The sequence below is a fragment of the Lissotriton helveticus genome, chromosome 7, assembly GCF_964261635.1.
Source record: "Lissotriton helveticus chromosome 7, aLisHel1.1, whole genome shotgun sequence".
Taxonomy (NCBI): domain Eukaryota; kingdom Metazoa; phylum Chordata; class Amphibia; order Caudata; family Salamandridae; genus Lissotriton; species Lissotriton helveticus.
Window position 1 is genome coordinate 1,870,736,609 of NC_136068.1, and position 72,089 is coordinate 1,870,808,697.

Genomic DNA, 72,089 nt, shown 5'->3' on the forward strand with positions numbered 1-72,089 from the left:
CTCTTCTTGGAAGCATTTGGCAGGTCAGTCCAAATTCTAACCGGATCTGGGCTTGTGAGGTGTAGGTTGGCAGGTTAAAGAGCAGTCTGTAGGCCTTTGCAATGATTATGTCCACCAGTTTTACGTCTGTACCTCTTAGAGCCTCACTGCCATACGTAATAGATGACTCTATCTTGACTTGAGCCACGCGGAGCATTGGCAGAAGAGAAGGACCATTCAAGTTTGATTTTAGCTGTTTAAGTGTCGTAGCTATCAGCATACCTTTCCTCTTGATGGCCCCTAGTTGATTTGAATAGCACCACCTTTGTCGACTAGGATTCCGAGATATTTGTATTCCGAGCAATTTGCGACAACCTTCGTTCCAATGAACCATGTGTGCGGCCTTTTATTCCCAGATATAGACAAAACTTTGGTCTTATAGATGTTTACTTCTAGTAGGTTTGCTTCGGCGTATCCATGCAGCGTATTGATAAGATTCTGGAGACCTACTTTCGTGTGGCTGACCAGGACCATGTCGTCTGCATAGGATATGCTGGGTAGGGCTTTGCCCCCCAAGCGCGGTGCGTGCGCATTGCAAGCCTCTAGAGCAGGTGGCAGGTCGGCTGTAAACAGATTAAAAAGGGTGGGCGCTAAAACGCACCCTTGCTTTAGACCTTTTGGAGACGCAATGCATCTAGAGAGGTGAGTGCCTTTCCCGAGCTTTACCAGAACTCACGTGTTGGTGTGCAATTCGATCAGAAGGTTTAGTAGAGGCGCGGGGATCCCCAAGAGGCCAGTTTTCTCCAAAGGTTGCCCTGGTTGACATTGTCAAAAGCCGCCTTGAAGTCCACAAAGCAAAGGTGAAGAGACTGTTTGGTCACCCTTGCCTTATCGATAAGTAGCGAAATTGCCAGCAGATTTGTTGTTGTTCCCGTTTCTCTGCAGAATCCCGTTTGGCTAGATGGGATTAAGTTGCGGTTTGTTGCCCATTCGCGGAGCTGGGTCAGTAAGAGCCCCACGTAGTATTTCACCTCAATATCCAAAAGTGCTATCAGGCGGTAGTTTTTTGGTAAAGCCCTGTCCCCCGCCTTAAATATTGGATAAATGGTGTAGCCCCTCCATGAGGCAGGAAGGCACCCCGAGTGGCTGACAGACATATAGAGGGGGGTCAGCGTTTCTGCCCAATATTCCGGCTCCATTTTAAAGAGGGCCGGGGAATTCCGTTTGGCCCTGCTGCGCCATCTTTTCTACCTTTGGAGATTAGTTTCTTGAGTAAAGCAGTAGTAGTTCCAAATTTGAATTCACATAGTGTTGTTATTTGTGGGGGTTGGACCTCTATTGGAACATGAGGCTTGCTTATTATAGCGACCTGTTGGTTGAAATGTGTGTCTAAAAAAGATTCCCACGAAGTTTTAGTTATGTGGGATGTTATTCCACAGTTTTTCGGATTAAACATTTTGTTTATTGTGGACCAGAACTGGGCGCTGTTGTTTCCCTTTGAATCGTAGTGAAGTTTGGCCCAGAAGTCGTCGTCGTTGGATCTTTTGACTGCCCATTTCAGTTTTTTTAGGTCTGCCCGGTGTTTATGAAGCTGTGCAAGAAGACCACCGTCCCCCGGGCTTTTTCTCAACAATCTTAGGGATTTATTGATCGCTTTTTGGTGAATTTTAAGGCTAATTTCTGGGTGCTTGAGGTCTTCCTTGTGACACCGGAGCCCGAAGATGGAAAATGCCGTACAGTTGTTGAGTATTTGTTTGCAAAGTCGACTGTGAATTTTTCCCATCCTGCTACTGGGTTTCCTGCAGGATAGTTTAGGCTGCTTAGTTGAGATTTTGCTGCTTGAAGTACCTCTACCTTATTTGCGACCGAAGTTTTGATTCTTTTAAGGTTTATGGTATAACTGGCATGTGGTCCTGTTGGGTTTGAAGGGATTAGGTCCGGAAGGGCGCAAAAATAGATTTATTGGGGGCGATGGTCACTATCGCCCTTGTCCCCTAGGTTGAAGCCCAATACATGGTGAAAAAGTGGAAGAGAGACTAACGTATAGTCTATTGTAGAGGTTACATTGCTTGAATTGAACGAGGCCATAGATGGAGAATCTTCAGGAAATCTTCCGTTTAGAACCCTCAGGTCTGTATGTTCCAAATCTTCCAGCAGCTCCTTTGCAAGCTTGGGAATTTTACCTTGGCTGCTGAATGATTGGATTGGAATAATTCAGTTGTAAGACTGGGCCTGTATGTCACTCTCTAGTGATGACCCTAAAATGCATTGATTAAAGTCTCCGGAAAGAATTAAATTGGGTGAGGTTTGCATAGCCATGACATAATATAGGTGGTCCATTAAGCATTTCACCTCTTGTTTCTTCCTCTTTGGGTTTATATAGATGTTAATCAACTGAACCTCTTTCTTCTTTCCCCCAAAATTTAATGAGATCCCAACTGTGTTAATCGCCGGAGAGTTGGTAGTAAATGCCTGCATATTGCCAACAGTTGAGATTTTGATGTAGGTTGCTAATCCGCCTGCCATCCGTCCGAACATGCTTTTCCTTGTGGCTGGGGAGTTATAGCAGGTGTAGCCCTCTATGTGAACCGGCTCCTCCAGCCAAGTTTCCTGGAAGAGGATGATATCAAATGATTTCACGTATTGTAGGAAATCTTCGTCTGCTACTTTGTTGTTGAGCCCATTTAGATTCCATGAGCATAATTCCAGATGTGGTACGGCCGAGTGCAGGCCTGACACCGTTGGATTTCCTTGTCATTGAGGATTACTTGGTGTGTTACTTATTCTGAAGAGCCGGTGTTTGATCGCGCTATACGGGTTGGCGATCATTAAGCTGTTTTTAATCCGCGTCACCTGAGCGGTTGTGGGAGATCGACCCAGTGCGCCCCTCAGCACCGACCTTGTCTTCGGAGTTGTTGTAGATTGTAGCTGCTTAGGTCTCTTGAGCAACGGCACCGGATATCCTATGTTATGGTATACCGCAGATTTGATCCCCCATGTTTTAAGGAGATTTCCCTCTTTTGGGATTTTATTTGCAATTCCGGAAGAAATCCATGTTGCTTTTGTCGCTTCGTTGCCGTATGTCCTATCAGTTTTTATGAATTCTATAGCTGAGGATAAGTCGTTTAACGCTGGTATGGTGCTAAGTACCCGTAGTAAGTTCCCTCTATTCAGTATGTCGAATCGGCCCTTTGATTTGTACTCTGGAGTGAAGAGGACAATGGTAGAGTTCCTGTTTGGGTCATTTGACTGTGCTGTTGGCAGATGGGTAAGAACTTGGGTTGTTAGGTTGCTGTTGTCGGACTGAGGTGCAATTCCTATGAGAGTATCCCCGGAGGAGAGATTCTTGGAAACGGGAGCAGGTGGAACTGTAGGGATACTCACTATGGTGGAATATAGCTGATTTTGAGGGCACGGGAGCCCTATTGCCCTCTGTTCTTGAGCTCGTGATCTTTCACAGTGGGTGATAATAGGAACTTCTCGTGCCAAGTCCGTACTATGCTTAGGCTGTAGCCCCCTTGGTTCGAATGTTGATGGTAGTTTGACGGGACTAGTATAATTCTCTTTATCAGGGCCATGATTTTCTATCGTGTTTTGGTTTTCAGTATCATTGCTGGTCCAGGCCCTCCCGTCCTCCTGCGTAGATGCCCCTATGGGTCTACTGCATGTATCCCGTTAGAGGAAGATCTGTGCCCCGTAGAGATTAATTCTCCGCTGTTGTTGTTAACTGTAGTTGGACCCAGGTTTTGCTGCTCCTGTCCTCCACCTGACTTAAAAAGTGGGTAAACTCCTGGCATGCTTATGGATGTTAGTTTTTTACGGCCTTTCCTCTTTTGCTGCCGCCGCCCTTTCGCATTTAGGGACGGCATGTTAACCTTTGGAGGTGGAGAGGAGCATGTTATCAGGTCACTCGATGGCTGCATCTGACAACCCGATGGCGGAACCAATACAGCCTTGTCTGCAGTGCTGGCTAAGATATGCCCTCCTTTTGGTAGTACACGAAATGCTGTTTCGCCGAGATTGATGTGCTGGGGCCTTACATTGAGCCCTTTTGGCAAACCTTCTATCAGAGAGGATACTATTTCTGGAAGTGCTGCCAGTTTGTCGATGATAGGACCACAGCTGCATACCAGCTTTGCCTCTTGCTGGGCTCTGCTAATTAAGGAGTTTAATTGACCAAGTTTATCATCTATCCGCCCAACGAAAACAGCCAAGGTATCAAGTAGAGTCAGCTGTAGGTCCATTTTATCAGATTGGAAGTGGAGAGTGTCTACGGTCCGTTGCATGGTGTTTAAAAGAAGTCCCACGTGTTTGACACGTCTGATGCTTGAGTCCTGGGTAGGGACTTTTTTTGGGTTGTCAGTTTGTTGGGTGTGGAAGACGTAGAAGAGTTTGGTAAAGCGGTTGAATTCGAAAGATTTCCCTCCCAGACTGAGCCCCTTTTAGTAGGCTGGGTTTTGTTGTTTGATTCCTCTGTAGGCAAGGATGGGTTAGCCAGCGTGGTTGGAATGTATAAGGCAACTAAATCGGCCCACTCCTGTGAACTCAAATAGGTTAAGTTGGCGGGGCCGTCGCTCCCAAAATTTGATGCCGCTACCACATCCTCCTTCTGATGGTCATTGGACCTCTGTTCTTTTGCCGTTTCTTCAGTTAGCTTAAGGTGAGATTTTGAGCTTTCCAGTTGGTCCAGAAGACTTTTATCAATGATCAGCGAGCTGTTTACATTTTCTGGACTTTCGCTGCTTCGGGCTCCTTGCCATTGAGAGAAGTCCTTGCCGCTACAGATAGTAAGATTGTGCGAAGAATGCTTTAATTCCTGACTGGTTATAAGTGAAAGTAAGGTGGTTGATGTCGGTAGGGAGTTGGTATGCGTGAGAAAGGAAGATAAATGTGGGGCAGGCGTAACCCCCCTATCGCCTGACCGTAGGGCTGGTGGGCTGCAAATAGCCTTGATTGTTAACTCACCTTCACCTTCACCTTCACCCACGGACCCTATTTTCCCTCTGCAGGTGGACTTGATGCAGGTAGGCCATCTGCTGTGGAAGAGCAGTTCGTGATTTCACTTATTTGACCCAAGGGTTGGTCTTTTGGCAGTTCACAGGGGGATAGTGGAAGAAGTGAGTCTTGGAGGCCCAGGATTTTTCCACTGGACGAAAAAATTGTGGAGAGTGGATCCTTCAAAAAATTAAATGTAGATGTTATTTTTGGTTGTCAAAGGTTGGGGCGAGAAATCGCAGCCGATGGAGCTTGGTCGCTGGACACTCCCATTTCTCCTGCAGTTGAATCCCACCTCCCGCTGGCATCATTTGCGTTTTCCTTTTTGTTGGCGGTTGCTGCGGCATTCTGCTTTGCCTTTTGCTTGGTTTTAGGCTTGTTCTCGAGGTGGACCCTTTTCTTGCCTGACCTTATACTGAAATTAAGCCAGTAAGTTAATCCAATAGGCCAATAAGTTAAGAAATACACTTAACTGTGCAGACTTTGTTCCAAAAAGCTTATTCAGTTGCCGGTGTTGCGGAAGTGAGGTGCGGGTAAAGGGACACAGTCTTGCAATGCACCAGTCTCTAGGTTTCATCTCCTCCCGCTGTTCGCAGGCCGCAAGCATCGGGCCTCTGGCCCTCTCTCTTCGGGTCTTCCGGTCCACTCTGCTCTAATCAGCACCGTTGGAACAGCGGCTCGTGGTGCTGCTCTCTTACCGCGGCTCTCTGTTCGCCGCGGGACCGCAAACAGCTGATTGGGGTAAGCTTGCCTGCTAGTACGACTGGCTGATCGGCTGGAACAACTATTGGATTTTTGTCCGATGAAGCTGTTGAAGCTGATATGGCTGTTAACCTTTAGCTATTGACTGTTTAAGTGGCAAATGGGCAATGATGCGGTGAGGGCAGGGAGGGCCCCTCAAGCCACAAGTCTTTTGCTTTGCTTTGCCGGTAATGACTGGCGTTTGGAGTTTCTCAGGTGGATCAAGTAGCTCAGGTCCGGTACGTCTGGTGGCTCTGGTCGCGAGTCGCGAGTTGCGAGTCGCGAGTCTGGGGTCACGGCGGCGGCTCCCTTTCAATGCCTCGCCAATGCCGCTGGCACCTCCGCCGTCGCTCCTTCACCTCCGCTCTGCTCCTCTCACTCCGCCATTCCGCACACGCCACCCGCTGCAGCAACTGCTTCGGTCTCCTCGCACAGTCCTCGCAGCTCCACGCAAAACACGGACTGGACAAATAACGATTAGGATTATCAGCTATAAACCACATCCTTTTGATTAAAATGCCCTGCAGGAATTTGAATTGCTATATGTAGGCATTATTATTTTCTTATGTTGCTACAACAAAGTGCCAATTTGTTAGTTTTTTAAAGCACTTGTATTGTGAATTTGCTTCTTAACTAAAAGGTAACTAAACAACAGACACTTTTTTTTTAAAATAAAAAATGAAAACAAATTACCTCTCATTAATGAGAAAGGTACTATAAACTGTGGAGTACAAGTATTCTCTCTCTTGCTGTGGTGGTATGTCTCAGCTGGCGCCCTCGTTGTACTGATATTCTCTGCAGTCAGCAGCTGTTGCATCTATAACAGACCATTTTTTAATGCCAATGTCCCTGCTCTTCTCCAATGCCTATTGCTTTTACCGAGACTACAAGGCAGAAGAATGATATGAATGATACACATTGCTTATAAAATAAATCAATCATGTGGACATCCTATCTGCCGCAAGTAGACAGTGGGAAATGTGATGTACTGCAGCACAGTCAGTTTAAGATTTAAGGACTGGGGTAAAGTTTAGGCACATTTGTCACAGACTATATCATCCACAGAAGTCAAGCACATTACATTGTCCATTCTGCATTTCATTGTACTTTTAATATTATTGATTTTCCCCCTTGGCTTTGACATGCATCAATTAAGCTTTACATTTTCTCAACCGCTCTTTCACCGTAGAAAACTACTCATCATTTTCCTATCAATGATTAAACCATCCAAACATAGCTCCACACAGACCTTTCACCAACATCCATTTACCCACCCATGCATCCTTGCTTTCTCCAATTCCATTTACCCTTCCTGCTTTTTTTCACTGACCGAGGCGTTTATTCTTCCAGTTTCCCCATATATACCCTTTCATCCATCCTTCACGCAGCCATGCAGATTAATTCCTATCATCAATCATGACCCACCTATATGCATCCTTACACCCATGTATCCTTTCATTCATATATTACATACATTTCACCAATCCTTTCTCCTTCCATCCTGTTTTTTTCCTTGAAAATCAACCCGTCATTCTTAAAGTTCAGTTATGATCTTTTGTCTGCTGAGTTGCAGATAGAAGAGGACATGATTAGGTCAACTCCTTAGAATGAAGGGGTGGGGTACATCACTATACATCAATCAGCCAGCTGACATCCTCTATTAGGTTATTGCCTTCTGCAAAGGGTGAGCAGGCAGTAGCAGTAGCATGAAAAGGTTCTGCATGATGGCTATTTGATAGAGCCTTTTTGTAACCTCCAGCCTTTCTTCTACACATTCAATCTCGTTATTAGCCCCCATTGCCGTAGTCAAGAAGCTGGTTATTGAAGCTGCCACAGGGTGCTCCTTTGCAGCAGGAATATCAGACTTTCTCTTGCCCATTATTCTTACCTTTGCTTCCAGCAATATCACAAGAAAATGGGTAGATAAATGACATCAGGAAAAGACCAATATAAGGCCAAGAGGGATGGCCAGGCCTGGTCTCTTTCAGCCGCTGATGGGCACAGACGGACCCACTCTTGGTCCGGTCTTCCCCGATGCATGTGAACACGCGCATCCGACGCAGGGGGAGCCCCTGCCAGGTTTTTAAGCACCTCTGGGCTCGTAAAGCCAAGCATGTAGGTGACAAAGGCTGCAGACACCTATGGGGCCTGTAGTCTGTCCCTCCAAATGTTGTCAAGGGCATCCCAGTAATTAGATTAGTAAGGGAACTGGAAGGGTAATGTTAGGGAAACTTAGCCAAACTAGTGGGATGGCTTAGCCTGACGTTCAAGAGAATATTTCTCCATTTTGAATTTTGAAAGAATAGTGCTTTCTTGGGCAAGAATATGACAAACTTTGGAGGAAGTGGTCATGGTTTCCCCCTGCTTGAAATTGAGAAACTCTGAATGCATTTGGCAGAGTTGCCCAGCAACTCAGATTACATCCTTGAAAAATCAAGAGGAGAAGGACTGCCCTGCTGGAACCCCTGGTTTCCACCCCACAATGACTACACCCATAAGGACTGCACCTGCTGCACACTTTGGAACAACAGTGCTGGACAGGGCTTCAGGAGGCAGAATACCTTTACTGCAAGGTCTTGCTTTAGCACTTTAGAACTTAGCAAAGTGTGGTGAATTTAGTTGTCTTAGTTGTGACTTCCATGAGTAAGGCTCCATGCCTAGTTCAAGTCCCCCAGAGGTGTTAACAAAGCTCCAAACTTTTCCTAGTGCTGGAACAGTTTTTCCTGTCCTTATCGCCTCCTAAAAGGCTTCATGGGGCCAGATCATCCTCCAGACAGGTCTCCTACAGGGTCCTGCCTTTTGTTGTTAGCTGGACCCTCTTCGAGTCAGGTAAATAGGAGACCAACCTCTTGACCCTTGGAGAACAGTTCCAGTCCCTGAGTGCCAGCAGTGCCCAGGAGTCCTTTATTCTGAGAGTGAGTCATCTCTTTTTCAGGTGGAGTCATATTCCAGCAGTTCCTTCTTCAGTGCCTAGCTATCTAGGACGCTCCTGGTGATATTTGGTTTGCACTCTTTTTTATGTTAGTACACTAACCTGAATACTTGAAAATAACAGTTTTGGGGTAGCTTATACATCTATCTAAATATGTCAATGTAATGCACTTCAACTGCAGCACAGTCAGAGTACATTGTTGCTCCTCTGAGGCATATATTTGCATTGTATACATCGGTGGTGTAAATGCAGACTTCATCCCTCACAAAGGTATATGTATTCACCATGACCAATGCTCATGCAGGGCAGTTAAAGGGACTAATTGGACAAAACCAATCATACCCCAAAAAGAAATGCAAAAAATGTTAGGTCACCATACACAAAATGTGCAATTGCTACCCTAGGACAAAGCAATGAAAATGTTAATAGCATATATGATGTGGGTTGTCCTAAAAAAGAATGCAATCTGTGCCATCACCTGGGAACACACTCAAGGTAAATAAACATACCACATCAATTGTCTGGATATACATACTAATCATATTCAAAGATTCATGTGCTCCAAACAACATCAATCATACATAAGCATCTGACCCAAAATGTGTGCATTTCCTAGACAAATTGAAAGAATCACTACATGACTATCAAATGGAAGTATGCATATGGGATGTTAGGAAACATCTAAAGCTAGTATCTCAAGACCGCTAGTAGTATCAATTCAGGGCTCTGATTATCTACGGTTTGGGTAATGTTTGCAATTTCCTACATCTGTAACTCAAACCCTAAAATGCAATTTATCAAGCTGCACAAGGCCACTGTGCATGGCCCAGAGTGGCTTAATAAATGAGTAATGCAACTCAGCCAACATCACTGCGCAGTGTTACTTGGCCCTGGGAAGGCAATCCCTGGATGTTGCTTGGGTATGCCACACAAATCGCATGGATTTTGACACATTCACAGATTTACCACCAGTGATAGACCTGTGAATGTCGAACAAGATGTGTTTTCCTGTGCGAGGTTAACAACAAGAAATATCTGCATTCATCCTCGTTACTTCCTCTTTCTATTTGTGCTGCATACTGCAGCACACATAGATAGAAGAATATGCCACAGAGGCTTCTTTTTATTTTATTTGAGAATTTATAGAGCGCAAACAAGACCCTCGCGATTATCAGAGCGCTTTACAACACTGTTTATGTTTATGTTTATGTTTTTTAAATTTGTATGGCGCACAAATACCCGGAGGTGTCTCGGCGCCTGAGATTTAACAAAGGACAAAGTACAGAGAAGGAGGTCATTGGTCAAAAAGCCAGGTCTTCAATTGTTTTCGAAAGATAGTAAGTGTGATGCTGGTCTTGATAGAAAGAGGGAGAGTGTTCCAAAGTTTCGCCGTAGCCACTTGAAAGCGTCTGTCTCCCCAGGAGACTGTCCTGGTGCGGGAAACGGGTAAAAGATGAGGGAGAGATGAACGAAGGTGTCTGAGGGGGCTGTAGATTGCGAAAGCTTTTCTTAAGTAATGAGGTCCTGAGTTGTGCATTGCCTTATAGGCTATGCAAAGCGCCTTGAATTGAATGCGGCATCTGACACATAGCCAGTGCAATTGCCGGATTCCCGCAGCAATTGAATGAGACTTGGGGGTGGAAAGTAGGACCCTGGCTGCAGCATTTTGGATAGACTGTAATTTATTTAGAACTTGTTCTTGAGCGTTGAGCAGGAGAGAATTACAGTAATCCAATTTGGAGAAAACCAAGGTGGACATAAGAGTTTTTCCCGCATCTGTTGGTAAATATGGAAGAAGCTTCTTGATTTTTCTTAGGACCAGAAAGGAGGAGGAGACCGCTGTGTTGACATGATGATAGAATGTTAATTTATCGTCAAATATGACTCCAAGATTTCTGACCTGTGAGGTTATTTATGCAAAAGTAGATAGTTATACAATACATACAACAAATCAATCAGGTGTACAAAACAGCTTGTGCAAGGAGAGCAAAGTGGATGCTAGCGAGTAAGGTCCTGTTGAGTCAAGGCAAAGGCAACTATAATGACTAGGTAGTCGAGTGGACAGATGTCAAAGGAGGAATATTATAATGACTAGGTAGTCGAGTGGACACTTGTCATAGGCGGAATACTGGTGAAGGTACGAAAGATCATCCGATATTCTTAAGTTTATGTTCATGTGAATTGAGCCATGAGGATCGATTTTACTTCCTTTTTGAAAGAAACAGTGGAGGGATTGCGTCTGGTTTCCGGAGGTAGAGCATTCCAAATCCTGGTTGCCATCCCTGAGAAGGATCATGTATATGTTTTTTTCTTGTTGAATCTTTGTGGCATCAGGAGTAGATTTTCTGCGCTTCTTGTGGATCTTATACCACCAGAGATTGTGAGTTTCTGTAAGAGGTATTGTGATGCATTGTGATGTAAAGCCTTAAGCTCCATGCACGCAATTTTCAGGTGCATTCTGGCTTCAAATGGTAGCCAGTTCAGTGATTTTAGGTCTGGGAGATGTGGGCCCTTCTTTTTGAGCCCGTGATGAGTCTCGCTGCACCATTGATGGAGTCTTCAAGGGGTGCTGTTGTTGCTTTAGGCAAACCACAGAGAGAGACATTTCCAAAATCCACCTGTTGGATGACTAATGCTTGGACTGCCAACTTGAAGCCATTGTGGGGCAGGAAGGGTTTAAACTTCCTTGGAGTATTTATCTGGAAGCTCCTTGCTGCATGAAAACAATCCTGAATTCAATGCAGGAAACCCTTGCACCATGTTGCAAGGGTGCCTGTTTTAATGCAAGGCAGCCCATTGTACACCAGTGCTGGGGTAAGGATCGGAATGCACTGAATTGTAATAAATGTTGCACATTTCTACCCTTTTCCTACAATGTAGCACAGTGAATTGCTGTGCTGTGTTACTTTTTTATAAATAGGCTCCTTAGTATGTTTGTGATAGGATAATTTGTCCACTGAAAGCTAAATCAGGTCCTGAGGAGACTGATTCATATATTGATGGAGTGGGTATTCCATTACAATGACAACAGAGATCCCTCACTGCCAATATAGTGGTCTACAAGACAAATGTAGCTGTGTGTGTAACTTGAGTTTGGCCACGGTGGAGACTACTCTGTCTCCACTGTGATAAAACCTCTCCAATGGCCCTGGGGAGTAAGAGCAGACAGAGGAATAGCTACACATCCGACCCCTCAATTTAGATGCATGAACATATGCTAATTTTTTACTGTTCCTTTCCGTCAAGTAAAACCTCACAGTAAGGACCAGTAAAATAATCCTTATGCTCCCCGCGCCATGTTAGAAGCCTGCCATGACTCAGGAAGTATTATTTTGTTTATTTTTATTTAAAGTCCTGTTTCAGTTTTTATTTTTAGAAAAAGAAAAAGAATACTGTTGGCTGAAGGAGGGCTGTTACCTTCCGTTGCAGCCTTGCTGCAAACAGTTAACTCCTTAACCGCGGCACAAATTCCACTGTGGTGAGGGAGTCCTATTGAGTGGGCGGGGCCGCGACTGCCAACGACCGTGCGCAGCACTACCGATGTAGTGCTTGCGATGGCCATTGGGTGATGCGAGCATGCAAGGCGTTAAATGCTCTGACAGGAGCCTCAATGACTACGGCTCTTGACAATTCCTTTATACATGACTGCCAACTTGGAGGTAATTTTAAATTAGGTGAACTGTCTCTCCATCATGGGTACAGAGTAATTATTTCTTCCCCAGGGCATATTGGCCAGCTGCGGGCCTAAATATAATGCAGGCCCTTGGAATTATTGTCTGCATAAGCTCAAATAATACATATGTGCAGAGTGTTATAATAATCTTCAAAGTAAAAGTTATATATGCAAGCTCACCTTTAGTAGCTGTGATAGTTTTGGAAAAGTCCTGCAAAACTCTCATTCCCATACGTACACAATTGATCCTTTTGAAGAGAATTAAATTTGTATAATTGTGTATTTATTTACAGGGTGTCTTCAGATACAAGACTTGTTGCACTGCTAGATACATGAATAAACCAAATCTGAATTCATCTGCAGGTTTCCTAATCGTCGGATTTTCGGACTTTCCACAATTGCAAGTTCCAATCTTTGTTGCCCTTTTATTGATTTATTTCATAACTATAATAGGAAACATGTTGATCGTGACAATAATTCACTCAAACCCAAATTTACATACAGCTATGTATTTCTTCCTTACTCATTTGGCATTTGTCGACATCTTTTCAACATCAGTCATAGTTCCACAACTGCTGGTCCACTTCTTTGCAAAAGGCATGCAGGTTTCTCTCACCAACTGCATACTGCAATTGTACATTTTTATGGCCATGGCAACTATAGAACTTCTGCTCTTGGCTGTCATGGCTTATGATCGGTATGTCGCCATCTGTGATCCCCTCCGCTACACGACCATCATGAATAAGGCTGTGTGCATGAAGCTAGCTGCTGGAAGCTGGACAGCAGGATTTCTTCTTGTAATACCACAGAATGTTCTAATGTCAAGGTTCCACTTCTGTGAGTCCCACATCATTAACCACATTTTCTGTGATATGACAGCACTGTTGAAAATGTCTTGCAGCAGCACTAGAATCACTGAGAATCTCAACTTTGTGGAGGGTTCATTAGTGACAACGACAACCTTTATTATTATCATCATGTCTTATTGCAAAATAGTTGCCTCGATCCTGAAAATCAAGTCCAAGTCTGGAAAGGAAAAAGCTTTCTCCACATGTGCCTCACACATCACTGTGGTTCTCTTATTCAATGTATCTCTCTTGTCTACATATGTGCGACCAAAATCAACATATTCAATGATAGAAAACAAAATAATGTCCTTGTCATATGTTGCTGTTACACCCCTTTGTAATCCCATTATATACAGTCTGAAAAATGCAGAATTTAAAAAAGCTTTGAAGAAGGCAAAGAGAATAGCATAAATCATTGGCCAAGAGAAAAGTGCATGACTTCAGTGGTTGCAAAGAAAATGTAAATGCCCAAGTATTTTTAATGTATGTTACAGTACTGTTTTGTATATTGTTTGCCATATTTAATTCATCACACACTGTGGGCAGTGTTTTTTCAGCATTACAATGCTGTTATGAAGAACTACTTGTTTACAGAAATAAGTTGTAAATGTATTTGCCCAGGCCAGGCAGTTGATAAATTAACAAAAACATTCTAGCTCACTTATTGACTCAATTAATGTAGAACAAAGGAGTGGGAATGATTTCCTCATTTTACATGTTCATTTTTGCACGTCGTATATTATTTACAGGCATGCTTGAAATTAAAATATTTTCGAAAAGTACAGAGTTCTACGTACACATAATGAGCTCCTTCCATCAGCACACAACATTTTTAGAGTTGTCTCATGGTGTGTTGTTTTATTTTTTCTTAATTGCCTAATTCTATAATGAGAAATCTTTCTCGGGCCTGATCATATAAAATGAGGGTGGAAAAGGTAAGTTTGAACATTATCATGCTTTTAGACTGACTGGGGTCATTTGAAACTGAAGTCTACTGGCTGTGACATTTTCCACATTTATCAGCTGAAATTCAATCGTATTCACTGAAATTTGGCAGAAATTAATCACTTTCAATGGGATACTAGCAACATCTGTTACAGTATGTAAAGGAACTACAAGAAAACAGAAAATACTAACAATACACAACACACTGACAAAGAGAATACACGAAAATAACCACATGCAAACGAAGGACTACAATAGGAACACATTGGCTATTCAATAACAATAGTAGAACTAGCCATGTCAATAATTGGATCGTGTAATGCAGTGCAAATAACAACTAACCATAGCGTAAGCCAACACAACACACCACCAATGCAACAAAATAACATTCTTTTCTTTTCCAAGTGTAAAATTCAGTCCAAATATTCAGCTACAATTCTGAGAGTCTAAGTAGTCCTTACTGCTTTTAAACAACAGTGCATGGTATTTAAAGGTACAACATGTAACAGTTTAATGTTAACCATTTCCTTCAAGTGAAAAGGCCCTGAAAGCTGTTCTCCCTGAAGCAGAGTTTCCAGCATTGTTATACAATATTAAATGTAGCTATGTTATCTCCAGCGAGGAAGCAAATGCAAATTTCATATTTGGATTTGTAATAAATATTTTTTAGAAGGTTCTTTTAGATAGTTAACCTTTCCCTACCTGAATCCCACAGATGCCCATTTATATGAGCTCTTCCTCTCACCAAGACCTGAATAGCCATCTTGGATGTGGGGAGCTGTCCTGTAAGTATAACAAGGGTCTGCTGCCTCCTTTGTCCCTTTAGTCAGGTAGGCAGCAGGAACCATTTTTGAGTGACCACACATGTGGGGTTACTAACTTCCCTGGCCACACCTCCAGGGTGGCCAAATGAGCTCTACACAGGTAAGGAAGGTTCTGCCTTCTTGGCTTTAGGTAGACAAGGGTGCCTTAGGATTGTTTTCAGTAGATCACACAGGGAATGCTACAAAAGTGTGTTGGGTCACAACCAGGAATGTCTCTCCCATTCTTTAGGGAGAGGCTAGATGTTACTCCCACCTACACACCAGTTGCTCAGCATCAATGTAGCACCCACTTTACACGCCTCCTAAAACTTTCTGTACCTGTGGAAGAACATAAGAGTACTGGGCCTGTGGGCTGTGTTCTCTGAAGCATGGCCCTGCTCTCCATCTTGGTCTCAGGTTCAAGCTACAGGGATGCTCCAAGCTCCAAGATGTCTATCTCCAAATCCCCAGATGACCTGTTTCAACTGGACTTTCTCTGGATCGTGCTGCTGGCCTCAGCCATAGCAATTCTTGACCCCAAGTGCTGTCTCCAAAAGACTGGATGCTTGGCTGTCCCTCCACACCACGATGAATCCCAATTTTTCTCATACTTTACTCTTGGATTGTTGGATGCAAAATGGAGCATTGATGCTACCCAGAGTGGACATGCCCATCTCTTTCCTCTTCTCCAAACCCTGCTGTGGTTTAAATGGTTCAAAAGAAAGTGGTATGCTAAAGTATATCTTAGGAGGAAAGCAATGACCCATACTGAATGTCTGAACATTTAAAATGTCACAAAATACCTTGGCTATTATTGTATTCTTTAGTAAATTTCAATCTAATTAGTGACATCATAAGGATGTCATTTATCATGTTATGAGTAATCTAAAATGTGAGGTCATAAGTAGTGCATGATGGGGGTGTGAGCTATAGTGGATTCAACTGATGTACATTAACTGTTTTTTTAATTTAATATGTGTCTCTTTTCAACCCATCACTACAAAGTCACTTACACCTTTGTTTTTTCAATGAACCTGTAGTATTCTTGATATCTTGAACATGGTCATGATGATATGGGTGTCATCACAATAGTGGTTCTGAGCTAGCCTGGACCTTTATAATATATCCTTTGAAATGTACATGAAGCTGTTAGCTGACTTGGCTGTGGCTTGAATGTGTCTCTCTTTCCTTGGATTAAACCTAACAACTCATCAACCTTAACATGTGTCCTGCCTAATTCTTCAGCTGAACATGGATCTTACATTGGCGTAGTCGGCAGCTGAAGCAAAGAGAGACTAAACAACCTCAACTATCTTTCTTTACTTCATAATTAATCAACCTCAAGGTACTGTACAGTTTTTTCTTATAGTTATGTGTCATGATTGCACCAGCGGCTGTAATACAAGACACACCGTTGTCATTATTAGTGCAGTGATAGCACCAGCGGCTGGATTTTAAAATAGCAGTGGTCTGCTGGCTCAAGATTAACTCTGTTTGCCAATTTAAGAGTGACTGTATCATCAGTTGTGTGCTGATTTAAGAAAGGCTCTCATGGAGATATTGTAAATTCAGGGCTCTCATGGAGATATTGTAAATGCATGTGTCTTGATTGCACCAGCGGCTGGAAAACAGTGTTTACTGAGCACACAGTTGTCAGTAGTAGTGCAGTGATAGCACCAGCGGTTGTAGTTAACTCTCATCAACAGTGTGCCAATTTAAGGTTACCTCTGATGCAACTGTGAGCAGCGTGTGGCGCTATGAAGGTCTATGATGTCATTTCAAGTTGAATAGTCACAGAGCAACGTACCGCTGATATTTCAAGTGTGACTCTTGCTAGTGGTGATCGTCGACATTATAAAATTTTGGGCAGTGTACTGCAGCTACTTCGAGTGTGTTTTGGGCATTTAATCTTCAACTTTTGTATTTCTCATGTTCCGCGTTAAAGAAGCTTCGTGCAAATAATGAGCGTGTCATCTTCACAGTGACACGCACACTTTATACTTTGCATCTTTATTTTCAATTGTGACTATCCAACAATGACATGCTCATTTCCATCATTGGTACAGAGATAGGTTCAGCGTGTCACAATAGTGACACACACACTTTCCTGCTGCAACAGTGACACGCTTACTTTCTTGCTACAACAGTGACACGCTCACTTTCTTGCGTGCTACAACTGTGACACGCACACTTTCCTGACGCAACAGTGACACACACATTTTTTTTTTTGTGTTATCTTTATGTAAAACAAGTGTGCTTTCAAGTTGTCCTGTGTTGTACAAGGGTGCTGCAACAGTGATTCACATATTATTTTAGGTTTTTCATCTCAGGTAACCTTTTCACAATACTATTGCTAGATTGCTTGCATTGTGCTTTGTGTCACATTAATATTTTGCCTTTAAAATCATTCAGAATGTGACAGCAGCTCCATTTTATTCTCTTCACTGGGTGAACCTGTCATTAAATGGCAAAAATGTAAGAACGTTTTTGAGCGGTATGCTAAGGTTTGTGGTGTAAGTTTAACTGCAGAACGCAGAACCACCCTTCTTCTTCACTGCCTTGAACCTGAAGGCCAGGATGTTTTTGATCATCTACCAGAACTCAGTTATGCAGAACGGAGAGATCTAAATGAGTATGAAATTTGTATAAAGAAGCTAGATAAGCATTACTTTCCCAAAGTAAGTACCATCCTGGAGAGGTACCAATTTGCAAAAAGGGTACAAAACGATGAAGAAACTGTTGAAGGTTATGTTACTCAACTAAGCAAATATTATTCATCTTGCAAATTCTCTAATTCCTTGGATGAAAGGATCAGAGACCAGTTTATGGTTGGGTGCAACATAGAAAAAGTTTGTGAAGAACACAAAGGATTTCACAAAAAGTACCAACCCTAATAAAATCAAAAAGAAGCTTTTTGTACCTAAATGTTTTAGATGTGATAAAGTAGGACATTATGCCAATGATAAAAATGTCCTGCTTTAAATGTTACATGTTTAAAGTGCAAAAAAAGGGGGCATTTTTAAACTCTTTGCAAGAGCAAGTTTCCTTTCCGTCCTCTCAAGTAAATTCTGTAGATGAATTGGATGAGGATTGTGTCTGTGGACAAGTAGTAGTTCAAGTTTCTTCTACTTCTGATAATAGGTCTTGCCCTGTTGACACAATTCTAATAGAAGGGGAATCCACAAATGTTCTTTTTGATTCAGGGGCTAAAATAACCATAGTCTAAAAAAGTTGTTATCAAAACAAATTAGCCAACAAAATTCACCTGTCTAAAGCTGACATACGTCCTTTGGCAAATGGTGGAGAGCCAATTCTTTTGCTTCGGTTTTTCACAGGACTTATTGAGTACAAAGGATGTTTTGCTCCTGGGAAAATGTATCTTTCACAGAAAGGAGACAGCATTATCAGCTGGTTCCACCTGGGGGATTTGAATGTCATGCTCGATCCTAACTCATCCACTCCTGTTAAACTTAAAGAGCAAATCCACATCATCAAGTTAGACTCTAACATCAATCAAGTAAATCGTATTAAATAGAAGTTTCCAAAGGTATTTAGGGAAGATCTTAGTTGTCTTAAAGGTTTCAAACTAGAAATCCCTGTACGTACCAATTCACATCCTTTTACTTGTAAAGCTAGGAGTGTTCCATTAGCTGTGAGGGATGAGATGATGAAAGAATTAGAAAAACTAAAGAAAGGAGGAATCATTGAAGAAGTCTCTGGTACTGATTGGGTTGCTCCGGTAGTTGCTGCTCGCAAACCCAATGGGTCTTTTCGTTTGTGCATTGATTTGAGGCAACTTAATAAGTGTGTAATAGTTGATTGGTACCCCCTAACCTCTCAGATCTGTTAACGATGTTGGGTGGAGCCAAAGTCTTCAGCACCTTAGATTTGGCATCCGCCTAGCATCAAATTGAACTTGAAGAATTATCCAGGAATTATACCTCGTTCATAAGGTTTTCAAAAATGCAGTGAGAACTCAAGATCACAGAATCTGGAATTTAAATAGAGTTTGTGTTTTTTCTGGTTCTATTCCATCTCAAAAACCTATGTCTAGCACAAACAATAAGTGACAGTCTTTTTCTCCACGTTGCTCTTCCAGAGCTATCAAGAAGCCATATTAATTGAAGTACTATGTATCTTGATTCACATGCATACTTTCATCACATTGTATTGCTCTTCCAGAGCTATCAAGAAGCTGTATTACTTTAAGGACTATGCATCTTGATTCACATGCATATTTTCATCACATTTTATTGTAGTATTTTGCTTTTCTTTTTTTACTTATCTTTATTTAGTTGTTATCTTTTCTTTCTACCTTTTATATTTTTGTGTTCAAGAGGAAAGGTATGTAGTATTCTCGATATCTTGAACATGCTCATGATGATATGGGTGACATCACAATAGTGGTTCTAAGCTAGCCTGGAGCTTTAGAATGTATCCCTGGAAATGTACATGAAGCTGTTACCTGACTGGGCTGTGGCTTGGATGTGTCTCTCTTTCCTTGGATTAAACCTAACAACTCATCAACCTTAACATGAGTCCTGCCTAATTCTTCAGTTGAACATGGATCTTACAGAACCTTTCTGTGTTTTCAATCATATTCTAAATAGGCTTAGCCCCGAAACCATCTGGAAGTGCCAAGCCATGTTAAGCAGGGCTCAGCCTGTATGCAGCAGGGGTTGGCTGCAGTGCTTAACCACAAGGTCAGGTCCTGTACTCAAGACTCTGCTGGAACACAACCTATGCTGCACACACCCTTTTGGGGTGCATATTTACAATGCTGGTATTTCATTTCGTATTGGAGTTGTCTACAGGGCCTGACCTCAAATCCAGGTTCTGCAACCAACCCTCAAAAATCAGGAAATCTATGTGCATCACAGCCTCTGATACATAAATGATGGACAGAATGCGGAACAAAACATTCACCCCAGTGAAGAGATCTGGGCTAAATCCATTGTTCTTTTGCTTACCATGCGACTCCAGTAAAAGCCCAGTCATATGCAAACCAGTCTTGAGCCTGTGCCTCATGGAACAGTCCTGCCTGAGCTGGCAGGCCAGGTCTTCCCTGGACCAGGAATAAACATCCTAGGACCGGATTAGGGGTTTTAATCCTCATCAGCCATGCTAGCTTGAATCCAGCGGCACAATGAGCCAGTTACCCAGGTCTGGGCATACATGGCGCACCTAGGGTGCGAAAGCAAAAGACACACAAATGATGGACGGAATGCAAAACAAATCAAAACATTCATCCCAGTAAAGAGATCCGTGTAAAACCCATCATGCTCTGGCCTTGGAAGTTGGGTGAGCCACTAGTTATTTTCTTTTTAAAACCCTCCCTTTGTGTGCACACAACCATAACTGTGCATCCCCCAGCACAGTCCACCCTAGAGGGGGTGGATGTCCATCACCAGAGAGGGGTGAATGACCATCCCCTTGGATTGTCCACCACAGAGGGTGTATGTTCATTCCCCCCAGCACAGTCCATCCCATTGGGGGTTCATTGTCCATCCCTCCCTGCTTTGTCTACCCCAGAGGTGGTGGGTATCCATCCCCCAGCACAGTCCACCCCAGAGGGTGTGGAAGGCCATCCCTCAAGCATTGTCTAACCCAGAGGGGGTGTACGTCCTTCCCCCCAGTATAGTCCACCTGAATGGGGGTTAATTGTTCATCTCCCTAGCATTGGGATGGATGTCAATCTCCCCAGCACAGTCCACCCCAGAGGGGGTGGATGGCCATCCTCCCGGCACAGTCCAGCCCAGTGGGCGTGGATGGCCACCCCTTATTGTCTACCCCATAGGGGTGTATGTCCACCCCCCAGCATTGTCCAGCCCAGAGGGGATGGATGTCCATCCCCCAGCACAGCCCACCACAGAGGAGGTGGATATCCATCCCCCAGCACAGTCCACCCCCAAGGTGGTGTATGTCCATCCCCCAGCATTGTGTACCCCAGAGGGGGTATATGTCCATCCCCCCAGCATAGTCTACCCCATTTGGGGTTCATTGTCAAGCTGGTAGAAATACGTGGGTCAACATGCACTAAAACAACCATCCAACCACACACTGCAGAACAAACACAACATGGGTGTTTGTGTAAGTGTCTCGAGGCTACCACCACAAACACGATGGTGGTCTAAACTCCACTGAGACATATTCATTCTATGTATAATCCAGATGCATTTCCATTATTGTGTAACAGAATGTTGGCAATCTGGCATTGTTTGATGTCCAGGACCACAACAGTAACCTGTTTGGTGTAAGTTTGGTGGAACTCCAAGCAATACATCATGAGACTGAATCTCTATCAGTATCCTGTCTGATAAACCTCTATGATGCTAAATTATGATGTGGACCATACTTTTGACCACACTCACTCTAGTGCACTGTGTCCTGTGTCTTGCCAAAACAACTTCTATTACACATACCCAAACATTACGCACATGGAATGGCCTGTAATGTATGACCACAATGTAGGTAGGGGCCTTGCCAAGAGGCAAGTCACATTTGGCCAGTCTAAACACAACACACCTTGATCACACGCAATGTGCATCAGCTAAGCCTACATTGAATGGTAATATTGCACATGCACCCACAGCTAGGCATTACACATGGTGGAATTTGTCACTCAGCTTAGAACAAACTACATGTGCATAACGTGAAATGTATCAGACACATTGTTAAATTTAATACTCTCCCAGACCAATGAAACACTCAAGGAGGCCTACAAATAAGACACCTTGATATCAGGTGACAGGGAAGGGAAGAATCGGCTGAGTGTGAGCAGTCATACACATATACAAGTGCCAAATCCCCAAAAACAGATGACAGATAAAAAAACACGCTGATGTTGGTAGCACAGATGTGACTTGTGGAATCCTAAATATGTCAAATGTGAGTTTACCCACAAGGCAGGCACTTATAGCAACCCAACCAGGTTGAACATCATATTTACTTCATTTGTCCAATGCACCCACATCACAGACACTCACAGTCAAATAAGCTGACAAATCACTGGACCAGGCACCACAGGGACATAATTAGGGCTTGCCAGGATGGGTAATGGGAGGATTGGGGGCTTCTGGAGTGTCTGTAGCAACTGCAGTGGACAATTCAGATTGAGAAGGTTGTGTGCTCCAATGCAGTGTAGATGTTTGACTGAGGGGGTCGTGGCTCCACTGCAGTGCCCATGTCATATTGATGGGGTGGGGGCTCCACTGCAGTACACAGGTCAGATGGGGGAGCCAGGGTCTCCACTGCAGTGTCTGGTAGTGACTGAGGGCGTAATTTTGTAGGAGCGGAAGTGCCTGTGGTAGGGGGTGAGGGCCTTATCATCTTGGGTATGGTGTAGTGGTGTGTGGGTGAACCTGGGATGCTTTTGATGTGTGAACTTTGGGAGGGGTGGTATTGGCTTTGGCAGATGTAGCTTTCGGGGGGAAGTATGGGATGGTGATGTTGTTTTGCTTTTCCATGGCCTGGAGGATGTATGGATGGGGGCCTCAGTGTTCCTACTCTTAGGGGAGGGTGTGCATGTGGTGGGGGGTCTCCTCTCTGTGCATAGTGATTTCCTCTTCCCCTTGTGAGTCTGGTCTGATGTATCAGTGGAGAAAAGGCCAATGTCTCAGAGGAAGACTCACTGGGACGGGGGGTGTTGCAGGAGAGTCAAGTGTAGGGCTTTTGGAGGGAGAGGTAATTGAGGAATGTGGAGTGGTTGTGGATGTGTGTGTTTTTGGTCTATCATATGTGTGTGTGATGTCATTCCCCTGCGTGTTTGTTTTGACTTTGTCTTAGGTTGCTGTGTGCTTCTTCTGTCTGTTGGGGTGTGTGCATGTGCCAGTGTGAGTGTGCTTTGGGCAGGTAGGTTAGTGTGGACTGTGGATGGGGCAGAGGAATGAAGGGTGATTGACTGTTGTAGGAGGGACACTGCTGCAATTAGTTAGGAGGCCATGGACTGATTTGTCCACTGTAGGGCAGACATGTTTGATGATAAACTCTCCATGTATGACACCAATGGTGTCAATAGACTGGTGTGCGCATGGAGGACACTCAGCATTGATATCTGCCCCATATGTAACTGTTTCAGCCAGTCCACAGATTCCACACTCAGGGCAGCAGGTTTGACAAATGCAGGGTATGCTGTGTTCGGAGCAAAGTAGACATGCTCCCTCACATGGGAGTGTCCACAGACCTTTGGAATGAGAGCAGCTGGGAGGGTGGAGGTGGTGGTGGTAGTGGGGAAAGACTCCGTGGGTGCAGCCTCTGCTATGGTAACACCCACCACAACAAGGGAGTCATAACTGGAGCTGGATGGTTCCCCAACTGATGTTGATATTTCTGAGCGGCCCTCAGTGTGACTCCCCTCACCCTCTGTGCCACTAGGTACCTCAACCTCCTCCACAGGGGACCCCGTCTGGCTAGTCCTCCAGTTGCTGTAGATGATGCTGTGAACAAGGGAGAGAAGCAGATTCACATCAGTCATCTGCATAGACTTGACACATGATTTCTTTTCACAACACATCACAGAGCAAGGCCTTGCATATTGTCAAAGCCACTATTCATGTTCATCACACATATATTAACATGTCACTTGTCAGTCTACCAGTGAATCAAGGTTACCAAACATATTATGGCAATGGAAACATCTGTTTTGTGTATGTCTCAAATTAAAATAAATACATGGCCAACAGGGCACTGTTTTGCCTGTTGTTTTATCTGTAATGCTCCTGAGTCTCAGGGCTTATCACAAACATGTGATGGATCAAGCCCTGATCTTTTGACTGGGTATGAGTGTTCTGCTTAATTCAGATACTCTGTCCATCACCACCCCCTTTTCTGAATCGTTTTGGCCACCATAAGCGTGGAAGGGTATGCTCAGATGTGAGTCCCTTGCTCACTGCACCATCAGGATTCAAGCAAGCTGGGCCGAAGACGGCTGTAATGCCAGAAACAGGTCCCCGGAAGCGTGTTTCCTTTCCAGTAAAAAATTGGCTTGGTAGTTTGGTCTGCCCTGTTCCCATGATGCACTGGGCCAGGGACAGACTAATTTTCATGTAGCCAGGTTCTGAACTGGGATGGTGCAGTGAGCTAAAAAACGGTGATGGATCAAGCCCTGATCTTTTGACTGGGTATGAGTGTTCTGCTTAATTCAGATGCTCTGTCCATCACCACCCCCTTTTCTGAATTGTTATCACAAACATGTCCCATCTCATGCAAGGGAGTCTGAAAGTGGGCACGCAAATGGGATGGACAAATTCCTAAGTTGACATGATGAACATACTTCCATCCCCCTTTAACCATGATGGGCTCATGTCTTGAACTCCAATGCTAAAATGGTCTGAATGCAGGACAATTGCCAAGTACACAGTTTGCATTTTCAAAAATGTTCATGTGGCACACTATACCACAGTCCTTTTTGCCTAAACAGTCTATTCTGACTTTATACTCGGGCAGTGAATCATGATTTTACAGTAAGCACTAGGTCACACTCATGTTTACACTGTTCAAGTAACATCTGTTGTGCTGAAGTATACATGTCCCCTAAGTGCTACATATAATTCGAACACTTTGACAAGCTCACGTTGTTCAACTGAGACATTGGAGTGTATGAAGTCTCAAATCTGTATACAGGAACATTTCGCAAGCTCCCAAGAACAAAGTAATGCAGCATACACATATATGTTGAAGCCACCATTATGCACAGTCAAGGGATAACACACACATGTTTAGTCCTGTCTATCTGAGTCAATTTCCATGCATGAGATTGTCTGTTCATATCCTATAAATGTGCCACATGTGTAAATAAAATAACTCGGCCTGTAAACACTGACACAGAGTCAGACACATGAATCTACATTTTCAATGGTTACAGTGTTGCCTGACACAAAAATAGGATGTGACAGTGTCTCAAATGGCCAGAGTTGGCATACCAGTCCTTGGTCCATGTGAACCATGGGATTAGTGGGAGCACAAGGCTGGATACTATGCATTTTGAAAGCTTATCAAGTTCATTTGTCTGAGGCATCAATATTGGTCTTACCTGCTGCCCGTGTGTGTAGTATTAATCTCACAAACCTACGTTTACCTAGATCAGCTAATCGTACATTTAGCAATGTACCACACAGAGTGCTGATCATATTTCTCTCAAGTTACTGTTCTGCCTGGTTTCTCAGATTAGATAGAACCAGCTCGTCAGAGCCTTACTAACTCAGCAAGAACGTTACCCTCTCCCCCTCCCTAGGACCTATTCACAACAGGTAACAACATATATCTACCACCTAAGGACAGGGAATTCCTAAGATGCATACCATGTACCTCCTATAATATCAGCAATCGGCGGCCTCGCGGTCCCATACGAACCCAGACCTCTCTACCCAGACGGCAGTATATGAATCGGCGGCCTCGCGGTCCCATACGAACCCAGACCTCTCTACCCAGACGGCAGTAATCGGCGGCCTCGCGGTCCCATACGAACCCAGACCTCTCTACCCAGACGGCAGTATCAGAATCGGCGGCCTCACGGTCCCATACGAACCCAGACCTCTCTACCCAGACGGCAGTAATCGGCGGCCTCGCGGTCCCATACGAACCCAGACCTCTCTACCCAGACGGCAGTATCAGAATCGGCGGCCTCGCGGTCCCATACGAACCCAGACCTCTCTACCCAGACGGCAGTAATCGGCGGCCTCGCGGTCCCATACGAACCCAGACCTCTCTACCCAGACGGCAGTATCAGAATTGGCGGCCTCGCGGTCCCATACGAACCCAGACCTCTCTACCCAGACGGCAGTATCAGAATCGGCGGCCTCGAGGTCCCATACGAACCCAGACCTCTCTACCCAGACGGCAGTATCAGAATCGGCGGCCTCGCGGTCCCATACGAACCCAGACCTCTCTCCCAGACGGCAGTAATCGGCGGCCTCGCGGTCCCATACGAACCCAGACCTCTCTACCCAGACGGCAGAATCAGAATCGGCGGCCTCGCGGTCCCATACGAACCCAGACCTCTCTACCCAGTGGCAGTTTATCCTATGATTACCATTACATAAAGGGATCGGTCTCACTATTCATCAGGGTTACAGAACTACAGTATTCCCGATCACACAACGGTTGCCAATTTGGATAATGTACAACGTATTCTCTAATTCAAGGGGCTCCTCTCTCCCTTATTCAGTTACCACTTACCTGATCAGGGTTAGCATCTGTTCACATAGCAGCATCTGACTAGAAGAATAGGTTACCCTCTCATACAAGAACACGCGGCACATGTCGGTTCACTAAGAACTGGGGTACTTTATTTCTCATTACAATAAACAAACATATAACACCATACTACAACACATAACCTGCAAAGAGAAGTGAAAGATTAGGTTGTACACTCTAATAAGAAAGGGTCGACATCACCTTATTAATATGAAGTCTGCACTCAGCAGTCATCTAGGTTCCCTTCTCGTCTGTGCCTTGGCTCGTCTTGAAGTCACACCTCCGCAATCACGGGTACACGGCTGCACCGCTATGCGCTGTTCCCTTCACCCTTCTCCAAGTCACTGGAACCTTCCTCTCATCGGCTACTCTCTTTCCCTGGCTGTTCTGCTAAGAGAGTATCTGTTTCTCGATTCTTCTCCGCCTTTGGAATGGCGTCTGTCTTCCCTAGAATAAGTAATAGGTTTGCTACTAACGGCTAGATGCCGCCTACGGACTAACTCCACAACTATCTCGGGCTTTCACTAATATAGAAGCTTGTTTCTTCATGGAATATTCCAGCCAGTAACCTGCCGCCCACCAAATTCTTGTACCTCCCCGTACCAAGGACACGTTCCCAGCCGGCCGGCCTGATGTTGTGTCTTCGGCATGAAGAAAAATACAATCCTTCGACAAGGGCCGGCCTGAACCGGTTCTCTCCAAGCGAACAACACCTCGTAACTAAAACATTACACTTGACCTAGAAGCATCCCAAGCTGCCGGGGCAGAAAGAAAGATGGAGTCTCTCCCGTTTGAGGCCTACCAGGCCCGAATTCAGCATAACTCCATGGAAAGTATAATAATACCCTAACTAAAGGACGGATTATCCCTAATACTAGCGAATCTATCCCCTAGCCTATATGTATAAGCCCTAATCTAAGGAGGAGAATACAGAATTATATCAAAGTGCCTTGTGAATAGGCTCTATCCACTACTCTAACCCTTGCACTGGAATGATAAGAGACTGAAGTCACCATCAATCACCTTTCCTCAAAAGAGGGCCGGGAAAATCGAGCAGAACATTTCACCCTTGACTTCAGTCTATTATACATTCATCAAACAGAACTAACATCTGTGGAAGAATAATAGGAAACAAAACTAACTGATCTATGTCTAGTACCAGGTTTGCAGTATTGAAGTAGAGAAGGAATACACTGAATGAAGCAACAGATAGCAATCAGAATGCTAATAGTAATCAAAATACCCCCTAATGTTTGACGCAACATATGTAAATCAGGTAGCCAATTAAAGAGCCAGTCAAACCAGCCCTCGTCAATGTGTTTTCTAACCTCTTCCGTCAAGTCATGAAGTTTGTCAATATGAGCCTGAATGGATTTCGTATGGTCAGACAGGTTAAAACAACAAAGACCCTCAAAGTCAGAACAATCATGTCCATGTTTAAGCAAAAGATAATCAATAGCCGCCCGGTTCTGCAAGATAGCTCTACGTTCACCCTGGGCGTCTAATAGTATGTCAGACAGGATCGTAGAAGTATGATTAATGGATTTTACCATCCAGCAGGCCATTTTCCCAATAGACTTGGCATTATAGACCGCCAAGGCAGGAACACCAACAATTGAGATAGCTAAACTAAGGTATTCAGATTTGGAATATAAATGCATAGACGAATCACAGTCCTCCTGTAGCATTACAGTATCTCGGATCACACGGGAATTAGCATTAGGATGCGAGGAGAACATTAACAAACTCAGTCTGGTAATGGCACAAGGGCCTCCGGAAATGTTCGCGGGAATATATGGCCAGGATGTATTACCACAAGAGAAGAGCCAACCAGAGGGTAGCAGCATTGTACGATAATGACTGGGGGTAACCACTAAATTCTTACAAGTCATATTATTTTGAACAGAAGTACATAATTTCAGTGATCTTCGGAAACACAAAGTCCTTTCATGAGTTGTGAATGAAGTAGTACCTTTCAATTTTAAACGCACACACTCAGAAATAGCATTGGGATCACAAGTAAGGAAAAAACATAAATCACCCTGCGTGATATTATAAGTGATTATCTGGGACTGGATCAGGGGTGTCGAATCGGACAACTCAGTACATAAAGGGCAGTATTCATGTGTAGCAAAATCTCCCAAAAGGACATTAGGACGGGCATTCGATACATTAAAAATATGGGCCAAAGTCACTAATGAAGCAGGGACAGCAACTAAACAAGTCGCTAGAATGTCAGTCACCGAACGCATCGGTGTTAAACAAAAATGAGGGGCATTAGTCACTCGCTTGGCCAAAGTAGTCCAAAAATTCGATGACGAATCCCACGCAGCAAAGGAACGCGGTACTCGGGTTCTCAGATCAGCCCGGGTCGATGGGTTCCCTCCTCTCTCGTCGTAGCAGTCCAAAAGGAGTCCAACGCCGACACATCCTGCAGCAACAGTCCAGAGAATGATCTGAAAGAAAATCAAATACGGGCATTATTCATTCTCGTAGGTAACATTTGTCAGCCGGGACAGCTTCCCAGCTATCTTTCCCTGGTCTCATGACTAGAACAGTATTATCATGACCGGTTGCAATAATCTCAGCTTGTTCAGGGGGATTCTTAGGCGATTGCACCCAAACTCTAGCTCCAGGATTATCCGTGGAACCAAATCCTTTTTGTCCTCGTACAGTTAGCAACGTTGGGGCAGGGCCTTTTGTGATCTCACCACTGAAAACAGGCATTATCAACAATTGAGCAATTCGGTCAGTTTTATAAATCGGTAAATCAACCTCACTGCTATTCAGCAGGAGCACCTTAATCTCTCCCTGATAGTCACTGTCAATGACTCCTCCGAGTACTTGAACACCTTTCACAGCCAGCCCCGATCTAGGGGCGATTAATCCAAAATTTCCAGTGGGTATACAGACACCAACACCGGTTTCAATGATGACTCGATCTTTACTTTTTATAATAGTATCATTCATGGCATGCAGGTCTAGACCTGCCGACCCCGGGGTCGCTCTGCATGGAGCCAGTGCTCCGGGGGTAATTTCCCAGTACATCACAGTGTCACCAATAGAATTGGGCTTTGCATCAACATTCGGAGGAAACAAACGCATCAATGGAGATTCAGCATTTAGAAAGGAACGATTATTCAAAATTAATAAGGCCTGGAACAAATAATCCCTCCAATTCTTATATCTGTCATCGGTTAACTTACGCAGTTAATTTTTCAGCAAACCGTTCATCCTTTCAATCAGGCCCGAGACCTGCGGATAATATGGTATATGAAACACCCATTCAATATTATTTTCCACACAAAATTCCTGCACCAATCTTCCACGAAAATGGGATGCATTATCAGATTGAATTTGGAATGGGATACCATAATAATGGTATTCACTTGGGTAGCTTGTTTACAGGGGAGGGCCACTAACAGGCCACTGTATGTATCAACAATGGTGCAAATGTATTGACAATTTTTACTCATAGGAAGTGGACCAATATAATCAATTTGCCAAATTTGAGCGGGCAATTTTCCGCGATGTAAATGACCTTTGACAATTTGAGGCACTTTCCACTGTCTAGCATGCTGACAAATGGGACAATGCAAAATAATTTCTTTGATTAAATCTAAAGGAATATAAATTCCTCGATCAGCGGCCCACCTGCTAGTGGCTTTCTCTCCATAATGTCCTGCTTTCTGGTGGGCCCATTTCGCCAATCCTTCCATATCAGAATCCTGCATGTCCACCAGTGCCTCAGCAATTTTAGATTGTTCAGCTGCAATGTTATGAAAGAATTTGTCAAGGGAGTCTATTGGGGTATGAGCATCCACATGAAAGATTGTAACAGTACTTTGCGGGAGCATTTCCTAAATCTCTTGCCATAATTCTTTTCCCCACAGTTCTTTTGAATGCAATTCCCAATTATGGGAATGCCAAGTCGGTAACCAAACTGCCAATCCATTGGCAGTAGATCAGGAATCAGTAAAAATATGACATGTGCCAGGTAACTCTTGCTTCAGAACTTGATAAACAGCATAAAGCTCAGCGAATTGGCTGCTCTTTCCCTCACCAGTTGTACTCAGCAACTTTTGTGTGATCGGATTATAGGACACTGCCTTCCAATGTCGTTTTGTACCTATGAACCTTGCCGAACCATTCGTAAACCAAACGTGGTTTCTGTCCTCCGGGGACAAATCATCAAATGGCTTACCCCACTTAACAGGGGATTCCTGTACTAAAGGTACGGAGCATTCACTCTCCGTCTCAACCGATGGCGCCCGCGCCACCTGCTCATGCAAGGATGCAACTCCCTTTGGTCCCACACGTGCCCTGTCCTGTATGTACCATTTCCACTTAATCACACTCGCCTCCTGAGCGTGTCCAATTCTGTGAGTTTTCGGCGAACTCAAAACCCACTGCATGATAGGAATTTCAGGTCGCAGGACCACATCATGTCCCAAAGTTAATTGCTCGGTATCCACCAGAGCCCAGTAGCATGCAAGCAACTGTTTCTCAAAAGGTGTATAACGCTCACCAGCATCGGGTAACTTTTTAGTCCAAAAAAGCTAATGGTACTTTACTTCTGCCTTGTTTCTGCCACAAACTCCAATTGGCATAAAGGCCTTGTACAGACACATTCAAATCCACATCACCATCGCACACAGGCCATAAATCCAAGGCATACTGAATCGCTTCTTTTGCCAAACTAAACGCATCTTGCTGTGGTTTACCCCATTCAAACGCATTCTTTTTACGAGTGACTCGATACAAGGGGGCCAGTATTTGACTCAAATGTGGAATATGCTGGCGCCAAAAACCAAACAAGCCGATGAAGCTTTGGGCTTCTTTCCTATTCCTCGGAACTGCAAAATCAAGAATCTTCTGTTTTACTTGTGGGATCACTTCTCTGTGACCTTCATGCCAATTAATACCCAAAAATTTTACAGTCTGGGATGGACCTTTTAACTTATCTGGGTTGATTTCCCAACCTTTCTCACGCAAACACTCAAGGATTTTATCTAATTGGGTCTGAACTTCATCTTGTGTTTCACCTTGAATCAGAACATCATCAATATAATGACATATCTGAATTCTCGAATGTACAGGTACCTCAGCCAAATGCTCTGCCACCAGCCGGTGACATATCGTAGGACTATGCACATAGCCCTGGGGAAGACTTCTAAATGTCATTTGACGTCCGTTCCATGTAAAACTGAATTGTTCCTGGCATTCAGGGGCAATCGGGATTGAAAAGAAAGCATTAGCAATATCAACGGACGCATACCATGTACCTGGATGCTTTTGAATTCTTTCAATTAAATTAATGATATCCGGTACTGCGACAGTCAAAGGGGGTGTATACCTATTCAATTCTCGATAATCGACAGTCATGCGCCAGGAATTATCACTCTTACGCACGGGCCAAACAGGATTATTCCAAGCAGAAGTAACCGGAGTTATAACTCCTGCATCCACCAGATCCTGAATAGTGGTACATGACCACCTGGAATACGATACTGCTTCTGGCAAACCACTTTTGTCGCCTGGGGAATCTTTATGGGGGGCATTCTTAAACGACCAACCCGTACGGGTCTGGATGATATATAATGTTAAGTTCCAAATTGATAACATCCATCATCCAAATGCAAAGTCATTCCTTTCAAAATGTCAATTCCAATTATGTACTCTAAGAGTGGCACGACTAATACAGAATATTCTTTTCTAGGGATTCTGCCTATTCTCATTTCAATTGTAGTTTGTACTGCGGGAGTTTCCTTTCCACCTAAACCAGTAATTGTAAAAAATTGGCCTTTACATTTCTTTGATTTTCCATGAATAAGAGTGGCCTCCGCTCCTGTATCTACCAATGCTCGGGCCCTTTGAATATTACGATGTCTCCAAAAAATTTCAATATCTACATAGGGTCTATTATCTCGGTGAGCCCATCTGTGTACGGGAGCTTGACCTACTTCCTAGTCATTTTTACTGCGTTCTATCATCCAGGACAAATCAGGATAAATGTTCTCGCGTTTCTCAGGTATCAATATATCATGTTCATATCCATCTCCCTTACGAAATGGATTCCTGTCCTCCGTATTGTACTGTGAATTTCGATCAGGAAATCTGTGTCGATCCTCCCTCCTCCTCAACTCAGGGGACTGATCCCTCTCATCTCTACGTCTGCTGTTAACATAATCATCTCTCCCCCTTTCTCTTTCCCCCTCTCTCTCTCTCTCTCTTCCACGACGAGGGGACGCATCACGTACATATCGTCGATCATCACGACGATCAGAACGCACACAACGGTTGTCATCACCGCTATCATCAGAATACTCACGATCGCACTCATTCGTCCGCACACGCCGGGCACCCTCCTTTCGGTCTAAACCACGTTTGCGAAACAAGTCCCACAAACGAGAAGTAGTTTCACCATCAATATCCTCCTTCCTCACACCATCAGCCAAAAGTGCCATAAACATGTCACGTCTAGTAAGCTTATTGTCTCCAGGAGTACGAGTGTCAGACCGGGACTGACGTTCAGGTTTAAACCAATCACCCAACTCACCAAGCTGGCGTACAGATTCCAGTACCATAGACAACGCGTTACCAGTCTGATTGATCAATAAAGTCATCATGACTTGCTTATAAGCAACCGGGAAGAACGAATAATACGATTCCGCACAGAAGACGTCAACAAACCATCAAGCAATCTGTCAGCAGTACTCAGAAAAATCTCAGTTTTCATCACCTCCTCTTTGAGACGTTGTGCAGCATCGCGCAATGTATACCACGGCTTGTCATTCACAGGCCAGTCAGATTCAGTAGGGTACTTTTGATTACAACCCTCAGTCGCCAACTGAAGCAAACTGATTTGACCACCACCATTATAATTACGAAAATGATCTTGTACAGTAGAATCCGAACTCAAGGAACAAAATTTCAAAGAATCGCCAGCATCCAACATAATGCCAGCAGCGCCCAGTTCATAAAGGCGCACCATCCACGTAAGCAAGGTCTCACCAGCGCGCTGTCGAAATCGCTGCAAAATATCACTAATTTCCTGTTGAGTAAAATCCTCCAAAGAATCCAAAGGAATACCGTTCGGATTACCGGGAGCCTGCTGCAACTTCCTACGAAAAACAGGATGTGCAGAGACCGCAGGAAGAGTACCACAAGGAGCCCGATCAGTAAACTTAGGGGAACAATCCGTATGAGAAGTATCAACATAATGCAAAGAGCGATCGTAGTCGCGGGACTCAACATCTGTAGCACAAGAAGCAGATTTAAAAGCCTGTCCGGAGCGAGAAGACTCGCGATTGTTAGACTCCTCATCCGAGGAACGAGAATCACTCGAATTCCAGATATTACCATCCCATTCATCAGGATTCCAATCCAGTCCGGCTTTCGCCACGACCAGTCGCACTTTCCGTTTAGAAACGCGACCCCGACGATTCTTGTATTTATATCGTGCAATCCGCACAGCCGCCCTTTCAGCGATAGTCTGATACGTTTCAAGTTTGTCGGCAAGCAATTTATTTTGACACCGCAACAAAGTATGATCATTGTGAATTTCAACAAACTTCCATTCCATTTCCACATGCTCCTTCTGCAATTTCAACAACCTCTCATGTACAAGCCTGTACGCAGACAAGACAATCCAACCTCTGCGCCCTAAAATAGGAAGCTCATCACCCTTCGCTACTGGCGCCTTCTGCAAACAGGAAATCACATCAGCCGGCTCCGCCAGCTCCAGACAAGAATTCCAATGTTCACTCAAACCAGTAGAATCAGCCCACTCGCGGGCCAAGGCCTCATAAGGCGTTGAATCCCAGCCGGGAATATCAACAGGCAACTTAAAAACAGATTTCGACTTTTTCAAAAACATCCTGACAAAACAAAAACTATACACACAAATATAGACAAATAATACACAAACGAAATCACGTACGCGCCGAGTACAAATTGAAAAACAGCTACAACGCACACAGGTTTCGTAAACGGTTCGTGACGCCAAATGTTCTGCCTCGTTTCTCAGATTAGATAGAACCAGCTCGTCAGAGCCTTACTAACTCAGCCAGAACGTTACCCTCTCCCCCTCCCTAGGACCTATTCACAACAGGTAACAACATATATCTACCACCTAAGGACAGGGAATTCCTAAGATGCATACCATGTACCTCCTATAATATCAGCAATCGGCGGCCTCGCGGTCCCATACGAACCCAGACCTCTCTACTCAGACGGCAGTATCAGAATCGGCGGCCTCGCGGTCCCATACGAACCCAGACCTCTCTACCCAGACGGCAGTAATCGGCGGCCTTGCGGTCCCATATGAACCCAGACCTCTCTACCCAGACGGCAGTATCAGAATCGGCGGCCTCGCGGTCCCATACGAACCCAGACCTCTCTACCCAGACGGCAGTAATCGGCGGCCTCGCGGTCCCATACGAACCCGGACCTCTCTACCCAGACGGCAGTATCAGAATCGGCGGCCTCGCGGTCCCATACGAACCCAGACCTCTCTACCCAGACGGCAGTAATCGGCGGCCTCGCGGTCCCATACGAACCCAGAACTCTCTACCCAGACGGCAGTATCAGAATCGGCGGCCTCGCGGTCCCATACGAACCCAGACCTCTCTACCCAGACGGCAGTATCAGAATCGGCGGCCTCGCGGTCCCATACGAACCCAGACCTCTCTACCCAGACGGCAGTAATCGGCGGCCTCGCGGTCCCATACGAACCCAGACCTCTCTACCCAGACGGCAGTATCAGAATCGGCGGCCTCGCGGTCCCATACGAACCCAGACCTCTCTACCCAGTGGCAGTTTATCCTATGATTACCATTACATAAAGGGATCGGTCTCACTATTCATCAGGGTTATAGAACTACAGTATTCCCGATCACACAACGGTTGCCAATTTGGATAATGTACAACGTATTCTCTAATTCAAGGGGCTCCTCTCTCCCTTATTCAGTTACCACTTACCTGATCAGGGTTAGCATCTGTTCACATAGCAGCATCTGACTAGAAGAATAGGTTACCCTCTCATACAAGAACACGCGGCACATGTCGGTTCACTAAGAACTGGGGTACTTTATTTCTCATTACAATAAACAAACATATAACACCATACTACAACACATAACCTGCAAAGAGAAGTGAAAGATTAGGTTGTACACTCTAATAAGAAAGGGTCGACATCACCTTATTAATATGAAGTCTGCACTCAGCAGTCATCTAGGTTCCCTTCTCGTCTGTGCCTTGGCTCGTCTCGAAGTCACACCTCCGCAATCACGGGTACACGGCTGCACCGCTATGCGCTGTTCCCTTCACCCTTCTCCAAGTCACTAGAACCTTCCTCTCATCGGCTACTCTCTTTCCCTGGCTGTTCTGCTAAGAGAGTATCTGTTTCTCGATTCTTCTCCGCCTTTGGAATGGCGTCTGTCTTCCCTAGAATAAGTAATAGGTTTGCTACTAACGGCTAGATGCCGCCTACGGACTAACTCCACAACTATCTCGGGCTTTCACTAATATAGAAGCGTGTTTCTTCATGGAAAATTCCAGCCAGTAACCTGCCGCCCACCAAATTCTTGTACCTCCCCGTACCAAGGACACGTTCCCAGCCGGCCGGCCTGATGTTGTGTCTTCGGCATGAAGAAAAATACAATCCTTCGACAAAGGCCGGCCTGAACCGGTTCTCTCCAAGCGAACAACACCTCGTAACTAAAACATTACACTTGACCTAGAAGCATCCCAAGCTGCCGGGGCAGAAAGAAAGATGGAGTCTCTCCCGTTTGAGGCCTACCAGGCCCGAATTCAGCATAACTCCATGGAAAGTATAATAATACCCTAACTAAAGGACGGATTATCCCTAATACTAGCGAATCTATCCCCTAGCCTATATGTATAAGCCCTAATCTAAGGAGGAGAATACAGACTTATATCAAAGTGCCTTGTGAATAGGCTCTATCCACTACTCTAACCCTTGCACTGGAATGATAAGAGACTGAAGTCACCATCAATCACCTTTCCTCAAAAGAGGGCCGGGAAAATCGAGCAGAACAGTTACTAACACATGTAAGACAATCATATCACTCATGATGGTCAACTCAACGCACCTGTTGCATACGGTACCGTACACAGTAACCTTGGACTACAGCAAATACACAGGAGACTATTGACACATGTCACAGACAGAAAGGGACACCCCTAGACATCAGATGAGATTGGGGCATCTTTACATTTTGGCACATAAGTGTTGTCTCAGCCGACAGACAACCTGTCAGAGTGTTACCAGGCTTAGGGAGTGCAACATGCATGTCAGACATAGTTCAGCTAAATGGCACAAACTCACCCCCTCCTTGCCACTGTCTTGGCGTCAACTGCCCATCCAGGTCAGGGAAGACCACAGTGAGTATCCGGAGCATGTGGGGGGTCAGGGTCCGTCATCCATCCCTTTTGTGAGGAGGTGACTGCTTCAGCTGGACTCTTGCAGTCCTCTGGGTCCAGCCACCGAGGTCCTGCCACCTCTTCTGGCAGTGGCAGATAGGGCGTTTGAAGACCCCCATAGATCTAACAACCCGTGCGATGGTCAGCCAAAGTTCTTGCTTCTGATGGGCATCGACCTGTAAGAATAACATAGTGACACACAATTACTACACATGCTATGTATTTGTTCATCACACATGTGGACATATAGATCATTGGTAGAAGGGCAGATAATGTATTAAGGTAGTTCAAGTATCAGCAGAGGCAGTTGTCCTGTGTGCAAAGCTGCCTTAACAACATGAGTACAGTGAATTAAATGAATTGCACAAGATCCACTTTAGATCACTGTACTTGTCCCGAACATGATTCTACACACTGTGAGACTTACAATAATTATGTGTGTATTCATGTCCTTGAGAATCACAATGCTAGTAGCGCCTGTTAGGAAACAAAGTGTATTGAGAAGTCAGTGCAATCAACACTCACCTTCTCCCCTGGTTTCCCATACAGCTTGCTGTACTGTGGAAGGAGGTTGTCCAGCAGGGCCTGGTTTTCCTCCTCTGTGAAAGTTTGTGCCCTCTCCACAGTGTGTGCCATTGCAGACTCCAGAGAATGCTGAGACAACAGCAGTGGTATGTTGAGATGTAGGCACCCTCAATTCAGATACATGAGATTTTTTTTGTTTCAAAGTAGGTGACTCTCGATACCCCAGCATGCCAAGATTGCAGACAACACTCCACAACCATGTCACCGCTGATGAGATGTGTTTTAATGAGGCACATGGGGGGACCAGGCGAGTGATTGAGCGGACATTTGAAAAGCAGTTTTTGCTGCCTGGACCGAACAGGAGGGTCCTCCAATATGCACCAGAAAAGGTGTGTAAGGTCTTCATTGTGTGTTACATGCTCCACAACCTGGCAGTGAGGAATGACGTACCTCTCATTCAAGATGACGGTGACCAGCAGCCTCCTTCCATGGAGGATCCAGCCCTGAGTCATGTTGCCAGTGATGATGAGGGGTAGGAGGATGTTCGGAGACAGCTCATCAACAACTTTTTCTCATGATTGCGAGTATACAGTAATGAGTTGACTAAGATTTTTCTTTGCATGATTTGTGGCTGTAGTGCAATGTCTATGCATACGTGTGGCTGCATGGTACTTGACATGATCCTTGTAGTTATGTGTTCATTGAGTTAGTATGTGATATGTTGTGTTCACAAATAATAAGACTTATGTATTGAATGTCTATTGGAGTTGTATGCAGAAATGTAGCTATTTAAAGAAGGTTCTATTTCTCTCCTTCACAGGGTCCCTTGGCTGTTGTCTGGTGACATTTGACCTACAAAACACACAATGCTATTACAGAGGGCTTGGAAACATGAAACGGTGCCACACACCCAATGAATAATATTTTGGACAGTCTTGGTTACTTTTTGCTCATTGTCACAGTGTGGTTAGCTTGCATCAGTTGTGGAGGCAACATGTTGTGACTGTATAATAAACCTGCGCTCCACATTGAGGTGTGCCTCATCTGTATATATTCATTTCCATACTGTAACTGTGGCCTGATTTCCACTTTATCTAAATTAGTTTAGTGTTTGTGCATTCAAGTGTCTTTTGAGTTTACAATACTGGAGGCAATGAGTATGTATGACGTGATATTTGTGTTGTGTTGACCTTCTTGTGTGTATCTCTCACATGTGTCACATCACAATTACTCACCAGACTGTATTTTTTGCAGTACTTGTTTTCCTGCATAGTATTTGTTTTGCAAGTCATCTCTATATCACAAACCATGTTTAATTCACAACATAGGCAAGTATTGTGTGAATATGATTCAATTAGGAGGTATGTGTGAAACAGTACAAAATAATTGATAGTGCTGTACAGAGTGATAAAACTGGGAGCTGTGATAGTCCTTCCCGTCAAAAGACTCAAATAATCAGAGTGATAAAACTCCAAAGTTCACAGAGGAGTTGTTAGTGTTAGCAGATTAAATTTTCAATGCCAAGTCCACAGTCATTTGAGTCATTGTTCAAACTTAGACCCTCAATCCCATGTGGGAGAGTTCAGTGACAGTCAACAAGGTGAATACTTGCCATACAATGGAGGATATCGGGAGTAGGTTTTCACTTCCTGGGGGTATGCATGGCCATCTATCTCTTATTTGTCCTTCTTCGGATGACCCCTCTTCTTCTTTTGAGGGGGTCCTCAGGTGCAGGCTGCTCCGGTGCAGGGGAATCTCTGCCAGAGTCATCATTCCTCCCTGTAGCAGTTGCAGATGTAGTTGCAAAAGTTGTGGTGGGCACACAGAGAGATGTGGTCATGTTGACAGCAATCTCGCAGAGGCATGTGAGTATGTCCCTGTGCACCGCAGTGAGGTCATCCATTTTATCCATTCTTGACTACATTCTGTACAATTGGGTCTCCATCCTGGACATTTGGAGATCCACCCTGGACATGCAGGACTCTATTTTAGACATGTTGTAGTCCATTTTGTCAAACTGGGCAGCCTGCTGATGTTGCATGTCCTTGAGGATCCCAACTACCTGGCCCAAATCTCTGCTGCATTCTTGGTATACATTTAGAATGCATCCTAACTGTGAGAGGTCTTGATCAGCAGCACCATTTTCAGGACGTGACCTCACCCCGTGTACCCTCACATCACCCCTACCCACACGAGCGGGACCTGCATTTGAAGACACAGACAACACTGAGCCTCCTTCATTGTTGTCACTGGTGTTGTTGTTTGCCACCTCCAGGGTGCCTTGTGTTGCTATGCGGTCTGTGTGTTCTTGCCTTGGTCTGTCCGTGTTGGTAGAGGTAATCAGGGTATTGGCAGATGTTACGTGAGTGGTCGCGGGGGGCTGGAGTTACAGCTGCTGGTGCATCATGCTGATTCACACCGGAGGGGACAGGTCATTCATCCTTGTCTGAAGAGGACTGACAGACATTCACACTGGAGAGCTCAGGGTCAACAAGAGTCTGGGACTGTGATTCTTGTTCTGTTCCTGCAGTGTCCCCAGCATGCCCTGAGGGTAGGAGGAACACACAATGTATGTTGTAGTTTTGCACACGCCAACGGATCACAAATTACATTTGCTATTGTACATCAGGATGAGTATATGTACATTGCATTGTCCGCAATTGTCACAGAGGCCTATATTGGTTAAGGACATTGTAATTCGATCTCAATGCATTTTGCCGAGCAGGTTGAGCTTTTTTTTTTTTTTTTTTTTTTTTGTCCTCATATGCCGTAAGGATATTCTCAAAGTCAGTGTTTCCAACCACCCTCTGCAAGAATGCAGAGGGGTCCCTTATAGACTCTGACGATCCTTATAGGTGCGCTTTCTGCAGATACCCAAGTGCGTCCATAGCAAAACTGCACTATACCGGCTCAATTCAGTTCTACCGAGTATCGAGGCCCATGAACTGATCTTAGGGTAACTCCGTCTGCAAAAAGGCATAATCATTGGACAAGGTTATTTACATCCTATCCAACCAATTAATACATGGGTTCCAGAAATGCTTCCTTCTTTTCCATACAACCTTATCTAAATTAAGTGTATGTCTGATTGCCCTAATCCAATCAATATACAAAGGTGATTTATCACTCACCCAAAGTTTACATATTTCTCTGCGAGCAAGAATTATTAAATAAAGAGACAGTTTGTTGGTATCTTGAGAGAGTTCATCATAATTACCAAATAATCCAAAGAAAACTAGTAATATACTGACCTGTATATCAAAATTAAAAAGTGATTTCATACCTTCTTCAATCTCGGCCCAAAAAATCTTTAAATTAGGACAGGTTAAAAACATATGGAGATCGTCCGCCTTCTCCAACTTACACTTTGGACAGCATGGAATAGAGCCTTTAGAAAACTTAGCCAATCTAGCCGGAGACCAATAGACTCTATGAAGGGAAAAGAGATGGTTTCGCTTTAAATTGGCAGGTGAGACTGTCAGATATAGTAAGTCAAAAGATACTTGCCATATAGTCTGCAAGTCGACATCTAGGTCATGATTTTTCCAAAGATGCTCCGGTAGGCTAAACTCCCCATCCTCTGCTTCTAAGATTGTCCAATAAAGCACCGATGTTTTAATTTTCCTTGCTTTATTCAATAAGAGTTCTTCCAAAGGAGAGTTTACACCAATCTGAGTCAACTTATCCTGAGCCCAACTTTTGATTTGTAAGTATTTAAACTTGGATAAGTTATTGTCAGTAAGCGTGAGGATCTCCTCCCAACTCAAAAGAACTCCTTCCGGAATTATCTGGCCCCATGCATTCAAATCAGCTGCCCGTAGAGGCAATGCTAAAGAATCTTTAGTCCATTCTGGCGAGCCTGGTGAATCCCAAATTGGAGCCATCGCAGAGTAATATGAAATATTCAACGCCCTTCTCATTCTTGCCCATACATAGGCCATATCTCTAAGGACTTTTAAGCGAACTTTTTTGAAAAAACGGACATCACCGAACTTAAACAAAAATCCATGAGTTCCTTCCTGGAGCTCAGAAAGCATAATCTGGAACATATTATCTGTTTCTGTCATTGTTGGAGAGTCGAATAGCCTGATTCCTGCCTTGATCAGTAAAGTCCAGGAATAGAGTTTCAGATCCGGTGCACATAGTCCGCCTTTACATTTACGTCTACGTAACTTCTTCCATGCGATTCTTATGCCCTTTGAGGCCCAAATAAAAGTGTTCCATTTAGCTTGAATTTTATTTAGCTGGGCTTCACTAAAGGCAAGTGGAACGTTCTGAAAAATAAAGATTAATTTAGGTAACAGCATCATTTTGATCATATTAACCCTACCAATCAAGGTCAGAGGAAGAAGTGCCCAACCTTTCAATGCTTCCTCACTTTCCCGCTCTACTTTTATAAGATTTTTTTCCGCTATTCGGTTTATATCCTGCGTAATTTGAATTCCCAAATATCTTATTTCCTGCTTTAAAATTGGAATATTTGGTAAAGTTCTGACATTCCAAAACATGCATTCTGTTTTGGCCTGATTGATTTGATAACCTGAAATTTGACCAAAATGAGACGCGGCACTATAAATAAAAGAAATAGCATTAATTGGATCTGCTGTATATATCATCATATCGTCAGCATATAAAGAAACTTTTTTTTCCCAATTATTAAATTTAAATGGTACGATGCGCTGGTCTTGTCTTATATTTTCTGCCAATGACTCAATATAAAGGTCAAAAAGCAAGGGTGAAAGCGGACAACCCTGTCTTGTGCCTCTGTTAATTTTTATGGGAGAAGATAGATTTCCATTAATTAATACTATAGCAGTTGGTGCTTGATAGAATGCCGCAATAAATCTACAAAAATTCCTGCCTAAATTACACCTTTCTAAGACCCTGGTCAGGAAAACCCAATTGACACGATCAAACGCCTTAGTAGCATCTAATGTTATGACCGCGAGTGGGATATTGTGCAAAGTAGCGAGATCGATTGAACCTACTAGTGCTTGGGTTAAGTCTTGTATAGATCGCCCTCTAACAAATCCCTTTTGGTCAACGTGTAACAGGCTAGGTGCTACCCCATTTAATCTCTCTGCCAGTATTTTCGCCAACAATTTGTAATCAAAATTGAGCAGAGAGATGGGTCTATACGAATCACACTGTGATGGTACCTTCAATGGTTTAAGAATAAGCACAACTGTAGCCTCATTCCATGAAGGAGGAATTTGACCCCCTTCCTCAAAAATATACGTAAAAAGCTTTTGTAGAACGGGAGTAATTATGGGAGCCAAGATCTTATATACCTCCGCCGGCAATCCATCCGGACCTGAAGCCTTACTTTTTTTGGCGGAGTTTATTGCCAACATTATTTCATTTGAGCTAATTCCCCTATTTAAATTCTCCGATCTCTGATCATCTATCTGACGAAGAGCATATTTATCCATCCATGCCCGGATATTTTCATGATCAGGGTTTAAGTCCTCATTATACACTGTGCAAAAATGTTGATAAAAGGCCTGTTCGATATCTGTGCTGTTTTCTGTGACCTCAGCCATGGTATCTATCTGAACTCCCTTGATAGTGTTCCTCTTCTGCTCTTTCTTAGCTTTCCAAGCAAGCAGCTTGCCGCTGGTCTCCCCATACTCAAAGTGGGCCAGAGAACTAGCCTGCCAACGTTGTCTAAGCCTCTCATCCAAAACCTGTTCAAGTTGTAATTTACAGGCAATCAACTCTTCCTTAATATTGTCTGAAGTTGCAGAGCTTGGATCAAATAGCCGAGATTCTAAAGCTTTAATATTAATCTCAATCTGGGTAATCTTTGCTCTATATATTTTATATTTAGCAGATTGCAGAGCTAATAATAGTCCTCTTAAAAGAGCTTTATATGTGTCCCAAACTAGGGGGATCGTAGCTGTTTCTAAGTTAGTTTTAAAAAACTCGTCTGATTCAAAAAGCAAGGTCGCTACTATTTCTTCATCCAAAAGAATGCTCCTATCTACAGTATATCTTCTAACCTTCTGTATGTCTGGTAATTTGAGAGATAGAGAAACAGCCGAATGATCTGAGATATGGGCACCAACGTGTTTAACCTCTTTGACAGACTGACAGAGTTGCTGTGCTACTAAGAAAAAATCTAATCTAGATTTGTGCCGAAGCTTCTTGTTATGAAAGGTGTATTCCTTATATTTGCCTGCTCTCTTCCTCCATATATCTTTCCAGCCATACTGTTTTATTGCATTTAATAATAATAGTCTCGTTTTAGGATTATGCAAATATTTAAGTTTATGGGATTTATCTAAGTGTGGGTCTAAGACTAAATTAAAATCCCCAGCAAAAATTAAAGGATCATCAAAATCTAAGAGCTCCACCAAAAGTTCTTTCAAAGGGAGTGTATCATCTAAATTTGGCCCATAATAGGAGATTCTTAATAGAGCATTGAAAGCAAATTCATTGTCAGCGGAAGGAAGCACTTTCCAGATTAGATCAGATGTGTCCTCGATTACAGCATCTAGGCAATGGGAGCTTGGCAAATTATTGGATCCTTTTAAGCAGCTAGGCGCCACAGCTCAATTAAAGTTTCCTGCGTCATTGAAAGTGATGTACAAAAACAAAATGAGAATCTTCAAAAGGGTTGATGAGGCTGAAGAGTATCTCCAACTAGTTATACAGGACAGTAAAAGCACACCAGGAGAACAATGAACTATTCAAGACTTAACAATTATTATGCTATGCCTGAGGATATAAATTAATAAATTACGGGCGTCCGGACATCGGAGATGGAGTCTCAATGGCCAGGAGTTGGCCAAGGAAAAGGAGGGGGGTTCTCCAGGGGAGCACGGGAAGGAGTGGATCTAGACAGGGGTGGGGGAGGAAGGGGCACCGGGTGGGGAGCATTTGGGAAAAAAACAAAAAAAAAGTTCCAAGTATGCCAAATAGGATAATTAACTCTTTATTTTCATTAGGGCAAAATGTCTCAGGATAGAGTTACTTCGTCAGCATATATCAAGTTCTTGTCGTGGAATCTGAATGGGTTGAGAGTTAAATATAGAAGGGAGAGGATTTTTCAATATTTAAAGGATGCGCCGGAACATGTCTTTATTCTACAAGAGACACATTCTACTGAAAAGGAGCTGAGAGATATGTGTAGTAATAGGAAATGGATCCAGCATGTGATAACGACCACACAGCAGACTACAAATAAGGGAGTTGCTATATTGATTAAGGCGAATCTGGATATATCCTTAATAAAGTCAAGAGTGGATAGTAAAGGGAGGTGGGTGACAGTTAAGATCAAATATAACACACATAATTTCACAGTTGTAGGAGCAGGTTGAGCTTTGTGCATGAACAGCTCATGTATTGATTTTTTGACCGTACATAACCATTGGAACTCAAGTGCCACCCTGTGCCTGACACAGGTGTGTTGTTCTTACCACATTTGTGCTTTTATGATGACATACACATACTTCCTCGTATGATGTGTTGCAAGATTTGTGCATGTATGCGGACTGTAGTGCATGTTTATTGAAGTCACACTGGTGTGTGATAACAACATAGTCACAGTCCTGTCTGTATGTGATTATTTGCGAGCTACTATTTTGTCCATTCTGTTCCTAGTTCTCATCTCATTGCACACGTGTGATTGTGTTTCTTTAGCAAATGGTGTTGCTGCTGAGTTTTGTGTGGATTAAAGTTATTCACATTGTCATTGTCCTCCATGGACAGATGGGTTACCAAAGGCTGCTTTCTTACTTTTACATACTCATAACTGTCAGGTCCAGAGGTTTGTGTGCTTGGGGACTGCTGCTGTAAGTTGTACCCCTACTCTTATCCAGTCCAGATTACTCCTCATGTTAAAAGTGTCAATGACAGTGAGGGGAGTGTAGTGCCAAGGATGCTGACAACGCTGCATGATATAGGAGTTGAATGCAGCTCACAACAGTGCTTTGTGTAAATGACACCATGCACAGTATCAGGTATCTTGTTGTGGCCATTCCAGTCACTGTCAGGTATTCCTTGTCAATGATGTATATGGTCATTTGTGTGTGTGTTTATTGATGTGTGGTATGTCTGCATCTCACTACATGTCCTGTACTCCACACACCTTCACAGCCAGCCAAGGGGGCACCCCTGGGACAATGCATCACCAGACAGTGGGTGGAAATGTACAGTTAAGATGGCTGAAAGTATGAACTTGTATGAGAGGTCCTGAGCCTAGGTGTGACTTGTGGCAAATTCATACATAAGGCCCATGTGTCAGCCATCTTGCTGGTACATTTCCTTTCACCGTCATGGACTGAGTAGTCCTAAAAGTGATATTTGTTCTGGATCCAGAAGGTATGTGTAGGGAAGGCCTTGATCGTAGTTGAAGGTTTTGAGGGCCCTCCTCCTCCCGCACAGCCCAGGTAGGCCACCAAGAACCATGCTTCTATTACAGGAAGTCAAAGTTTATGTTCAAGATGTCTGACATTGGTGTCCTGGTGTTTGAGTGGGCACAACTCCCAACAGGGCATTGTGCTCCCCACACCAGAGCCCAGTGTCAGCCATCTTGGCATATTTTTCCACTCCCTGTGAGATGAGCATAGTTCAAGGTGGGATTCATGGGCCATGTGGGAGGAGGGTTGTTATCTGTGACTATGACTCCGATCATGCTTTCAGCTATTATTATTATTAAGCAATTTGTACTGCGCAAACTAAAACGCGAAGGTGTCAAGGCGCCTATCAAAAGGAAATCAAAAATGCAAAGCACAACTACAGGTACGCGCGCACAAAGAGGTGGGTCTTCAGAATAGTTCTAAATAATTGTAGGGTGGGAAGAGACCTTAGTTCAAGCGGGAGAGCGTTCCACCATTTGGGGGCCAGATTGGAAAAAGCTTTACCACCCCATCTGGTTTTACGAATACGTGGAACTGAAAGAAGAAGTCTGTTTGAGGAACGAAGATTCCTGCCAGGATTGTAAGGAGACAAGATGGATCCAATGCCAGTAAGGCAATTTTTTTTATCAAGCCTTATAGACCATGCACATAGTCTTAAAAAGTATCCGCTCCTCAACAGGAAGCCAGTGGAGCTGCTTCCTGGCAGAGGTGGCAGAGGCACGTCGGGGTAGGTCCAGAACAAATCTGGCTGCAGCATTCTGGACCACATGCAAGCGCTGCAGCTGACTTTTATTCAGTCCCGCATACAGCGCATTGCAGTAGTCCAGACGAGAGCCCAGAAGGGCAACGGCAAGTTGCTTTCTTGCCTGCAAAGAAAGATAGTGCCTGATTTTCCTTAGTATGCGGATGATACCCCAACAGGTCGATACAGTCCTGTTGACCTGTTGGCACATACTAAGGGTGGGATCAATCATAACCCCGAGGTTTTTGGCTGAGGAGGTAGGATCAGGACAGGCACCTAGTGAATCCGGCCACCACTCACCTGACCAGATCTCCTCCTTTCCTCCAAACACCATCACCTCAGTCTTCTTCCCGTTCAGTTTTAATGAATTGTGAATCATCCAGTGGCCGACTGCCTCCATAGAAGATCTAAAATTGAAGGCAGTCGACTTAACTGACTGGGAGAGAGAGACGAGGATCTGGGTGTCATCCGCATAGGAAACTACCTCCATCCCGAAAGATCTAATAAGTCTGGCAAGGGGGGTCACATAAATGTTGAAAAGGGTGGGGCTAAGAGCCGACCCCTGCGGGACCCCACATTGCACAGACAGGGATGGAGATAGAAATTTGCCCAGCATGACCCTTTGCTCTCTATGATCAAGAAAGGAGGAAAGGAGCCCCAGGGCCGCACTCCGAACCCCAATCTCCATCAGTCGAGATGTTAAGACCGGGGGAGAAAGGGTATCGAAGGCAGCCGTGAGGTCTAAAAGGATCAGGAGGGAGGTCTGTCCCCCATCCACGTGCATGCGGATGTTATCAAGCACGATGGTGAGGGCAGACTCGGTGCTATGTTCCCTCCTGAACCCATGCTGGGAAAGATCCAAACAGCCCGAACTCTCCACAAAGGCGGCAAGATGTTTATTTAAGTGAGCTTCTAACATCTTTGCGGGAGCCGGGAGCAGTGAGATGGGGCGAACGTTTTTTAGTACCCCCCGGGTCAAGAGAGGGTTTCTTGAGCAGTGGTTTTACTACAGCCTTTTTCCACTGCTGTGGAAAAACACCCTCCCTCATCGCCCTATTGATGATGTCGACCAGAGGGGGCAAGAGGGATTCTCTACACTGCTAGAGGATCTTTAGAGGACAAGCATCCAGCGGTGACCCAGATTTAATTTTGTTGAGAAGAGTCTCTAGATCCAGTAAGGAAAGAGGAGGGAAAGATTCCAAGCCTTCGGACGGAGACAGCTCTGTGGAAACAGAGTCTAAAACAACGGAAGCCGGAGGCTCAACGGTAACAGATCTCTGCGACTCCAGGGCAGTATAGATGTCCGATATTTTGGACTGAAAGAAGGAGGCTACCCTATTGCAGAGCTCCTGAGATGCAATTACCGGATCGGGGGTCTGGAGAGATATAAGAGAGTCCACAATCCTGAAGAGCTCTTTAGGAGAGGAAAGTGAGACTGTGAGGGCCGTAAAGTATTGTTGTTTGGTCCTAATCACTTCCAGCTTATATCTTTTTAGCAGGATCTTGTGGAGTTCCCTATCCTTCTGGTCCCAACTAGAGTGCCATAAGCGCTCCTGTCTCCTTACTTCCTGTCTAAGGAGTCTTAGATGTTCTGAGAACTAGGGGGCTGAAGGTCTTTTCCTGGCTGAATAACATGATCGAGCAGGAGCTAGTTCATCCAGGGCCTCCGTAATGATCTTTTCATATTGTGAGACCGCCGACAGAACATCCTTCTCCTGAATTGTGGACAAACTAGGCGTCCACGGATCAAAAGAGTTTTCGCTGATGTTTTTAAAGTTCCTAGGTACTTCCGTCGTACTCGGAACTTTCCTAATGAAGTCCTGGATCGGGTAGGTCAGATTAAAGGGAACGGCCAGGTGATCCGACCATGACAGCAAAAAGGGATCCATTACTGTCAACCTCTGATCATTAGAAAAAAAAACATCGAGCGTATGCCCCGCTCGGTGGGTAGGTCCTTTCACCAATTAGGTGAGTCCACAGGCTGACATAACTTCCAGCAAGGAAAGAGTGTCATGAGCCTCTAACAACTCTAAGTGAAAATTAAAGTCACCTAGAATAGTGAGATTTTCGCGGCCGAAATAAGGTTCCAAAACATGAAACAGTTTCAGCCCAAAATCTACTCTAGGACCAGGAGGGCGATAGACCAGAATCCCGTTAAATGCGGGATTAAGAGAGTCGGACAGGGAGAAGTATAATACTTGGAAGACATCCTTAGGGTCAGAGACAGGTATGGTGTGACAATGAAACCTGTCTTTATACAGGATAGCCAGTCCACCTCCAACTCGGCCCATTCTATCCTGCCGTACTAAGCAGTACCCCTCAGGGACCGCTTCGACAAGATCGGGGCCTGAGGAGTCTTTAGCCCAGGTTTCGGTAATAAAGACCCATGAGGGTTTCCTCTCTAGAACGAGCTCTTTAAAAACTATGTTATTTTTAATGAGTGAGCGAGCGTTAATAAGAAAGCAGTTTTCGCTCAGCGCACTAGGTCCCGGCGGAGAGCAGGACTCCAAGGGAGAGGAGGGGGAAGATGGATTAGAACCCTCCGAGCCTACTTGGTAACACCCACAGCCCATGGGTAGTAGGAAGTCGTCGGGGGTACTCCTATGAAAACATGATGCTACTGGAGGTTTGAGACGCAGTATGTCCTGTAGAGAATATTTCAATAAGTGATGACCTACCTTATCCAGACATGGAGCCCAGCCATCCAGCCCATCCTCAGCGCGGACGGGCGCAGACGGGCTGGACTCTGGCATGACTCCGGCGTGGCTGCGGCAGACACGCTGCGCGTCATTACCACCGATTTATATAGGGCTCTAGCGAGTCCACCTGACTGCTAGAGCGCGGCGACTCTCAGCGCTCCCTAGTACCCACCCAAGATGGCGCCCACCAATATGCGAGCGTGAGGGTCCGGCCCGCTAGAATAGCGGTGAATGACACATATTACAGTGCAGCATTGCGGCAATGAGGATTAAAAGCAGGGGGGCAAAGTGAGCTAAATGAAAATCCAAAATAAAGAGAAAACGGGTAGGTTTAAAAACAAAAGCGCATCTAAGTGCGCACGCAATGCAGTAGTAAGCAGGAGAGCTCTTACCTCGGGCCCTTAAATACAGCAAGCCCCCGACTGCCTCTAGCCAGTCCACCTGACTGCTAGAGCGTGGCGACTCTCAGCGCTCCCTAGTACCCACCCAAGATGGCGCCCACCAATTTCCGAGCGTGAGGGTCCGGCCCGCTAGAATAGCGGTGAATGACACATATTACAGTGAAGCAATGCGGCAATGAGGATTAAAAGCATGGGGGCAAAGTGAGCTAAACGAAAATCCAAAATAAAGAGAAAACGGGTAGGTTTAAAAACAAAAGCGCATCTAAGTGCGCACACAATGCAGTAGTAAGCAGGAGAGCTCTTACCTCGGGCCCTTAAATACAGCAAGCCACCGACTGCCTCTAGCCAGTCCACCTGACTGCTAGAGCGCGGCAACTCTCAGCGCTCCCTAGTACCCACCCAAGATGGCGCCCACCAATTTGCGAGCGTGAGGGTCCGGCCCGCTAGAATAGCGGTGAATGACACATATTACAGTGCAGAAATGCGGCAATGAGGATTAAAAGCAGGGGGGCAAAGTGAGCTAAACGAAAATCCAAAATAAAGAGAAAACGGGTAAGTTTAAAAACTAAAGCGCATCTAAGTGCGCACGCAATGCAGTCCACCTGACTGCTAGAGCGCGGCGATTCTCAGCGCTCCCTAGTACCCACCCAAGATGGCGCCCACCAATTTGCGAGCGTGAGGGTCCGGCCCGCTAGAATAGCAGTGAATGACACATATCACAGTGCAGCAATGCACCCCTTCCCAGTAATCACAACCTCCCTTCCTGTGACTTTGCTTTCCTGTGGGTAAATGTGTGCAAACAAGATGGCTGCTGCACGTAAATGGTGTTTGGATCACATTGGCTTGCTGTGGTTTAGTGCAAAGTTAGTTCATTCATGTGAATGGTGACCTCCCCAGCTAAATAGCAGGTATGTGGTTCTTAAGACTTTTTGTTTGGTCACATATCCCAATCATGGACTTCTGCTCCCCACACCAGAGGCCAGAGTCAGGCGTCTTGGGAGTAGATTTCCCGTCACTATCATGAAGAGCATAGGTGTGTTGTTTTGTTTTGATGGGAGGGGTGTATGTGAGAGAGGGCCTGCTGGTAGATGTATTCAGAGCTAGCACTCCTCCTGCCCCACAGCCCAGGTAGGCCACCATGAACCATGCTTTTATGGCAGTGAGTCAAACTTTACGCTCAACGTTTCAGGCAGTGAGGTCTGATGTTTGTTTGTGCACTACTCCCAACAGGGCCTTGTCAGTCAGTCAGTCAATCTACTCTATTTGATTACTTAAAATCATAAAAGTACAAAAACAGAACACAGAGATAAGCAATATTACAAATCTTTAGACATAATAATTAAAATACATAGACGATAATTCAATTCATGATAAAACACTATCACTAATCAGACCCCTTAACCTAAAAATAGCAGTAGACCTTAAGCGATATCCTCAGATTTTTCTTATTCTTAATCCTCACTGCTGCTAATAAAAATGATGCAATTTTCAGGGTTGCACAGAGATTGTAGGAAAATTAACGTTGGTCTAACCTGGGAAAAACCCCTTCCTCTCAGGATAGGTAATAGAAATCTCATGCGAATATCAGAGTAAAAGTGACAGAACATCATAAAATGTAATGTGTCCTGTGGCGAAAAATTATCACATTGGCAAGATTCAGCATCATCAGGATTACACCATCCCTGATAATCCCCTGATGTTAGATGGATCAGATTAAAACGGAGCCTAGTTAGGAGCCAACGATGATACGGCTTGTTGACAATTAACAGGTAGGATTCGATGTTAATAGATGTTTTTCACAAGTAATTGGCCCTAACTAAGGGTTTGCATAGCTCCCGTTCTTCTCGCCCCACTGACAAGAAGTTCTTAAAATTCAATTTTATCCACAAAACCTCCTCCTTCCGAATCTTATCCGGTTCCTCATAAAGCTCTGTCCGTCCTAGTTTGATAACATACTTTTAACGTACGCCAACCATTTGATTTTTACGGACTTATCCAGCACAATACAGTCTCGTAAAATCATATGATTCAGGGTTAGTTTGGGGTTCAGCCAAGTTTTGAGCCAGCAAAGCAACAGGGCTGTACTCAAAATATCGGTGACATAACCTAACCCTAACTCCTGATGTATAGCACGATGGAGTTGATTGTGGGACAGACAAAAGGCTCCTTAAAAATTTGTTTTCAGCTATCTGTATGCCAGCCTGATCTTTATAGCCCCAAAAAGAGGAGCCATAGGCCGCAATAGCCAAACACTTGACCTTGTAAACCTTTTGGATAGCCTCTATCGGTCTAGCCCCCAGACGCCGTGCAAATCCTAAAAGGGATGAGGAAGCTCGTATAACTGCGTTCTTTTTCACTTTTTGTTGTTGAACCCAGGATGACCGGTCATCAAAAAGGACTCCCAAATAAGTGAAGGAAGACACAGAGGAAACCTCCACACCATTACAGTAAAACGTCTTTCTAGGTCTGTGACCTACTGTCATAGTGTGTGACTTTCCATTATTCACAATAAAATCCAATGAGTGCATAAACACCCCAAAAGCATCTAAAAGCCACTGTAGACCTATCAATCAATCAATCAATCACAGCATTTATAAAGCGCGCTACTCACCCGGGGGGTCTCAAGGCGCTGGGGGAGGGGGACCGCTACTGCCAGGTCTTGAGCTGCCTTCTGAAGGAGAGATGGTCCTGGGTTCGCCGAAGGTGGGTGGGGAGGGTGTTCCAGGTCTTGGCTGCCAGGTAGGAGAAGGATCTTCCTCCCGCCGTGGGTTGCGGATGCGTGGTATGGTGGCAAGGGCGTGGCTGGTCAATCGTAGCTGGGGGGTGGGCGTGTAGAAGGTCATGCGGTCGTTGAGGTACTTGGGGCCCAGGTCGTGGAGAGCCTTGTGTGCGTGGGTGAGGAGACTGAATGTGATCCTCTTGCTGACGGGGAGCCAGTGCAGGTCTCTCAGGTGTCCGGTGATGTGGCTGTGTCGTGGGATGTCCAGGATGAGTCGTGCGGAGGCGTTCTGGATGCGCTGGAGTCTTTTTTGAAGTTTGGCTGTATGGCGAAGTGGGAGGGAGGGAGGAGAAGCTGGGAGGCGGGAGCGGGGAGGGCAAAGAACGAAAAGGGGGCGTGGCCGCTTGGACGGCGGCGGGAAGCGGGGAGCGGGGCGGGCACAGGGGAACAACAACGAAGCCTACACAACAGCGTGCAGGGGAGAGCAGAGACGAGATAAAAAGAAATAAACAGTTACAAAAGGAAAGAAATAGCACTTAAATACAGTTGGCAAAAACACACGCACGCTTCAAGCGGCGGAGGGGCGGGGAGATACAAAAAGGAATAAACAGTTAGCAAAGGATAAAATAAAAGTTAAATACAGTTGGCAACAACACACGCACGCTAGAAGCGGCTGAGGGGCAGGGAGCAGAGAGGCAGACACAGCGAGGCTGCGGGCAGCAGCAAGGCGGGGTGCACACACACAGCTGGTGGCCGTGCGGCGCGGGGGTGCCCTGAGAACAGGTCACACTCACCTGAGCCGCATGGTCGCCATTTATGGCCAAGTGGGAGGGAGGGAGGAGCAGCTGGGAGGCGGGAGCGGGGAGGGCACAGAACGAAAATGGGGCGTGGCCGCTTGGACGGCGGCGGGAAGCAGGGAGCAGGGCGGGCACAGGGGAACAACAACGAAGCCTACACAACAGCGTGCAGGGGACAGCAGAGACGAGATAAAAAGGAAATAAACAGTTACAAAAGGAAAGAAATAGCACTTAAATACAGTTGGCAAAAACACACGCACGCTTGAAGCGGCGGAGGGGCGGGGAGATACAAAAAGGAATAAACAGTTAGCAAAGGATAAAATAAAAGTTAAATACAGTTGGCAACAACACACGCACGCTAGAAGCGGCGGAGGGGCAGGGAGCAGAGAGGCAGACACAGCGAGGCTGCGGGCAGCAGCGAGGCGGGGGGCACACACACAGCTGGTGGCCGTGCGGCGCGGGGGTGCCCTGAGAACAGTATGGGCTAAAAGAACCGCGTCATCCGCGTAGAGGAGAACAGGGATTGGACATTCTCCCACTCGCGGAATATCCAACGCAGCCTCTACGAAAGATTTGTCTAGATCATTCACATAAAGAGTAAAAAGCAGGGGCGCCAAAATGCATCCCTGCCATACGCCTCTGCTCGAGTTAAAAGATCTAGTACAATCGCCAGCTTGGGAAATCCTAACAGACGCCTTGTGATCCGCACTCTAGAGCCCAGAGGCTGAGATCCAGCCAGTACTTTTACACTCCCTGTGAGATGAGCATAGTTCAAGGTGGGCTTGATGGGCCATGTGGTAGGAGGATTGTCAGCTGTGACTATGACTCCCATCATGCATTTGGCTACACCCACCTTTCCAGCAATCCCAACCTCCATTTCTGTGTCTCAACTTTCCTTGGAGTGAATGTGAGCAAACACAATGGCTGCTGTATGTGAATGATGTTTGGATCTCATTGCCTTGCTGTGAGTTAGTGCCTAGTTTGTAAATATGTTTACATAGTGAGCTTTCCTGTTACATTTTAGGTATGTTGTTGGTTACAATTTACATTTGGTTACATATCCATTCATGGAGTGGTGCAACTCACACCAATGCCCAGTGTCAGGAATTTTGGAAGTAGATTTACCTTGACTCTTAGGTTGTGCATACTACCAAGTGTGGTGTTTGGTGTTTGTGGATGGGGTGTATGTATTACAGGGCCTGCTGGTAGATGGAGCAGACCCTGACCAAATAGGCCACCATGAACCATGCTTCCAAGACAGTGATTAAAAGTTTACCTTCAAGATGTCTGACAGCAGTGGCCTGGTGTTTGTTTCAGCACAGCTCCCAACAGGGCCTTGTGCTCCCCACAGCAGAGCCCAATGTCATCCATCTCGGCAGTACTTTTTCAATCCCTGTGAGATGGCATAGTTCAACGTGGGCTTGATGGGCCATGAGGGAGGAGGATTGTTAGCTGTGACTACGACTCCCATCACGCTTTTGGCTACACCCATTGTTCCCATGCAAACCCTACTTTCCTTCCTGTGACTCAGCCTCCCTGTGAGTGAGTGAAACAGAGCTGGCAAGATGTCTGACACTGTTGGCCTGGTGTTTCGTTTGAGCACTACTCCCAACAGGGCCTTGTGCTCCCCACAGCAGGGTCCAGTGTCAGCCATCTTGGCAGTACTTTTTCACTCCCTGTGAGATGGGCACAGTTGAAGGTGGGCTTGATGAGCCATGAGGAAGGAGGATTTTTAGCTGTGACTATGACTCTCATCATGATTTTGCGTACACCTACCTTACCAACACACCCAAAATTCCTTCCTGTGACTCAGCTTCCCTGTGAGGTAGTGTAACAGTGCTGGCAAGATAACTGACTGTGGTGGTTGGTGGCCAAAGCCTTGCTGTGTTTGTTGGTAAGTTTGTACATGCTATGACATAGTTACATATTACTCTAAGATTGCATGTATTTTATTTGTCTAACTCGCATACACATCCCAGGATCATTTCCTTTATATTGATATGGCTTGGCTAACAGTGATTGTAACACTGTCCCCTTGACAGTGATGTCTGTCTGTGTGTTTTGGCTCACAATATTAGCTAGTTGGTTATGTACTCACTAGGCTCTGGTATTGCTGATAATCCATGGATGCCCTCCAGTGGAAGGATGGCCTGCACATTCTCCTTCCTGGAAGTGAAGTGTGTAGGTTTTGTAGTAGGGCCACAGCTGGTCCGCTGGCTCAGGGCATGGTCTCTGCCAATCAGCGTATTGACCCTCCTTCGCACCTGTTCCTGATGTCATCCATTGAGCATAGGCAAAAACAACAGGTGTTGGACAGAATGCAGAACATTGTCATACATTCACCAAAGTACAGAGATCTGGGCCTAAATCCATCGTTTTTTTGCACTCCACACCACCCCAGGTCAGACATGGCCATATGCAAATCAGCCTTGACCCTGTGCCTCATGGGAACAGTCCAGCCCGAACTGCCAAACCATGTCTTTCCTGGACCGGAATCAAGCATCCAAGGACCGGTTTCTGGCTATCAGCCGTCATCAGCCTGGATAGCTTGACTCCAGTGGTGTGGAGAGCATGGGACTCTTGTCTGAGCATACCCGTCCAACTCGGGATGACAAATGCAAAAACAACAGGTGATGGACAGAATGCAGAACATTGTCATACATTCACCCCGGTACTGAGATCTGGGCCTAAATCCATCATTTTTGCACTCCACACCACCCCAGGTCAGACATGGCCATATGCAAACCAGCCTTGACCCTGTGCCTCATGGGAACAGTCCAGCCCGAACTGCCAAGCCATGTCTTTTCTGGACCAGAATCAAGCATTCAAGGACCGGTTTCTGGCTATCAGCCGTCATCAGCCTGGATAGCTTGACTCCAGTGGTGTGGAGAGCCACAGCTGGTCCGCTGGCTCAGGGTATGGTCTCTGCCAATCAGCGTCTTGACCCTCCTTCGCACCTGTTCCTGATGTCATCCATCCAGCATAGGCAAGGTGCTTGTGCGTTCACCTTGTTGACAATCCTCTCTCACGTTTTGGTTTTCTGGGACTGTCGGGTATATTGGACCATATGCCAACTAACTGTCGCTCTACTCTACCATGACTTCCATCTCACTGTCTGTGAACTTTGGATTCTTCTTTGGGGGCAGGGTGATGGGTGGTGGTGGAGATTGATGTGTGGGTGAGTGTGACAGTGAGGGTGAGTGAGTATAAGTAAAGGTGTGAGTTTATGAGTGTGGTATTTGACAGGTGCTAGTAGTGTACAGGTTGTGTGGTGGGTGGGTTGTGAGTGTATGTCTCAGTGCGGTGTAGTGGTATTAGCTGGCAGGTCTGTTGAATTTGCAGAGGATTATTGTAAGGAATGTGGCTCCTTATGTAAGTGGAGTTGTGGGTTTGTCTTACATTTTATTTTTTTATTTTATTTTTGCCTTTGACAATTTGTGATTGGTCTTTTTATGTCTGTTTTTGTTGTATTTAGTGGAGCTTGACGGAGACATTCAGTTGACCGCAATAGATGCTTTTCTCAGCATTTGCAGGGTAGTCCGAGTCTGTTCCATTCGTGTTAAGCTATTCTGCAGCGTTCTCATACTAGTCGGGCTCTTTTCCATCTGATTTACTCAGACGGCTTGATTCCCGTAAGGGTCTGTCGTACATATTGTTCTCCGTGTGAGTCGGTTGCATCGTACTCTGCCGCTCGTACAGCACATGTACGTGTTGGTCGGCATACATTCCCGGTCCCTGTTGGTCGGAACAGTTTCCCAGCAGGATCGGAATCGGGCCCTTAAGCTTTAAATTATTTTTATTTCTGGCTTGCTGCATATGATGTTTGTCATGTTTGTGTCTATTTGTTCACAAAATTATAGGGCCATATGTATGAACACATTTTCCCATAGAAACAGAATGGGTAAAACCCTTTGATACATATGGCCCATAGTCTATTTTTTAAAGATAAAAATATTTCCATTTTTATACATTGGTTTTGTATTTGTATTATGTGTTGTGTCTTACATATTTAATGTATTGGTGTTATTAAGTGCTTTACACACCTGTCTCCTAATTTAAATCTGCCTGCTCTCAGCCAGCTACCAAGGACTGAGCAAGGGAATCAGGTATTGAAACCTTTACTGAACGTTTTATAGTGTTTGTGGCCTTATTACCAGTGGAAGGTCCCTACTTATCACTATCAAGAAAAAAAAGAAAATAATAATCTTTATTGATTGGTTTTAAAAAAAACATTTACAATTTAAAATTTGACAAAAATTGAGTAATAGAGATGACTGTAATAAGAGATTAAAACAATTAATTTAAACTGACTTAAAATTCGGGGGCCAATAAGATCTGATAATGTTCTAATATAGTACATAATCTGGATTTCGTATAGTCTCTAATTTGGATGTTGGTTCTGTTAAATCTGCCGCTCTACTATGGTGGGGAGAATTTGGATGGGAGTGTGGCTTCAAAGAGTTTTAACGCTTTGTGGACAAATTTCAAAAGTCCAATGTTTAACTTGGTGATGTCAGGGTTGAGAGCGGCCATTATTGCTTGGCGACAAGATCGTACGCCCAACATAATACATTGGCCTCGCAACTGTGACCGTCTGGCTGTGAGCAGTGCGGGGCATGTGCAGATAATATGTTCCATTGTTTCTGAATGGTAGCCACACAATCTGCATTCCGTGCTACTACCCGGCCGGCGCCATTCGGGGACATTCTTCGAAAAGGGCCATTCTCCCATCCTCAAGGCCGTAAACTTGTGTTTCCAATAAAGTGCGTATGTGCTTGATAAGTAGAGCGGCTGAACACCCACTTTAAAATTGGCGATTACAGCCCAGGCGTGTTCTCCTCTTCCAGAGTTTTGCCCTGTCAAAATGAAAGGACCACAATCTAACAGTTTTTTGGATGGCGGACTTTAGCACCGGGAGAGAAGGATTTGTATCCCAGAGCTCATTTGCACCTAGTAACTGTAGGCTGTAATCCAGGAGTTGCCGATGCTTGTTGCTGGTCTGATTTTTCTGTATTTCCTGCCAAAGCCGGGCCTCCAAGGAACCCTCCCGGGCGTGGCGCAATCTATGACACAGTTTAATGAATGCACCTGCCTCCACTCCATTGTGATCTTGGAGTCCCAATTCAAGTCTCACTTGAGCTGGCGAGGCAGATTTTGGCAACCGAAAGGCTATTTTAAAGATTTTTGTTGTTAGTTTGTTTAATAATATACTGGTTGTACCCTTGGTGATCTCGTGGCCGTACGTCAGGGAGTGGATTACTTTGGCTTTCATTACTTTCAGCATGGGGGTTAGGCTAGGACCTAGTAGCTGTTTTGACAATTTTGCAGCGGCCACCTCTAACGACAGAGCTTTAATTTTTAATGCTTCTTTGTACTTGATAAAGGAGCCTCTTGTATCCAGAAAGATGCCCAGGTATTTATAACTGTTGGTTGACTCTAGCTTTATTTTGTTGAAGTACCACCTTTCTGTTGACCTTTTTTGCTTCCCAAAAGAAATAGTTTTGGTTTTGACAGGTTAAGCTCTAGATGGTTTCTTGTCGTGTAGGGTAGCAATTCATTCAGTAATCTCTGGAGACCCACTTTTGTGTGACTTAGCAGCACCAGATCATCGGCATAAAGCAAGTTGGTGATGCGAGTCCCATCAAGTTGAGGAGGATGGCAGTTTACACTCTCGAGAGCTGGAGAGAGGTTGGATATAAACAGATTGATTAGGAGTGGGGCAATACACACCCTTGTTTGACGCCAGTTTCAGTTCGGATCTTCCTGGAAACGTGGCAGCCTTCGCCCAGCTTGATTCTTATCCACGTTTGAGTGTGGAGTTGAATTATTGCCTGAAGAAGAGGCTGAGGTATGCCCCATGATTTTAGTTTCTGCCATAGCAAACCCCTGGGCACACGGTCGAAGGCTGCTTTGAAGTCCACAAAGCAGCAGTGCAGCTGGATATGTTGCATGTCGCTTTGTCCATCAAGACGGTTAGTGTTAGCAAATTGGTTGCGGTACCGGTGTTGGCCACAAAGCCCGTCTGGTTAAAAGGAAGGCGCGCGGTTGTTTTGGCCCAAGCCTGTAGCTCCTCTAGTAGAATATTTGCAAAGTACTTAGACTCCACATCGAGAAGTGCTACCATTAGGTAGTTTTTTTGCTCATTTCTCTTCCCGCTTTTGTAGATTGGGTGAATGACTTCACCTCGCCAAGATTCTGGGACCATGTTGTTTAGACTGCAGTAAAGAAATAAAGTAGTCAGATTTGAAGATAGCTTAGGGGAGGCCATTCGGGCCTGGGGCTCCTTCGGTTCTGGCTTTCCTTATGAAGCCTGAGATCTTATTTTTTAAGGCATCCAGTGACACCGTTGGTTCTGGTGAGGTATCATTCCATTTTATTGACTCCTTGTGTGTCAGATCTTCAGGTGGAGTGTTTACAGGCCGAGCCCGCCTCGAGCTCTCCAGTCCCAAAAGAATGCTCAAGTGGGTGACAGGGCTAGCGGGATCGGTGCAAGCTTTGTTTTTGTTGGCATCTCTGAAGTGAAGAGATAGAAACTTACTCCAGACTGCTTCCCTAATGTTTGCACTACCGTATCCATTTGTACTTTGGGTACTCCTATTTACAAGAGACCAGAATTGCTTCTGGTTAGGATTTTTACTTTCATGGATAAGCTTCAGCCAGAATTGATCCGAGGCCGCTAGATTTTACTTTTGTGTGGCGATTCCAAAGGTTGCTTGAGCTTGCTTGTAGTTATTGAAATAGATTTTATTGCTAGGGATCTTTCTTGATTGACGGAGTACTCGATTTCTCTTGGTTCTTAATTTCCTTGTGGCTTTTGAGATGTAAAATTGAGACAACATTTGACAACATGAGTATTTGGCTCTTGAGAATGATGTAATAAGGCTCTGCATTTTTCCGTCAGCGATAGGACCGTGGAATCTGACCACTTTATCCGCTTTAGATCCTCTGTGTGACTGTCTGAATGTTCTTGATGGTGTGGGTAGCCAGTGGAGAGTGTTATTATTTGTGCCTGGTGATCACTCTCTCCTTATGGGGCAATTTGATAGCTCTTGATCCAGGGCAGTATTTCTCTTCCCCCTAGAGTAAAGTCCAAGAACGAGTGGGATCTGCCATCTGATCGGGTCCATGCGGGCAGGATGTCAAAGGAAAAGCACCCATTCAATAAGGTAAATCCTAGGCTGTTGAACTGCATTACCTCATATTCACCCAACATTGATGATTTGTTCCCAACAGGAATTGACTGGGAAGCAAAATGTGGCGGAATTCTTGGGGGGTCCGTTCCTGTATCGTCGGCAGGATTTCAGTAGAGATTAGTGTTGAAGTCACCTGAAATGATATTTGGTGTACTGCCATTCTTGCCGATTAGGTCGCAAATGGTGTTGATCAGGCTGTCCATTTTAGATTTTTTCTTAGTGGTGCAGGGGGAAATATAGGCGTTGAGGATGAGCAGCTGGAGGTTCGTGAGCGAACTTCCCAGAGTTATTCCAGAGAGCCAGTCCTCCTCAAATTTAATCTGTTTGATGCATTTGGATAATTTTGTTGATACATAGATCGAGAGACCGCCACTTGGTCTGCCGAACTTGGACCGCCTGGTGGCAGGTGTCATAAACGCCAGAAAGCCAACTATTGGTATACTTTCTCCTGCCTGTGTCTCCTGTAAAAGGAGGATGTTGTGTTCTTTTAAAAAGTCCAAGATGGCTGGGGATTGTTTTTCCTGGCCAAATCCGTTGATGTTCCAAGAACATATCGTCAGGCTTTGGTTAGTGGTGGTTCAACCTGTCTGCTTCACCAAGATTTTGTTGCTCAATTGCGGACTCAGGGGTTCCGGTTGGTGAGCTGCCTCTTGTGGACCTCAATACCGAGTAGGGGGCTGAGGAGGAGCTAGTAGTACCCGCCTGTTTGTTTTCCAATATTGAGGGGTAACGAGGGGCACTTGGTTTTGTAATTGTTATACCCCAGGTTTTAAATTGGTCAATTTTCGTCAAGACCAAATCCCGGGTTGCCGGTGTTACGAGTGTTACCTGCTTTGCTTCGCCCGTGTTAGATCCGGTAGATGGAATAAATTCGATAGCGATTATATCTTTCGATTGTAGATGATTTAGGTCTGGCAATGATTTGAAAAGTTTTAGTATATTCCCCCGGTTGAGGATGTCGTGAGGGCCCCTCAAAGTGAATTCTGGGATGAGCAGCAGTTTAGTGTTCTGGGGGCTGCTTAGGGACTCACGGGGCTGTTCTGCCTGGTTTCTCAGATTAGATAGAACCAGCTCATCAGAGCCTTACTAACTCAGCCAGAACGTTACCCTCTCCCCCTCCCTAGGACCTATTCACAATAGGTAACAACATATATCTACCACCTAAGGACAGGGAATTCCTAAGATGCATACCATGTACCTCCTATAATATCAGCAATCGGCGGCCTCGCGGTCCCATACGAACCCAGACCTCTCTACCCAGACGGCAGTATCAGAATCGGCGGCCTCGCGGTCCCATACGAACCCAGACCTCTCTACCCAGACGGCAGTATCAGAATCGGCGGCCTCGCGGTCCCATACGAACCCAGACCTCTCTACCCAGACGGCAGTATCAGAATCGGCGGCCTCGCGGTCCCATACGAACCCAGACCTCTCTACCCAGACGGCAGTATCAGAATCGGCGGCCTCGCGGTCCCATACGAACCCAGACCTCTCTACCCAGACGGCAGTATCAGAATCGGCGGCCTCACGGTCCCATACGAACCCAGACCTCTCTACCCAGACGGCAGTATCAGAATCGGCGGCCTCGCGGTCCCATACGAACCCAGACCTCTCTACCCAGACGGCAGTATCAGAATCGGCGGCCTCGCGGTCCCATACGAACCCAGACCTCTCTACCCAGACGGCAGTATCAGAATCGGCGGCCTCGCGGTCCCATACGAACCCAGACCTCTCTACCCAGACGGCAGTAATCGGCGGCCTCGCGGTCCCATACGAACCCAGACCTCTCTACCCAGACGGCAGTATCAGAATCGGCGGCCTCGCGGTCCCATACGAACCCAGACCTCTCTACCCAGTGGCAGTTTATCCTATGATTACCATTACATAAAGGGATCGGTCTCACTATTCATCAGGGTTATAGAACTACAATATTCCTGATCACACAACGGTTGCCAATTTGGATAATGTACAACGTATTCTCTAATTCAAGGGGCTCCTCTCTCCCTTATTCAGTTACCACTTACCTGATCAGGGTTAGCATCTGTTCAGATAGCAGCATCTGACTAGAAGAATATGTTACCCTCTCATACAAGAACACGCGGCACATGTCGGTTCACTAAGAACTGGGGTACTTTATTTCTCATTACAATAAACAAACATATAACACCATACTACAACACATAACCTGCAAAGAGAAGTGAAAGATTAGGTTGTACACTCTAATAAGAAAGGGTCGACATCACCTTATTAATATGAAGTCTGCACTCAGCAGTCATCTAGGTTCCCTTCTCGTCTGTGCCTTGGCTCGTCTTGAAGTCACACCTCCGCAATCACAGGTACACGGCTGCACCGCTATGCGCTGTTCCCTTCACCCTTCTCCAAGTCACTGGAACCTTCCTCTCATCGGCTACTCTCTTTCCCTGGCTGTTCTGCTAAGAGAGTATCTGTTCCTCGATTCTTCTCCGCCTTTAGAATGGCGTCTGTCTTCCCTGGAATAAGTAATAGGTTTGCTACTAACGGCTAGATGCCGCCTACGGACTGACTCCACAACTATCTCGGGCTTTCACTAATATAGAAGCGTGTTTCTTCATGGAAAATTCCAGCCAGTAACCTGCCGCCCACCAAATTCTTGTACCTCCCCGTACCAAGGACACGTTCCCAGCCGGCCGGTCTGATGTTGTGTCTTCGGCATGAAGAAAAATACAATCCTTCGACAAGGGTCGGCCTGAACCGGTTCTCTCCAAGCGAACAACACCTCGTAACTAAAACATTACACTTGACCTAGAAGCATCCCAAGCTGCCGAGGCAGAAAGAAAGATGGAGTCTCTCCAGTTTGAGGCCTACCAGGCCCGAATTCAGCATAACTCCATGGAAAGTATAATAATACCCTAACTAAAGGACGGATTATCCCTAATACTAGCGAATCTATCCCCTAGCCTATATGTATAAGCCCTAATCTAGGGAGGAGAATACAGAATTATATCAAAGTGCCTTGTAAATAGGCTCTATCCACTACTCTAACCCTTGCACTGGAATGATAAGAGACTGAAGTCACCATCAATCACCTTTCCTCAAAAGAGGGCCGGGAAAATCGAGCAGAACATTGGCTCATTGGCAATTACTGGCTGTATTAGCTTTGGTTTTTCTTCGGAGGGCTTTCTTGACACTACAGGTATAGTAAATGCTAAGAGGGGCAATTCCTTATGGTTGGTGTTTAAAGATTGTAGGAGTTGACTTTTATTTATGGGCACCAACTTGCGACAGCTTCTTAGGTTTGTATCGATCTCACAACCGGATTCTATAGCTGTACTCTGTGTGCATGTTTTGTTCTCCTCGACGATAAGAAGACGAGGGAAGCTAGTTTCCTGGGCTGGCATTTGAATAATTGCAGGACTATGTTGCTCTGCTTCTGATACTGGGTGCTTAGGAAATGGTTACTTAGAGCCAGGTTTTACTTGTATTGATGGCTGGAGGGGGTATCCCAAAACATGAGGTGGCCCTGACTGCTGACTGATCCCGGTTGAGGGTTCTGTATGAAGGGGCAACTGATTTGGTAATAGTTGTGGGCTTGTCTGTTCTCCTTCCAAAAGTAATGCCGATGCGACCGATGAGACATGTCCTGGAGGTGCTGTGTCGCTCCTACAGGAGTTGCTCATATTTGAAGTTGTTACGCCAGTTTTTAGTTTATTCCGGCTTTTTCGCTGTCTTTTCTTTACCCTTTTCGACAACCGATGTGAGTTATGGTTTTTAGATGGTTCGATGGAGGGTAGTTTAGAGACTATGTCTCTGTTGGCTTTGGGAGAGTTGGACTGGTTTGTACTTTCAGGCGGGGTGGATCATGTGTCTGGCTTGAAGCCTGGGTTGAGGCGTCTGGCGACTAGGGCCCAGATGTAGGTAAAAAATATTTACCGATTCTTAATTACCGAATTTTACTGATTCGGTAATTAAGAATCGGTAAATATGAAGGGTGGACATGTAGGTCCATCCAGATGTGTATTTTATCGAATCGGTAAAAATCGGTATTTACCGAATCAGTAAATACCGACCGGTAATGCTCCATTCATTCCTATGGGCTTTGAAGCCCATAGGAATGAATGGGGCATTACCGGTCGGTATTTACCGAATCGGTAAATACCGATTTTGACAAGGGTGCAGGGGGTGTCACTTTGACACCCTCTAGCACCCCCAAAAAAGGGTCGGGGCCATATGGCAGGCATACCTGCCCTAAGGGCAGGTCTGCCTGTCATATGGCACAGGTGTGCATGCACACATGTGCATGCACACCTGAATCGGTATTTCACCATCAAATTGAATTTGATGGTAAAATACCGATTTCTTAGGCCTTGTGGGACTCATAAGAGTCCCACCTACATATCAATTTTACCGAATCTGTTAAAATACCGGTCGGTAAATTTACCGACCGGTATATTTACAGATTCGGTAAAATTACCGATCGGTAAATTTACCAAACGGTAAATTTACCGATTCTGCCCCCTACATCTCAAAATCCTTTTACCGGTCGGTAACGGCTGAATTCGGCCGTTACCGACCGGTAAAACCCTACCTACATCTGGCCCTTGGACTCCGAGGGTTTCTTTATTTCCGTTAAGACGCTTGAAAGGAATTGGGGCAGTGATGAGAGGGAATCGATTATAGGGGAGCAGCAGCACACTGATTGCACCAGTTGGGTTTGGGCTTGTGCTTTTTTGATGAGAACGTTAAGCGCCTCCAATTTTTGGTCGATCCCGGCAGTATACACCGCAAGTGTGTTTAGCAGGTGCACCTGCATATCCATCTTGTCTGAATGGTATGTTAGTGCAGCTGACGTTGTTTGAAGGGTTTGTAATAGTTGGGACCATAGGTTATTAAGGTTAGCCGAGGGAGAGCTGTCCTGCCTTTCGGGCTCTTTGGGTTCGGTATTGAAGAACAATAAGTCCAGAGAGTTGTTAATTAAGTTAATATTTGGCCCTTCTCGGTTGACTGTTTGGTCGGTCTCCGCCCCATGATTTACCTTATCCAGACAGTAATCTGATTCTGGTTGAACTGGGATGCTAAAAAACGCTTGTGGATGGGCCCCGGCCTGTAATGATGAGGCTTTTGGACTCTTTTGTAGCTTGTCCGATTTAGGATTGGTTGAGGAGTAAAATACAGATGGGGTAAACAGACTTAAATTTAAAAATGATTGAAGGCTTGACGGATCAACGTTACTATCGCTTATTACCTTGGATAAAACTTGGTCTGGATGAGTTGTATCTTGGACAGAGGGTTGGAGGGGAGCCTGTTGTGATTGACTGACGTCCAGGGGTTCAGGGCCTTGTTTGCAGGGAGATTCTGTTGTTGAAAAAGCGCTCAATTGCCTTAAGTTGATGAACCCTCCGTCAACGCTGTGGATCAGTGGCAGAACCGTTAATTGATGTGGCCATAGCTCGGAGGCTACCGGGGCGAGTACCTGCTGGGGGGGCGTTCCTGTTGTTTAACCTGGGTACTTGTTGTATTCTTCCGTGCTGTGGCTGGGACTGCGGTCCTAAAGTAATCCCTTAGTGAAACCTTGATTTTTGTTTGTTTAAATTGTTCTTTAGAGCCAGATGTTTGTTCCTCAGCGGTTGGATAGGCATGTACAGGCCCTGGATTAGAAACTGTCCTTTGGTTTACTGGTGCTTGGTGAGGCGAGGATCCCATTGGGGGTTCTACCCGAAGATCGCAGTGGTCCATTTTCTTTGCACCTTTTTTGGGAAGTTTTGATGGGGCTTTCCTTACTCGTCCTGACCTCATCCCCGGTGCCTTTTTTCTTTTTTTCTTGTTTATTTGTTTATTTGTATATATATTTTAAGGGCCGCGGGGCTTACCGATTGATCCTAGAAAATCCTGTTGAATGGTTTGTGTAGTGGTCCGGGTTGGTAGATTAAGGCAGTCAGGTTAAATCAATATGGGCCCTTAATTTTTTGCTGTAGTTTTGTTGTGATGTAATTGAATGTTGTTGATTATTTGCTTGTTTTTACAGATTAGTTGCTGAGTTGTTGATTTGAAGGTTTTTTGTTTTTTTTCCCCATTTTTTTGGGTATTAAGAACCTGTCTTGTTACCGATGCCAGATGACCCTTAGGCGGTCCTTTGATGATTCTTGGGTGTCCGATTTTCTAGAGACCCTGAACAAACGGGGTAAATTGAATTTCCTTGTTTTTTCCTAGTTTTTCGTGGTTTTTCCTTGTTTGTTCTTTGCACGTGTCCTTTTATTGGTTCTGTCCTTCCAGCCCCTCCTATGTATTGGTGAGGTGTTAGAGCCTTGGAACAGGGGGTGCCTCAGGGCTCTGCCCTGAGCCCAACTCTTTTTAATTTATACATGACCCCCCTGGCCGATGTGGTGCAAGCGTATGGGGTAGAGTTGGTCTCCTACGCAGATGACACCCAACTGCTGACCTCTTTGTCTCAAGCACCTTCAACGTCGGCATCCAATTTCAAGGCTTGTATGCAAGCTTTGGCAGAATGGATGGACTCGCATTGTCTGAAGCTAAACGGATCCAAAACGGAGGTAATGGTGGTGGGGGGGAGCAACCTGAGCTGGACACCAGACTGGTGGCCATCATGTCTGGGTCCAACGCCGGTCCCCTGCAAGGAAGCTAAGAACTTGGGTATATGGGTTGATCCCACTCTGTCCTACGAAGGCCACATTCGTCGCCTAGTGGGAAAGTGTTTTGGGATATTGAAAACACGTAATCATACCCTAGACCTACTCCCGCTGGATGCCAGACTCACTATGACTCAGGCGCTGGTGACGTCCCGTATGGTTTATGGGAACATTTTGTTTTTAGGCGTCACAGAGAAAAGTCTGGGGCGCCTACAAGTCCTCCAAAACACAGCGGCCCGTCTTGTTCTAAGACTCCCTAAAAGAGCAGTATCTAAACCAGCTTTAGCGGCCCTACACTGGCTACCGGTCAGGAAAAGAGTGATGTATAAAGCTCTCTTAGTGTGCCATAGAATACTCCGGCATAAAGCTCCATCTTATCTTCAAGATCTAGTACAGAGGTATGAGCCTAGCAGAGCTTTACGCTCAGAGGGGACGGGTCAGCTGATGATCCCCCGTGTAAAAAGAGCGAAACTCGGTGGTCGCTCTTTTAGAGCTGTAGTGGCAAATAACTGGAACAGACTCCCGACATCCCTAAAACCGGAAGAATCCGAGACCAAATTTAGAAGTCTCTTGAAAACATATTTGTATAAAAGGTCACAAAAGGGGACCCAAGAAAGGGCCACTGCACGGAACACCGCAGCACCGTAGTCCGCTTTGCAGACCTCTTCAGTCTTCCGCAGTCCTGGACCCGCTTATGAAGATGGGGGTTTAGGACAGCGGTCAGAGAGCGGGTTCAGGAGAGGGAGCAGGCACGGCAGAAGCAAAGCGACTCTCTCGCTGGGGGAGCAGCGCAGATGGTACTGCCGGCTGCAATGAGGGACTGGGTGGGGGTCCAGAATCAAGACAGGGACCGCTGCAACCACTCACTGGCCCCCCTGCAGTCTTCTGTGACCCCACGCAGCCTCTAGGCGCCTCCCACTGTAATCCTGCTGTGATTCACGGGTTACGTGGCTCCTAGCCCAACTCCAGAGCACACTGCCGAGTCAAGCCAGGCCACAAAACAATTCAAATTGAGCACTGTCCCAGTTGCGGTTTCGTTGCTCCTACCGTGGCTGCCGTGGCTCTTAGTGCAGAGGATCAAAACTCGAGGCTTGCGGCGCACGGTAACAGGGGTCGTCCTCCCTCTACCTCTTCGCCGCCGCTGCTACTGCTCAGCTCGGAGCGGGTCGAGTCGGGGGAGGCCTACGGCCTCTTCGCTTCGCCGCTCTGCCTCTCAGCTTCACCTCTCGCCTGCTGACTGCACATGGATTGCAAAAACACGGACTGGACTGGGACCCCGCATAGCTGTACGTCGAAATCCAGGCCGTGCTGGATTTATCACTAATAACTCACTTTCCAGCAATAACCCCCAGGATTTTCAAGGAATTCTATAAGCATTCCCTAGGTTGAAGCTTTTGTTCCACAGCTGGCAGTACTGTACCCTCTAGGAGCAAAGACTATACCTGCATTCCTTGTAGCCTAAAGTGGTTCAATGTAAGGTTTCATATAGTTACTGTATGTTTATGTATATTTTTAAGGGTGATGTGTCCTTTAGGAACTGTTTGTGAAGCGGGCATTTTATGCAAATACCCTCTGGAGGGGGGTTACAATTGCACTGGTTGTAATTATAAAGGTGAGATTTGTATTTCTGATTCATACAAAGAGTTATTAGTACCCAGACCAGTAATGCATTGACATTTCCTCTTGCGAATGCTTTATTTAAATGAGACTGACAGCCACTTCTGGTCAAAGTTTGCATGCTTTATGGCATTATTACACACTCTCGGTCATGGTTGTATGCAATTATTACATTTATTCTTATAAAGAAATGCATAATTTAATAATGATTTTGACAACTACTCGTTTTATTGCAAGTATTAAGTTCTCCTACTCAATTTGATTCAATTCAATTCAATATTTATTAAAGATTTGAATCTCCAATGCAGAATTTACATGTGCAAATTTCTAGAATATTATTCAGCATTGTACAATATCAGCTTCTTAAGAAAGTCTAATTTTAGATAGCAGCAAAAGTTAGAAGCACTACATATCCCAGTGTTGTGCAAAGAGCAGGAAAATAGCAGTAATAATGTGTAAAAAATACATTCTAAAAATAGTGCTAAAACTCCTTTAACCTTAAAGATACCAATGCCCAAATCTTTAAATCATGATTGGGGAGAGAGCCATGTATCTAAAAAGAAAGCCTTCTTAAGATATAATGAAGGTTAAAATATATTCATAAACTCCTTGAGAAAATGAAATACTTTTACACACAGTGTTTTATTTTTCAAATAAAAAAGAAATTCACGGGCTGATGTTACATTTTTGATACAGTATTAAATGAACACTGGACAAAGCCAATAATGACCAAATCCTGGGAAATTCTCAGTGTATTCGACATGGCTATTATTATTTTTTGCCTTTCTTTTGAAATACAAAATGTGACATCTCAATTGTAGCTAATCGTACAATGTGTTACTTAAAAAGTATTTAAATTCTAGAAGCGGGAGGGAATTCACTGACTCTTCCTGTGCACAGAAAGCATCCAGTGCCAGGCAGAAGCCACAAGGAAAAGGATATTTACTCATAGTTCCTCCAAACGTTTCTTGACACATGAAACCTCTTAGTGTGCATGGCTCACTATTTAAGAACTGATATCCCCAATGTAATATCCTGGCTAAACAGGGCTCGGCCTTAAGTCCGACGCTCTTTAATATTTACATGAGGCCTTTGGCAGGGATTATCCACCCATTTGGCATTAAGATCGTCAGCTGAGCAGACGATACCCAGCTAGTGGTATCACTACTCCACGATAAGAGTTCACCTAGCGCCCTGGCTCCCTGCCTTGAAGCAGTGGTCAGATGGATGGAGCTTTCCTATCTCCGCCTCAACGGGGACAAAACAGAGATTATGCTGCTGGGGAATTCACCACCCACTATCTCAGTCTCCATGTGGCCGTCCTACCTGAGCCCTGCACCATCCCCGGAAGCCACAAATAAAGAGCCTTGGCATGTGGCTCGACAACTCCCTCAACTTTGTGTATCAGGCTACCGCGCTCTCATCAATCTGCTATGGATTGATGGGAATGCTTCGCAAAATGATTCCCCTTCTTCCTTTTGAGGCAAGAAGGATAATGGTCCAAGTTCTTATATTGTCCCGCCTGGACTATGGGAATATTCTGTATTTGGGAGCTCCCCAGGCCACAATAAATAAACTGCAAGTAGTTCAGAATTGTGCTGCAGGGATTCTCCTGCAGGTTCCACATTGGCAATGAGCAAGGCCAGCACTGCGACAGCTACACTGGCTACCAATTGCTGCCAGGATACAATTTAAAGCCATATGGAAGACTGGTCCACCCATTCTGCACCCATTATTAACACCATATATTCCACATAGGACTCTACGCTCCAGTTCCTTATATTTGGCCACCATTAAGAAAACAAGGAAGGTGAGATAGGGAGGACGCTCTTTCTCATCCACTGCTGCTAAGTTGTGAAACTCCCTTCCCCAAGTTATGCGGGGGAATAACAACCTGCTGACCTTTCGCAAGCTCTTAAAAACACATCTGTTTGGAATGCTTCCTTAGCTCTGCGGACTGATGCCGTTCTGCTTTTCTTTTCCACAAGCGCTACGAGGCCTTCGGGTAGTTAGGCGCTATAGAAATACTCTTCTATTCTATTCTAAACCTTGAGTAAAAGAGCTTATCAACCCAAGTTCCAATCTAATAGCAGATATTGGAACCAGTGTGTTAAAATTACATAATTTGCGTAAAATCTGGCCTTAAATCTTATCTAGGAAACTCCAGTCCTTTACTGGATAGATTCAATAGCATATAGCAAAGTAGGAGGGATTTTTGCTTTAAAAACATTAAGCAGGTATGAAAAGTGTCTTAGAACCATTTCACTATAAAAATACGCAGGCCTTTGCTTGTAATAGCGCTTTGCAAGAGCTATGTTCTATAGGAGGCTTATTCTTTGCATTGCCCGTTATTACTTTCCTTAAATAGAGGAAAAAATTGGGGGGCTGAGCTAACTCACAACGAAAATGGCTGCTTTAGCCCGGCACTCTGCCGTGTCTATTAAATATCCTTCACTAATCCGGCAGTAGTCCCGTGATTTATCTCCCCAGAGTTTAGGAGTGGCTGGCGGAAGGCGAGCGGCAGCTTCGGAGCCACCTCAAGCTGAAATCTGTTGACCACAACCACAGAAAAAGCGTGGTGCGGCGAGGCAGCTTGAGAGTTGAGAAGCACCGGGGTAAAGTGCCTGCAGTGATGGACGACGTAGGCTGACGTGCGGCAGATGCTGGTTTCCTGCGGCACGCTCTGGTGCAGATGACACTGCTGCGAGCCCGGGTGCAGGGACACACTGGTGGCGGTAAGCGGTGGGATCAGGATCGGCGGCCGCTCTGAGCCCCTATAGCACTGCCGGGACTGGCGGCATGACACGCAGGCTGGGCCCCGAATAAGGACGGGACGAAAGAGTGACCCTGCCCACACCGACCACACAGGCGAGTACAGTGAAGCGGAGTGAAGCACTGGGAGTGCTGGGGGTGATATTTCGCTGCTCAGAGTAGAAGCTTGGAGAGAACGGGAGAGGACACCATAGACAGGGGGACACAAGGCCTGCTCTGTGGAGCCAGCCAAGCAGTAGTGCAGTGCCAGTGGGCCTGGTCCTATCCGCGCCCAGGACTCCGGCAGCAGGTACCTGGGAGGAAGAGGCAGTGCCTGGAGGTGGCACGCACAGCCTATACAGCAGGAATAGTGTGCTGAAGACCTATTAGGCCTCAATTGGGCACTGCAGGTGTGTTCCCCCCATAGACACACTTGGATGCTCAACTGGGAAATAAAACCAACCTGGAGGTGGGGCGCGTAGCTGAGATTGAGTTGACTGTTTCCCTGCCAGGGAGTGGCAGACACTCGTGGACAAGCCCGCATGGCACCCCTACCAGCATAGCACTGAATGTTGCATAACTGTGGATGGTAGAAGACACAGAGATTGGCCGGGTCTGATCATGCAGTGCACCCGCCGCAGGGTGGGACTACCTGCTGGGATAGGCGCCCGTTACGGTACGTCTACTGGGAGTCGCAGTGGCATGGGGCTACACAGGCGTTCAAGCACAATCTACTAGCGCTCAGGCAGAAGAAATTACAGAGACAGCGCTACCCCCGGAGTGGGGAGCTGCACCACTGCAGTAATGGGCAGGGGGGATAAGACCCAGTCCAAACTCTCATTTGAACAGAAACGCTCGAAATCTCACGATGGTGCCTCAGGCGAGGACACAAGACTGCAACCCCCAATAAGTGACGACCCGGACTCGGACATACGCAACATGCTCCAATCCATGGAGAAATCCCTGCAAAGTGGCATTGCAGTGCTGTGCACAAAAAAGGATGCCCTCTCATACAAAATGGATAGCATGGCGGAGCGTCTTGATAAACAAGCAGAAAGACTGGACATGTCTGAAACACACCTCATGGAGGTGGAAGAAGTGCAT

The 72,089-nt window shown here is 45.3% G+C and overlaps 1 protein-coding gene across 1 annotated transcript; it reads left to right on the forward strand.

Moving 5' to 3' along the window:
• The first annotated feature begins 12,652 nt into the window (after window positions 1–12,652).
• LOC144767806 (olfactory receptor 5V1-like) lies at window positions 12,653–13,579 on the forward strand. Its single transcript, XM_078651183.1, has one exon. It carries the CDS (start codon window positions 12,653–12,655, stop codon window positions 13,577–13,579), a length of 927 nt encoding a protein of 308 aa, XP_078507309.1.
• The last annotated feature ends 58,510 nt before the right edge of the window (window positions 13,580–72,089 follow it).

Excerpts from the sequence above, each read along its gene's own strand:
- LOC144767806 (XM_078651183.1), top strand. The coding sequence starts at position 12,653 with ATGAATAAACCAAATCTGAATTCATCTGCAGGTTTCCTAATCGTCGGA.